Here is a 72,089-nt window from a genome sequence, read left to right as displayed (position 1 = left end):
TGCTGCCTCCTGGGCAACCCACCGACTGTTTTGCTCGCTGCCAAGCTGCCACCCTCTTCTCCTGATGATGCGGAAGCAATAGCCTGATGACGACGAGGCTGCCAAGTGCGATCAGCCTCATCATCATCAATTAGGGTCTCCGCCTCACTACTAGCCCCCTCGGCTGCGTGTGGGTCAGGAGACAGACCTGTCTCTAGACCGGCTACCGAGCCACTCTCCTCGCCACTACTTCTTCGCCTGGCTGCTGAAGAGGCGGATGTCTCCCCCCGTTCCTGACCGCCCTCTGTTAGCTCTTCCTCACTGTACAGTGGGGCTGAGCCCACAGCATGCGATACTTCGCTTGGTGAGGGAACACCAAAGGACAGGGGCAGGTCGAGGACACGTGATTTCAGTGGGCTTGCTCCCGGGCCATGCCAACTAACGGTTGTGTCTGACGTACCCACCGACCGTTGGCTGTAGGTGTCAGAGGTGACCTGGGAAGAGGAAGACGACCGAGCCAACCAATCGATGACGGCAGGGTTGTCGGTGGAGACACGACCGCTGGATGACACCGGGAGCACTGGCCTCTGGCTGCGACTAGTGCTGCCTTGACCCCTTCCTCTGCTGCCACGTCTGCTCGCTCCTAAAACATTGCTTCCTCTGCCACTCCTCTGCATGTTGTCTGACATACTCTTTAATTAAACTATTCTGTGTCCCTGAGTAACAATTCTGTGTCTGTCCCTGTGTAACAATTCTGTGTCCCTGAGTAACAATTCTGTGTCCCTCAGTAACAATTCTGTGTCCCTCAGTAACAATTCTGTGTCTGTCCCTGAGTAACAATTCTGTGTCTGTCGCTGAGTAACAATTCTGTGTCCCTCAGTAACAATTCTGTGTCCCTCAGTAACAATTCTGTGTCTGTCCCTGAGTAACAATTCTGTGTCTGTCGCTGAGTAACAATTCTGTGTCCCTCAGTAACAATTCTGTGTCCCTCAGTAACAATTCTGTGTCTGTCCCTGAGTAACAATTCTGTGTCTGTTGCTGAGTAACAATTCTGTGTCCCTCAGTAACAATTCTGTGTCCCTCAGTAACAATTCTGTGTCTGTCCCTGAGTAACAATTCTGTGTCTGTCCCTGAGTAACAATTCTGTGTCCCTAAGTAACGGTTCTGTGGCCCTCAGTAACAAATCTGTGTCCCTCAGTAACAATTCTGTGGCCCTCAGTAACAATTCTGTGTCCCTCAGTAACAATTCTGTGTCCCTCAGTAACAATTCTGTGTCTGTCCCTGAGTAACAATTCTGTGTCTGTCGCTGAGTAACAATTCTGTGTCCCTGAGTAACAATTCTGTGTCCCTCAGTAACAATTCTGTGTCCCTCAGTAACAATTCTGTGTTTGTCCCTGAGTAACAATTCTGTGTCTGTCGCTGAGTAACAATTCTGTGTCCCTCAGTAACAATTCTGTGTCCCTCAGTAACAATTCTGTGTCTGTCCCTGAGTAACAATTCTGTGTCTGTCGCTGAGTAACAATTCTGTGTCCCTCAGTAACAATTCTGTGTCCCTCAGTAACAATTCTGTGTCTGTCCCTGAGTAACAATTCTGTGTCCCTGAGTAACAATTCTGTGTCCCTCAGTAACAATTCTGTGTCCCTCAGTAACAATTCTGTGTCCCTCAGTAACAATTCTGTGTCTGTCCCTGAGTAACAATTCTGTGTCCCTGAGTAACAATTCTGTGTCCCTCAGTAACGATTCTGTGTCCCTCAGTAACAATTCTGTGTCTGTCCCTGAGTAACAATTCTGTGTCCCTAAGTAACGTTTCTGTGGCCCTAAGTAACGGTTCTGTGGCCCTCAGTAACAAATCTGTGTCCCTCAGTAACAATTCTGTGTCTGTCCCTAAGTAACAATTCTGTGGCACTAAGTAATGTTTCTGTGGCCCTAAGTAACGTTTCTGTGGCCCTAAGTAACGATTCTGTGGCCCTAAGTAACGTTTCTGTAGCCCTAAGTAACGTTTCTGTGGCCCTAAGTAACGTTTCTGTGGCCCTAAGTAACGGTTCTGTGTCCCTCAGTAACAATTCTGTATCCCTCAGTAACAATTCTGTGTCTTTCCCTGAGTAACAATTCTGTGTCCCTAAGTAACAATTCTGTGTCTGTCCCTGAGTAACAATTCTGTGTCCCTAAGTAACGTTTCTGTGGCCCTAAGTAACGTTTCTGTGGCCCTCAGTAACAAATCTGTGTCCCTCAGTAACAATTCTGTGTCTGTCCCTAAGTAACAATTCTGTGGCACTAAGTAACGTTTCTGTGGCCCTAAGTAACGTTTCTGTGGCCCTAAGTAACGATTCTGTGGCCCTAAGTAACGTTTCTGTGGCCCTAAGTAACGGTTCTGTGTCCCTCAGTAACAATTCTGTATCCCTCAGTAACAATTCTGTGTCTGTCCCTGAGTAACAATTCTGTGTCCCTAAGTAACGTTTCTGTGACCCTAAGTAACGGTTCTGTGGCCCTCAGTAACAAATCTGTGTCCCTCAGTAACAATTCTGTGTCTGTCCCTAAGTAACAATTCTGTGGCACTAAGTAACGTTTCTGTGGCCCTAAGTAACGTTTCTGTGGCCCTAAGTAACGATTCTGTGGCCCTAAGTAACGTTTCTGTAGCCCTAAGTAACGTTTCTGTGGCCCTAAGTAACGTTTCTGTGTCCCTCAGTAACAATTCTGTATCCCTCAGTAACAATTCTGTGTCTGTCCCTGAGTAACAATTCTGTGTCCCTAAGTAACAATTCTGTGTCTGTCCCTGAGTAACAATTCTGTGTCCCTAAGTAACGTTTCTGTGGCCCTAAGTAACGGTTCTGTGGCCCTCAGTAACAAATCTGTGTCCCTCAGTAACAATTCTGTGTCTGTCCCTAAGTAACAATTCTGTGGCACTAAGTAACGTTTCTGTGGCCCTAAGTAACGTTTCTGTGGCCCTAAGTAACGATTCTGTGGCCCTAAGTAACGATTCTGTGGCCCTAAGTAACGTTTCTGTAGCCCTAAGTAACGTTTCTGTGGCCCTAAGTAACGGTTCTGTGTCCCTCAGTAACAATTCTGTATCCCTCAGTAACAATTCTGTGTCTGTCCCTGAGTAACAATTCTGTGTCCCTAAGTAATGTTTCTGTGGCCCTAAGTAACGGTTCTGTGGCCCTCAGTAACAAATCTGTGTCCCTCAGTAACAATTCTGTGTCTGTCCCTAAGTAACGATTCTGTGGCCCTAAGTAACGTTTCTGTGGCCCTAAGTAACGTTTCTGTGGCCCTAATTAACGATTCTGTGGCCCTAAGTAACGATTCTGTGGCCCTAAGTAACGTTTCTGTGGCCCTAAGTAACAGTTCTGTTGCCCTCAGTAACAATTCTGTGTCCCTCAGTAACAATTCTGTGTCTGTCCCTGAGTAACAATTCTGTGTCCCTAAGTAACGTTTCTGTGGCCCTAAGTAACGGTTCTGTGGCCCTCAGTAACAAATCTGTGTCCCTCAGTAACAATTCTGTGTCTGTCCTTAAGTAACAATTCTGTGGCCCTAAGTAACGTTTCTGTGGCCCTAAGTAACGTTTCTGTGGCCCTAAGTAACGATTCTGTGGCCCTAAGTAACGATTCTGTGGCCCTAAGTAACGTTTCTGTAGCCCTAAGTAACAGTTCTTTGGCCCTCAGTAACAATTCTGTGTCCCTCAGTAACAATTCTGTGTCTGTCCCTGAGTAACAATTCTGTGTCCCTAAGTAACGTTTCTGTGGCCCTAAGTAACGGTTCTGTGGCCCTCAGTAACAAATCTGTGTCCCTCAGTAACAATTCTGTGTCTGTCCTTAAGTAACAATTCTGTGGCCCTAAGTAACGTTTCTGTGGCCCTAAGTAACGTTTCTGTGGCCCTAAGTAACGATTCTGTGGCCCTAAGTAACGATTCTGTGGCCCTAAGTAACGTTTCTGTAGCCCTAAGTAACGTTTCTGTGGCCCTAAGTAACGTTTCTGTGGCCCTAAGTAACAGTTCTTTGGCCCTCAGTAACAATTCTGTGTCCCTCAGTAACAATTCTGTGTCTGTCCCTGAGTAACAATTCTGTGTCCCTAAGTAACGTTTCTGTGGCCCTAAGTAACGGTTCTGTGGCCCTCAGTAACAAATCTGTGTCCCTCAGTAACAATTCTGTGTCTGTCCCTAAGTAACGTTTCTGTGGTCCTAAGTAACGTTTCTGTGGCCCTAAGTAACGATTCTGTGGCCCTAAGTAACGATTCTGTGGCCCTCAGTAACAAATCTGTGTCCCTCAGTAACAATTCTGTGTCTGTCCCTAAGTAACAATTCTGTGGCCCTAAGTAACGTTTCTGTGGCCCTAAGTAACATTTCTGTGGCCCTAAGTAACGTTTCTGTGGCCCTAAGTAACGATTCTGTGGCCCTAAGTAACGTTTCTGTAGCCCTAAGTAACGTTTCTGTGGCCCTAAGTAACGTTTCTGTGGCCCTAAGTAACAGTTCTGTGGCCCTCAGTAACAATTCTGTGTCCCTCAGTAACAATTCTGTGTCTGTCCCTGAGTAACAATTCTGTGTCCCTAAGTAACGTTTCTGTGGCCCTAAGTAACGGTTCTGTGGCCCTCAGTAACAAATCTGTGTCCCTCAGTAACAATTCTGTGTCTGTCCCTAAGTAACAATTCTGTGGCCCTAAGTAACGTTTCTGTGGCCCTAAGTAACGATTCTGTGTCCCTCAGTAACAATTCTGTGTCTGTCCCTAAGTAACAATTCTGTGTCTGTCCCTGAGTAACAATTCTGTGTCCCTAAGTAACGTTTCTGTGGCCCTAAGTAACAGTTCTGTGGCCCTCAGTAACAATTCTGTGTCCCTCAGTAACAATTCTGTATCTGTCCCTAAGTAACAATTCTGTGGCCCTAAGTAACGTTTCTGTGGCCCTAAGTAACGTTTCTGTGGCCCTAAGTAACGTTTCTGTGGCCCTAAGTAACGATTCTGTGGCCCTAAGTAACGTTTCTGTGGCCCTAAGTAACGATTCTGTGGCCCTAAGTAACGTTTCTGTGTCCCTAAGTAACGTTTCTGTGTCCCTAAGTAAAGTTTCTGTGGCCCTAAGTAACGTTTCTGTGTCCCTAAGTAACGTTTCTGTGGCCCTAAGTAACGTTTCTGTGTCCCTAACTAACGTTTCTGTGTCCCTAAGTAACGTTTCTGTGTCCCTAACTCTCTCCCTGAATACAGCCAGGTCTGCCTCTGTTGAATGACTTGAGGCAAATGGAGAATTCTAAAATGGCCGCCATTAATTGCTCGACCATTACACAGTGCTGGCTGGCTGGCTGCTGATTGGCTAATGCGATCACATGTCATGCATGAATGCATTGTGGGTCAGCGCGCCTTGTCTACGCGCCTTCCCAGACATCCCCGCTCCGTCGCCGCACATGTCGCCGCCATTTTAGGAAAAATTTCCTAATATTCGAAACGAATTCCACTTCGCCTACTTCGATTCGCTCATCTCTAGTCACGATATATAACACATATACAGACTGATTTTTCTGTTGTAGGTTTAGTAACACTTTAATGCTTCTTTGGTGGCAGCTGCTCACCATTGATGAGCTCAGGCATATTCGGATAGTCCGAACCCACCTGAGCTATCCTTTTGGGAAGTTGGAAAAACCGACAGCCAATCAAAGGTGGTGTAGTATACTGTACATACCCTTGCATACATTCGGCTCTGGATCGGGGAATGTCTCCAACACCTATGATTGGCTGTTGGCTTTGACAGCTTCACAGCGTTCATCCCTACTGATCACTGGGAGTTTAATGCACATACACTACAGACTGGTCAGTGTTGGGATAATGCACATCATCTGCTGATGTAAAGCTGACTACAGGGCTTTGTGCACTGGAGGAGCATCTCACTGTTGATATAGATACTAAGAAGTGATGTGTGTGTTGGATGCAGGAGAGAGAATGCCAATCCTAGATTACACAGGAAACATACCTCCCAACTATCTCTCATCTGAAGGGACTGTTCCTCTTTTGGAAGAAAATCCCTCTGCCCCTCTTTCCTCCTAAGTTATTCATCATTTTGGACAGCCTTCAGTGGTAGGGAAATGTTCCTGACAAGCAGGGACATGCTAGGGTCTTGCTACCTGGAAAGACGTTTCCCTGTTTGGGACTGGACCAGCCAGGCTGCACTCCTACCTCTGACACAAATATTAGTAAAGAACACAAAACACACCAGAAGTAGTAAGTTGGAGTCCAAGTGGGAACGCATTCCATACTAGGTGGTGGGGGAAACTTTCCCACCTACCCCTGTCTATGGCCTGGTCTCTGAGACGCCCGACCCCATAATGAAACAATTGCACCAAAATATGTTGAGGCCTTGCATACTGAGTAGTGAATGCTCCAAGACACCTGCCGAAGATCCAAAAACTTTTGACCCTGCTGACCTCCCACAATAGGCACCCCTGGACTGGTTCTTGCCACCCCTGGGACTTGAGCATCTGAACCTCAGTAACCCTGAGCCGAAGGCTTGGAAGCTGAGCTGTTTACCCCGTCTAGTGCCATAGACTCTACCTCTGAGACCGACGCTGTTGGCACCTCTCCTCAACCACGTCTTTACCTGCATTGAACTGTGAGTTATTTCCCGATGTGGCGCTCTCCCTCTAGGGTGTCTGTATGTTGGCATTTTGTTCAATACAAGCTGGATTCTGTGTGGTCACTATTGCCCCAGACCTCCCCACACGTAGATCTCTATAATAAGTACAATACTTAATTACCAAAAGTGTTACATTACACTAAACCTTTCAAGCAAACCTTTCTATAATCACATTATTGTTTTAAACAGCCAATATAGAGCAAACATTGTGATGAAAAAAGCACTTGTGGATTTATTTTTTCATTACATGTATTTGTATAGCGCTGGTAATTTACACAGTGTTTTACATTCATTGTACATTCACATCAGTTCCTGCTCTCAACAGGTTTACAATCAAATGTCCCCGTGTCACATTCATACAAACACATACTAGGCCTAATTTAGATAGCAGTCAATTAACCAATTAGCATGTCTTTGGAGTGTGGGGGGAAACCAGAGTACCTAAATTAAACCAATGCAGGCACATGGTTGGGATTCAAACCGATGACCCTAGTGCTGCCAGGATGCACTTAGCGGCCACTTAGCCACTGTGCTGTCCTTGTGTTTAGCCAATCATCTTTCATTTTATTAATTCTTCATGGGCCACAGAACTGGCGGCAGGGCAGGTGGTGTGTCCTTTGCTTTGTGCTTAAAGGGAGTCCCTCTTTCCCATCTCAGAAAGTTTGGAGGTATGCAGGAAGTAATGAGAAACTTTATTTCTGCAGAGGGGTGAGAGGGCAGAGCTGCTGAACTGAGCTACACTCTGAGAACTGAACCTATAGACTGTATCTAAGCTCAGTGTGCAATGTCTAAGGCAGGGTTTCTCAATCGGGGTTCCGTGGAACTCTAGGGTTCCTCCAGAGGTTGCCAGGGGTGACTTGAGCAATGACCACTTTTTGCCTCTCAGGTAAGTTCCCACTGACACCATTGATCTTTTTAGCAATCTGTAAGGGGGTCATTCTTCCCAATGACCACAAATATAAGGAGACTCCTTCTCCCTGACTATCACACTAATGTATCATGAATTGTAGATAAAGCCATTTTTAGCAGGGGTTGGCTGTGACCAGAAAGAAACATCAAGGGTTCCTCTGCGTTGAAAAGGTTGAGAAAGGCTGGTCTAAGGGGAGGACATTGACCCTGTTCAATATGCTGTGTGTGTTGGGACTGTGTGACTGCAGACTGAGGAGTCTTTGGAGGACAAACTGGAGAGTGTGTGCTGGAGGAGGAATACAAGGGAAAGACCAGTATGTGTGTGTGCTGGAGGAGGAATACAAGGGAAAGACCAGTGTGTGTGTGTGTGTGCTGGAGGAGGAATACAAGGGAAAGACCAGTATGCGTCTGTGTGCTGGAGGAGAAATACAAGGGAAAGACCAGTGTGTGTATGTGCTGGAGGAGGAATACAAGGGAAAGACCAGTATGTGTGTGTGTGTGCTGAAGGAGGAATACAAGGGAAAGAGCAATATGTGTGTGTGCTGGTGGAGGAATACAAGGGAAAGACCAGTGTGTGTGTTTGCTGGAGGTGGAATACAAAGAAAAGACCAGTATGTGTGTGTGCTGGAAGAGGAATACAAGGGAAAGACCAGTATGTGTGTATGCTGGAAGAGGAATACAAGGGAAAGACCAGTATGTGCGTGTGTGCTGGAGGAGGAATACAAGGGAAAGACCAGTATGCGTCTGTGTGCTGGAGGAGAAATACAAGGGAAAGACCAGTGTGTGTATGTGCTGGAGGAGGAATACAAGGGAAAGACCAGTATGTGTATGGGTGTGCTGAAGGAGGAATACAAGGGAAAGACCAATATGTGTGTGTGCTGGTGGAGGAATACAAGGGAAAGACCAGTGTGTGTGTTTGCTGGAGGAGGAATACAAAGAAAAGACCAGTATGTGTGTGCTGGAGGAGGAATACAAGGGAAAGACCAGTATGTGTGTGTTTGCTGGAGGAGGAATACAAAGAAAAGACCAGTATGTGTGTGCTGGAAGAGGAATACAAGGGAAAGACCAGTATATGTGTGTGCTGGAGGAGGAATACAAGAGAAAGACCAGTGTGTGTGTGTGCTGGAGGTGGAATACAAGGGAAAGACCAGTATATGTGTGTGCTGGAGGAGGAATACAAGGGAAAGACCAGTGTGTGTGTGTGCTGGAGGTGGAATACAAGGGAAAGACCAGTGTATGTGTGTGTGCAGGAGGAAGAATACAAGGGAAAGACTAGTGTGTGTGTATGTTGGAGGAGGAATACAAGGAAAAGACTAGTGTCTGTGTGCTGGAGGAGGAATACAAGGGAAAGACCAGTATGTGTCTGTGTGCTGGAGGAGAAATACAAAGGAAAGACCAGTATGTGTATGGGTGTGCTGAAGGAGGAATACAAGGGAAAGACCAATATGTGTGTGTGCTGGAGGAGGAATACAAGGGAAAGACCAGTATGTGTGTGTGCTGGAGGAGGAATACAAGGGAAAGACCAGTGTGTGTATGTTGGAGGAGGAATACAAGGGAAAGACTAGTGTGTGTGTGCTGGAGGATGAATACAAGGGAAAGACCAGTGTGTGAACTTAGAAATTATGCTCCAGGAACTACTAATTCAACTTAAAGTGAATTGAAAGGTAGGACAATTTTTACCTTAATGAATTACCTGCATTAAGGTAGAATATGTCCCTGTATATGTATATGGGCCACTCTGGGAAGTACCATTGCACAGATCAAGTAAGTATAACATGTTTGAAGAAAAAAAAAAAGCTTTACATAAACTTAAAACTGGCCACATGACAATACCCATGGTCAGTATAACTGCTTCCCGCCTGTCTACTGTACATGTACGGCCAGGTGGGACAAGCATTGTTCTGGAAGGATATACCTGTACATACAATGGTCACAAATCACAGTGATCACATGACCAGTAGTAAACAATGGCTCTCATTCATGACACAATTGCTTACTACTATGATCTCTGTGATTGGTCTCAGTGGCTGAGAATGCAGGAATCACTGTCATAAATGATTGCTTACATTGCCATCCGGACTGTTAATCGTGAAAGAAAACAAATTCCAATCACCTCCCTGTATAGCACAGTGTCCCTATGGTAATACTGCACTGCTCTGGTGACCGTATGTAAAAAAAAAAAATGTAATAAAATAAATTATTACATTTTTCTTCTTACATTCTGTCACCAGAGCAATGCAGCATCATTATGGTGACATTGTACTGCTGTGGAGGTGATTATGCACAATGGCTGGCTACTCTGATATCACTGTATGTCAGTCCTGCCAACCATTATCTCTGATCACTGCCATAGCAATACAATGTCACCAGACTTAGCCCCCAGTGTTATCAGACCAGTGTAAGCTAGCAATAGTTTTCCTGATCACTGCCACACCAGTGCCATTGCCTACCGCCCGTACTAACAATGGCCTTTTTTTTAACAGATACAAATTTATTGAAACCTAGTGCAGCGTTACACATGTGAATAAAGAACAGATAAAGTGTTACAAGACAAGCTCATACAATAGTCAAGTGAAGTCCTTTGTGAGCCATCAACAGATAATCACCTCCAAGGGATCCTACAAAACATGTATTATCTAACCCAGGGCTACTGCAGAGATTTACACAGTCAGTAAGGCATAGCTGCCCGTACCTTGGCATTGAGTACCCAAGAACTATGACTGACTATGTTCCTGTGAGATACCGGTCCCAACCATCTCCTGCGGACAGCTGCTCCCTTGGAACCTCAAGAACTCTTTTGTTCTTCCTTTCTTCAGCCTCTTGTACTTCCTGGCCAATGAATATGGCATTTCTGGAGACAGCCATGTACCAGTAGGCTAGGCTTGCTTGCCTTATAGGAACTGGGACTACTATAGGTGACGTTACGCTAAGCTATATTCTCTGACCATTCGTATAGAGAAACTTTTACAGTACATTCATATTGATAAAATTGGTTGATTTGTGTGATATACAAGATACAATGTCCTTCATATTATCAGTACATATATCAAAAAAGTCTCTCACATGTGGTATCCCCATATTCACGAGTCGTAGAATGTGTTTTGTGGTGTAATTCTAAGTATAAAACAAAACAGGGTTCAGCGAGCGCTTACAAAAGAAAAACAGCTAGTACACTAAAAATGGAACCATACAACCTTCTAAGATAATTGTAAAATATGTAGTGCAGCGCTATAAAAAAATCATAAAATTGATAAAATTGAAAAATACCTGTACTAAAATACATATATACGGTCAGAATGTCGGAGTAACCAATATTAAAGTGCATATATAGTAGCAAAGTAGTGTCCTCATCAAAATGTGAGATATTGTTATACAACCAACATCCACTAAAACTGTGATAAGCAGTACTATTGAAAGTCCAATAGGTGATGAGGATGGTGGAGACACAAAAAGACTGAAAGAAGGTGATTTGATTAATCCCAGTGACACATGTAATCCGGTGTCTTGCAGAAATAACGGATAAATTGCACACTCACCAGAGGCGCAATATAAATGCACATTTACATCAAATGTATCAGAGGTCCCCTCAATCCTGGATAGGATGTAGCCAGGAATGGATACCTCTTCAGTGGACAATGATGATGGTACTTCTAGAGGTCCCCTTTAAGGCTTGGCTACGAGCGGGGTCTGCTAAGTACAGCTCTCGTCTGGGCCCTGGGATGATCACCTGGGGGTCCTAGGGGGTTAAATGCTCGATGTGGAGCAAAAAATAGTACCCATAGTGTAGTAGTTTGATCATAAAGTGAATTAGTTTATTGAAAGTTAAAAGTTAAAAATTGAAGATTAAAATATAAACACACTTTTGGTACTAAAATAGGTCAATCCCCATGCGTAAAGATGTAATGAATGGGGAATGCAGCATAAATGCCCATGTAAACGGCAGTATATTGTCCTCACCACCAGGAGGCTAAGAGACAGATTCAGGGAGCATGTCAATAACATTAAAAAAGGTTTGAAAGAACATTAGCTATCAAGACATTTCAGGTACCACCATAACCGGGACCCCACATCTTTAAAATCTTCGGGTATTGATATGGTCCAAAGCCACTGGCGCGGCACCAATAAATGTAGGCTAGTTTCCCAGATGGAAACTAGGTGGATTTATGAGATGAGAACCCTATCCCCCTCTATATAGATAACAGTTAGTGTCGCAACATCAATTCCGCTATTTTTAGACATTTCTATTATATAGCTGGCTCTATATTAGCGTCATTAGACTGGTGCTTATTTTTTATAGACATCCTTGTTTTGACTTCTATTAGGATGCTTTTTATGATCAGTATTCTATATGCTTCCATTTGATGTATAATTAATCATTTGATGTATAATTTATCATGCAGATTTCTTATGTATTTTATTCCATTATGTAATGCAGAATATATCTTTTCTAAGTTGAGTGTTGTCATTTTAAGCATTCTTCCATGACGCACATTTTACATGTTGTATTCAGTATGTACTTATTATAAAATTTTGTATATTGTTATTACGCTGATTTCAATGAACAATCATTGAACACCTACGCTCATTCATACTATATTTTATGTGCCACCATAATTTTTATTGGTATCAAGTAACTATGATCTATTAATTAGGTTAACCCTATTTTATTCACCTTATGAGATTTAAAGGATATTTTATTTGAATGATAAATTAAATTATATATTTTTTAAAAAAGAATATTTCTTCCTATATTTAGTTTATTCTGCAAGTTACACCACTTAATATTGCATATGGTACATTAAGTACATTACTGCGCATTTATTGGCAGTACCCTTCACCATGACGTGGGTTTTTGGATTTTGGCATGTGCGCTGCACGTTGTACATCGGCGATAATAGCTCTTGCACTGACCCATAATGGACAAATTTGCACTTATTTCAGGCCTATATTTAATCACTACCACCCTCTGTCTTCCTGTAGACAGGTGGTATGTTCCCTGGGGTTGTATTCAGGCAAAAACCCACAGGAAAATGGTGCCCGTGTTTTCGTGCATGCGCAGTTGACACAGATTACACGTGGGTCCACGGGAAACTGGCGCCCGTGCCCCTGCGCATGCGCATTGCGTGCTGATCATTGGCAAAATGGCGCCTGCTCAATTGATGCAGACGCCCACACTATAAATAGATCTACTTTGATGTCCGGCTGCCAAGGCGCACACCCCTTTTGAAAATGTACATGTGATATGAAATGCACGTCAAGGAGGAGCCACAGCACGCTGAGACGTCATGCTGCTATGTCTTGATAGCCTTGATAGGTAATGTTCTTTAAAACCTTTTTTAATGTTATTGACATGCTCCCTGAATCTGTCTCTTAGCCTCCTGGTGGTGCGGCCAATATACTGTCGTTTACATTGGCATTTATGCTGCATTCACCATTCATTACATCTTTACGCATGGGGATTGACCTATCTTAGTACCAAAAGTGTGTTTATATTTTAATCTTCAAAATCTTCTTGAAGACGTCGTTCATGACGAAACTAGTAGGGCTTGGCTTGCTGGATGCTGACGTCTGTGGAGAAGATTGAGTCACGAGCGCTGTAGTGAGTGTGCGGGGAACAGGAGACTGTTATACCATTTGCTGTTTTATGCTGTTATACTGGTGTCGGTGAAGACACCCTTTTTGTGAGTGTAAATCTTTATTAAATTGTTGGATACTTTTATGAAAAAACTGGCTGCACCATGATTTTCTCTTTCATTCCCAAACATGACCTCGGTGGAGATATATAAAAAGAGAGAGTGATATAATGCTCCTGGAACCATTATATTGAGTGGTGGATACCTACCTTATGGATGATTGTGTAGCTATTGATCATCACACCTGAGAAATTGATTTATTGCATCTGCTCCCAGAGCAAAAAGCATTTTTTGCTGATCTAGAGATTGATCAGCATGGAGCTCTGGTGAGTTACCCAACTTTACTTTGGTGGTGGATTTTGGCACAATTTCTTTGAGAGCACCTGAATTTGAAAAGGATTTGTTTGGACATTTGAAGAAATTCAGAATTGGACAATTTTTTATATTCACAAATTTAATTATTTAAATTACTTATACACTAAAAAATAGTTTTGCACATAATTTTGATATTTTTTGATATTAATTGATAATAGATATATATATATCTTTTGCACTAATGTTTCTACACTAAATTAGGAATAGTTTGTGGTTTTAGCGCATTCCTTTATTTAAGTTATAGCACTAAGAAATTTATTTGGTTTTTTTGAGGTGGAATTGCTGCTTTAAAGTATTAAGGGTGTGGCGCTTTTATTACACTTGTGATAAGACAAAAAAAATGGTGAATAAATACCACCAAAAGAAAGCTCTATCCAGGGGCGGACTGACCATTTGGAAACTCGAGCACTGCCTGAGGGCCCGGGGTCAGTAAGGGGCCCCATGAGATGCCCCTGGTACCTTTTTCATAGGCTTTTTTGAGTTTGGGCAAGGACACGGGCCCCATGATCCCCTATTGCCCGGGGGCCCCATGAGCTGTCAGTTCGCCCCTGGCTCTATGTAAAAAAAAATAGATACAAATTTTATTTGCATACAGTGTTATACGACTAGGTAATTGTCAACGTGTAACAGCACTGAGATCTAAAAAATAGCCTGGGCAGCAAGGTGGTGAAAGTGTTTGGTCTTGAGGTGGTTAAATGACCAATTTATTCTTAGAATAACAGAAACCTTTATTGCCAAAAAAAAAACCTTTTGCTTCTTAGTTTCTCACTCCTGAAACTCCACAAACCTTTGGGCTACTCCTACCAAATAAATTAATGTGTATGTTACCCCAACATTTCATATTCCTAATGTATCTGTGTTACCAAGTACTTGTTCTCTTTGCATTGCTTTCTCATTTCAAACTGACCAAGCCATACGTACAGCAAACCCATCCACGTGTGGTCAGTTTTCTTCTTTGTATTCTACTTTGGAGCATTTCCTGCCAGTCCTCCAATGGACAGACTTCTGCTGACACGCCCCCCTGCACAGCTAATCACTGGGAAGATCAGTGTACAGTTGTTTCACTATATTCTGCTGACATGCCCCCCTGCAGTCTCCACCCCCACCTCTCTATGCCTCTTATGCAGCTGAAAACAGACATCATGGGGTTTATTTACTAAAGCTGGAGAGTCCAAAATCAGACTCCCTTCTGCATAGAAACCAATCAGCTTCTAACCTCAGCTTGTTAAATGAAGCTTTGGCAATGAAACCTGGAAGCTGATTGGTTTCTATGCAGAAGGGAGTCTGATTTTGGACTCTCCAGCTTTAGTAAATAAACCCCCATGTGACCACTTATTTATAAAAAAGGTATTTATAATTGTGTTTATACATCTACACAGATATTTTGCCTTACATTTCTATTTTAAACAGAATAATTCATTTTTTTTTACATACTTAAACTGGTTGAAGACACAAGTCTATTCAACTCAACTCACAGAGAAAAAAAGAAAACACACACAGAGATAGAAAACCTCATTATACACAATCCTATATCCACAGCTGATCCAGAGGAAGGCAACTCCGCCCCCCCCCCCTCCAATAAAGCATGATCCAAAAAGAGGCAATCGGATATTCCCTGGATCAACTTTACCCATAAATATTAATATTCAGTTATATTTTGTGAATTTAGGAAAGAATCCAGGCCTTTATTCAAGCAATCTACTGAACTGGCCAGAACCAACTCTTGAGGGAGTCTAATCCACATATTCACAGCTCTTACTGTGAAGAAGCCTTTCCGTATTTGAATGTGAAATCTCTTTTCCGCCAGATGTAAAGAGTGCCCCCTTGTCCTCTGTAATAAACAACAATAAATGTCATGTGTCCAAAAACACACTTGTCAAGTGCTCACAATAAATAGCTGTGTGTGTTGATCATAAGTCCATAACATAGGGTGAAATGGCAGTAAAGGATGGCAGGCAATATGCAGCCAAAGGTTAAGTAAGCGGTAAAGGGGTAGCAGGGGATCTGCAATTAAAACTCTTTCCACAGGCAGGATACAGAGACCGGGACAGTGGTGGATCCAGCAGGAGAGCACAGGATATGGGCTAAGATCCATAGCTCTTGGTCTAATCAGATTTGGGAGGATCCATGATACATGCAAGCAAAACAACTGCCAAGGCGTTGGATAAGTAAAAAGTAACAATGTTTATTTCACAACACATACCCAGACTTACACTGATTTATTAGAAGAGCAGATCCGAGGATGAAGGTGACCATCCACTATAACAGGAGCAGCAGGATGCCAAAGGATCACTGAGCCAGATGATGGAAAGCTGGGCCACCAAAAAACATGCCACAGTCGGTATCTGTGCGAGCTCCCCTCTGTTACTCTGTGCTACAACCAATGCATCGTGTGCGGGCATACGCGTTTCGGGGCTCTGTCCATTTGTCAAAGTCAGCCCCCTATCAGTGAAATACTGGCTTTTAAGCCCACAGGAGAAGGAAGAGCATGGGAGCATCTGTGGGAAACTAACTGGAACTATGGAAGAAAGCCAGAATAACCATAAGCCAGTACATAAGAACTACTGAATCCAATAGTGAGAGGAACAGCAGGAACAGCAGAACTAAAACAGCAGAACTAAAAGATCTTGGCAATATATTACAAACCATCAGCTTTGTATTTTTTTATTTTATTTTGAAGAACTTCTAAAACTAATATTCAGAGGAAAAATATGAAAAACTGAATGGAATTGGCTAAATAAATATATAAAGGTGTCAGCCGGAGAGGGGAAAATGTAGTGCATCGGCCACCATTCAATCAGCTTAGGATACCACCAGACTACAAAAACCAGCAACACTTTTAGTATCCCATTTAATTGATGCAAGCTGTAATTAAACAAAAATTAAATATATTCATAAAATATTATAAACTTTATGATAAAATTCATATAATAAAAAAATCATAAATAGTATAGCAAATATAAATAGCTTAATCAAGTAATTAATTATAAAAAATAATTGTAGTGAAAGGCAGCAGCTTTAAAAACACATTTCAAAACATCAGTGATATGTTATATATATATGGGTGAGTTAATCTGATAGCTGTAAATGTGGATGCCAAACAAAAGCCACAATTGATACATAAAAATACACAACCAAGTATTTTTCCCTATGATCAGCAAAATTGTATACCTTGGCGTTTACTTTGCTCTATGGTAATTTACTGTTCAGTCCTACTTTAAATGTTTTCACTATGAATGTTTGATCACTAGCCAAGCCAGCTTTCAGTAGCCATCTTAATGTCAATGTATTCTAGATCCCATCACTGTATCACCAATTTTCTACTTTGTATTTATGTCCATTATGTATGTCTATATGGTGTCCTCTTTATCATTGTATTGTGATTCTTGCATAAAATAAAGAATTTCAAAAAATAATAATAATTGTATCAACTCTATTATTATTAATAAAAGGAACTTACAAAAGAGGAATTGGCTATTTCTCTTTTTTTATTTAAAAGAGAGGGATTTTAAATACTGTATCTAATTTTATTTAATGTAAATGATGTATAAATAAATAATGAATTTTAAGTAGATTATATCTTTTTATTTAATAGTAATTGGTGAGCAGAATTCAGTTGAGGAAATCTCTAGAAAGTTGAATGATGAATTAGAAATTAAAGGCATATTTTTGTTTAATTTTAATTACTGTAATTTGTGGATGTGGTGGAATGAAGTAATCCCTGGAAAAAACAGAGAACCAAGAAAGGACCAATTGGACTAAAGGACAGTGTGGATTTCAAGCTCCTCATTAAGCCCCTTGGGGGCCAGGGTGTTGAGAGTGAAAATCCAATAAGTCTTGTGCAGAGTTTCTAAAACCTCTCTGAAGACAAGAGCCTAGGAGGACAAACCGTGGTGCAGAGTAAAGTGTCTAGGGTCGCTATGGTCTACGTCATCCTCCTCGATCAGCTTCCTGTGGTCTACAACTCTAACTCTGACAATACATATAGTGGAGGCCACATAAAGAAGGCTGAAAGAACCGTAAACCACAAATTTTGTACTACATGTGAAGGATTTGGAAATGGGGACTCTTTTCCATTGTTATCAAAGAATGTTTTTGCCAATGGTGCACAAAGGGACATATTTCTGAAAGCTTTTTCTTGCACTTCTAATTTGCATAACGTAGCCATGGGATATGGGTTTTGTTCTTTTTCTTGCCTCCTCTACTTCCTCTTCTCTTCTGGAGACAGTAAACTCTAAAAAAGGCTTCAGAACCAAGAGGGCCCATATCAGATTGAAGGAGGATGTTGCTGTTGGAAGATGAACTATCAGAGATTTCCTGATAAAAAAACTTACTGTTAGCTGAAGGGGTATTGGTGGAAGAAAATAAGGTACTCTCAGAGGCCAGTATGGTGGATAGATTGTCCTTTTCCAAAAGGGAAAAAGGACAACTGTTATGGGATATAAGTTGCGTAGTAAAGGGAATGTGTCTATTGACTGCTGCAGGTGGAAATAGTACAGGAACAGGGAGGCAAGACAAAGCCCAGACTAATAAAGTTATTAACAAGAAAGATTGGGAATTTCAATTCAGAAATGTTTTTAAAACTCCCTATTTTATTACATTATACCCAAAATTCATAAAGACCTGTTATAGCCTCCATGGAGAGCCTTCTTTATGGTTTGTCCACATATATACAGGTGGATTAATGTCTCCAACCTATCATACAATCTCTTCCATCCTATATCCATGATTCTTCACATTTACTAGGGAATACTCCATTGCACCCCATCCACAAATTACAATAATTAAAATTAAACAAAAATAATACCTTTAATTTCTAATTCACCATTCAACTTTATAGAGATTTCCTCAATTAAATTCCACTTACCAATTACTATTGAGTAAAAACATATAATCTACTCAAAATTCATTATTTATTTACACATCATTTACATTAAATAAAATAATCTATAAAAATTACCACTCTTTTAAATAAAAAAGAGAAATAGTCAATTCCTCTTTGGTAAGTGCATTTAAAAATAATTCAATTTATACAATTATTCTTAAATATTGTTTATATTTTGTATCAGTTGTGTCTTTTGCTTGCCATCCACATTTGCAACTATCACATAAACGTATCCATTAAGGTTACGGTCACATCAATGTAACTTGTGATTTGATAGTTTCAAATTGCATGACAAGTCACACCCTCTTGTCCACAGTGGAAGCGGTCATTTTGGTGTGATTCTACCTCCAGTGCATGAAAGTACTTCATGCACTACTTTTTGCAAATTCAGATGCGATTTGCATAGACATCTATGCATGAAGTTGAACAGATGTCTTCCAAGTCACACCTGCAGTTGCGCTGTCATCCAACTTTGAAACCTTGCGAAGTCGCGCAAGTCAGATTTGGTGTCACTGAAGACTAAAGTGTCAATAAACTATCAGTAAATGCTGTATTACATGGAGTTCACACTTAATCACTATGAGGTTTGTTTTCTGTATTTTGCAAAAAAACTGGTTGAGCCTGCTGTTCTCTATCTTCCCTTTTGATCATGTCTCCAATGCATTTGAGGATTTTGCAAAGCAGTTTTGACAGCTACTGCTGAGCATTTCCACCCAATCACATCCGAGCAGCCCATGTGACCATAGAGTTACACACGTGGGTGTATACACAGTGATGACAGCTTGCTCCCTCCCTCCTCCTCTATGCCCAATAACCAGCTAAACACAATGGGGGTGGCATATTACATCTTGATTAATGAAGACTTTACCTCCCTGTTATTCTAAGACAGTGTTTCTCAACCTTTTTTCAGCCAAGGCACCCTTTAGAATTAAGCACAATCTCGAATCACCGCATTCTGAAATGTAGACAAGTAAACTTTTATAAAACGCAGCAACATCCATACAAGTAGGACACAGATTGCTAGAGGTGATTTATTCTTCCAAAGCAAATACACCTTTGCACACTGGTACTGACTAGTATTCCAATGGTTATCTTCTCTGTTTCTCAGCTAATGTGACCCCCAATGGAGCAAACAAGGATGCTGTGTAGGCACCCAACGTCCTTTTTATCACCCGATCTCATCATTGGTTGTTAAGAAGACTGGATGATTGTAGTAATGCACAAGAAAAACCTGTGGCTTTGTGTGACTAAAAAGCAGGCTCAAGCCACCCACTGGCTTGTATATAATTTTTGGGCAAATTGTAGGAATTTTACCAAGGCACTCCTGAAGAAACTTGGGCACCCTGGTTGAAAATGGCTGTTCTAAGACACAAGCTGGAGGGGCGTCACACAGCCTGTGAATGGTAGAAACCATGTTTCTGACAAAAATAAAAAAAAATTGATTTCAAATATATAGTTGTATGACAATTTAAAACACTTTTTTGATATGTATTTTACTCTGTATTCCAAAGGCTGTTTATTATATTTTGAACGTGTGACTAGTAGCAGAGGACTAGAAGCTTCTGCTTATGTTTCCCTGCAGGCAAGCTAGGAAAGAGCTTGGTCATGTGACAGCTGTATATCTATTAGAAAAAAAGGTACTTACATGTTTTTTTTTAATTAAAGTAATTTCAGTATCATCCTCCATATACAGAAAGAGAAAGAATACTGTAAATTAAACAGTGTGTATTTAGTATCACTTTAAATTCATATATAAACATACTGTATCACTGTTTTTAAATGTGTTTTAAAGTTGTTGCCTTTTATTACACCTATTTTCTTTTATAATTAATCACTTGGTGAAAAGATTTATATTTACTATTCAATATATGATTTTTTATTATATGAATTTTATCATACAGTTTATAACATTGTATGAATTTATTTAATTTTTGTTCAATAATAGCTTGGCTAAATATTTATTTAGCCATTTCCATTTTAGTCATTTGTTTTTCCTCTAAATATTAGTTTTGGAAGTTTGTCATTGGCTTTGTACATTTTTATTTTATGACTGTTTGTAACATTTATTTTATGACTGTTTGTTGCCATGGTCTTTAATTTCTTCTGTTCCTCTCATTACTTCAGTAGTTCCATGTTCTGGAATGTGGTTATGCAAGCTTCCTCCCATAGTGCCAATTAGTCCCCCACAGCTGCTCCAATACTCTTCTCACCCCCGCCAGCTTAAAAGCGGATAGTAGGCTGACTTTGACAGAGGGGCGGAGCCCCAAAATGGTAATGCCAGCCCGCCATCTGCTGTGGCATTGGTTGTAGCACAGAACGGCAGAGGGGAGCTCACACAGACACTGACAATGACATGTTTTTTGTTGGCCTGGCTCTCCATCATCCAGTTCAGTGATCTCTCGGCATCCTGCTGCTGCTGTCATAGTGAATGGTCACCCTCATCCTCGGAGTTGCTCTTCTAATACCTCAGTGAAAGTCTTGGATATGTGTTGTGAAATAAACATTGTTACTTTTTACTGATCCTGCACTTTGGCAATTGTTTCCCTTGTCCTCTGTGATGACCTTAAAGTTAATAACTATACACCAGGTTCACTATATGAAATACTGATGTATTTATACATGTTGATCATATCCCCCCTTAATCTCCTCTTCTTAATAGAGAATAAATTCAGTTACTCTAATCTTTCCTCATAGATGAGCTTCTGAATGCCTCTTATCAGTTTCATTGCCCTTCTCTGTACTATCTGCAGTTCCCAATATCCTTTTCTTGGAGCATCATCATGGCAGCATACACTGGGTTGTGTCTCCGCTCCTGTCCAACCTGATAGGACTGGTTAACTATAAGTTTTCAACTAGGTCCCAACACAGCCCTTTCTTTTTTGCCCTCACCTGATTGGGACTGGATGGATCGCATACTACCCCTTACGGCATTTTCCCCGGCCAGATTCAGCCTCCCCTGGGTGAAACTCTCTGTCCTGTACAGACTCTAAACAAGCTTTATGGAGGGAACTCCAGTCTGGTAGTTTTGGGAGTGTGCTGGTCAGCATTGCAAAGCACTTTAAACAAGTCTGGTTCTCTGCAGCAGTTCTCCTTTACTTCTTTCTTTTTTTTATGTCATTGCTGTTGTTCTCCTGAACCCGGTAATCCTGCTGTATTTCTCTGCCCTTTTCCAAGATCGCGGCCATGCTTCATAGCTTCTGAGCATGTTGCCAGGAAGTGACAACATGGGGATCTCCTTTGCCAGTTTCCAAGATAGCACCAGAGTCTGCAGTCGCGTCTGAGTATGCTCGGCAATGACATCACTTCCGCCCTGTCTGCTCCACTTTTAAAAGCAATTCCTGTCTTTATGACTTTGCTACACTGGTGGTTTTTCTTCACAGAGCCTTGGACTCTGCTTCTCTTGTGGTCTGTACCTTTGTATCGTTCTTCCTGGCACACTGCATGTAAGTGTTTGAGACTATGTTAGCTTGACACTTTGCTGGGTTTCACTTGTATTGTCTATATATTCATGGACTATATCATTTAGGTGTTACTATCCCTCTTTCTATGGAGACCACTGCCCAAGCAAACCACCCTCAGCTTAAAAGGTAAGGGGTTGGGTAAGTAGTGTAGATCAAAAGAGAGCCACATGACTGACTCTGTCATATCTTGACAGCCCTCCCAGGACATCTACATCCTCCACCTCAAAATAGAAAAATCCTCTGGGCATGTCTCGTTCTTGAAGAGCAGATGGTACAAGTGAAGTTGCTCCAGGTCTTCCTCCTGTCATCATCGCTCCCAGCAATTAAGATCACCCTCTCTGCACTGCTGTCCAGCCTCGAGGGGTCACCACTGCCCAGGGTATAATGCATGCTGGGTTTCTGGGTCTTCGGCTCTACCAGATAAGCTGGCTTGCTTCTCCTGCATGGAAGAGGCAAATAAAGATAAAGACACAGATGTCAGAGAGATAACGGATGGAATCAGATAATTCAGCAGGGAGTCAATTGTGGAGGCACCTAAAAATGAAGGGGCATCTGGATTTGATAATTCTCTGGTGGAACCATTCACCAGGTTAGTCAAAGAAGGCATCGGCTGGCAGGAGGTGGAAGAAGCACCGCACAAAGTCAGAAGATATTTTCTCAACCTCAAAAGGATACCAGAGACTTTCCCCTGACAAAAAAGACAAGTACTGTATCAGTGAGAGGCTTGCAAGATTATACCCATTGAAAGAACCCAGGGTAAACCCTCTGATCACAGCTCCAGTGGTTGACACATCTTTGATGTGCTTAGCCAGGCAAGTCACCCTTCCCATGGAAAAAGCAGTAACGTTCCTAAATGTGTTAGACAGCAAAATAGATTCCAAAATGAAGCAAACATACAGTGGGGATCGAAAGTTTGGGCACCCCAGCAAAAAATTTGTATTAATGTGCATAAAGAAGCCAAGGAAAGATGGAAAAATCTCCAAAAGGCATCAAATTACAGATTAGACATTCTTATAATATGTCAACAAAAGTTAGATTTTATTTCCATCATTTACACTTTCAAAGTAACAGAAAACAAAAAAATGGCGTCTGCAAAAGTTTGGGCACCCTGCAGAATTTATAGCATGCACTGCCCCCTTTGCAAAGCTGAGACCTGCCAGTGTCATGGATTGTTCTCAATCATCATCTGGGAAGACCAGGTGATGTCAATCTCAAAGGTTTTAAATGCCCAGACTCATCTGACCTTGCCCCAACAATCAGCACCATGGGTGCTTCTAAGCAGTTGTCTAGAAAACTGAAACTGAAAATAGTTGACGCTCACAAAGCTGGAGAAGGCTATAAGAAGATAGCAAAGCGTTTTCAGATGTCAATATCCTCTGTTTGGAATGTAATTAAGAAATGGCAGTCATCAGGAACAGTGGAAGTTAAAGCAAGATCTGGAAGACCAAGAAAAATATCAGACAGAACAGCTCGCAGGATTGTGAGAAAAACAATTCAAAACCCACGTTTGACTGCACAATCCCTCCAGAAAGATCTGGCAGACACTGGAGTTGTGGTACACTATTCCACTATAAAGAGATACTTGTACAAATATGGTCTTCATGGAAGAGTCATCAGAAGAAAACCTCTTCTACGTCCTCACCACAAAAATCATCGTTTGAACTTTGCAAATGAACATATAGACAAGCCTGATGCATTTTGGAAACAAGTTCTGTGGACCGATGAGGTTAAAATTTAACTTTTTGGCCGGAATGAGCAAAGGTACGTTTGGAGAAGAAGGGGCACAGAATTTAATGAAAAGAACCTCTGTCCAACTGTTAAGCATGGGGTTGGATCAATCATGCTTTGGGGTTGTGTTGCAGCCAGTGGCACAGGGAACATCTCACGAGTAGAAGGAAAAATGGATTCAATAAAATTTCAGCAAATTCTGGATGGTAACTTGATGCCATCTGTGAAAAAGCTGAAGTTAAAGAGAGGATGGCTTCTAAAAAATGGATAATGATCCTAAACACACCTCGAAATCCACAGGGATTACATCAATAGGCGTAAACTGAAGGTTTTGCCATGGCCTTCACAATCTCCTGACCTCAACATAATTGAAAATCTATGGATAGACCTTAAAAGAGCAGTGCGTGACAGACAGCCCAGAAATCTCAAAGAACTGGAAGACTTTTGTAAGGAAGAATGGGCAAAGATACCTCAAACAAGAATTGAAAGACCTTTGGCTGGCTACAAAAAGCGTTTACAAGCTGTGATACTTGCTAAAGGGGGCAGTACAAGATATTAACTCTGCAGGGTGCCCAATCTTTTGCAGACGCCATTTTTTTGTTTTCTGTTATTTTGAAAGTGTAAATGATGGAAATAAAATCTAACTTTTGTTGACATATTATAAGAATGTCTAATCTGTAATGTGATGCCTTTTGGAGATTTTTCCATCTTTCCTTGGCTTCTTTATGCACATTAATACAAATTTTTAGCTGGGGTGCCCAAACTTTCGATCCCCACTGTATACTTCGGCAGGAAGCACCTGCAGACCAGCCACTGTGAAGGTGGCAGTTTGGTATGCTTGTGTCCAGTTGGACATCCAACGTTGAGTAGTTTCTGGTCAAAGGGGCAGATCAGGAGAAGATAATATTGGCTTTGCAAGAACTCAAGCTGGCAGGAAACTTAGTTCCGTAAGCATCTGTAGACACAGTTAACTTGTCCGCAAGAGCAATGCTGTGTTCCATCATAGCCAGGAGAGCTCTATGGCTAAAGCCTTGGGCAGCAGATGCTGCATCAAATATAATTGGTGTAAAATCCCCTATGATGGCGCTTATTCGGCCCTAAGCTGGACTCTATTTCCAAAGTAACTGGCGGTAGGTCAGGTCTAATTTTGTCAGATAAGAGACCCAAACCCCAGAGGGGTCCCTCCTATAGACACAATCTTCTGAATAAGTAGAGTGGCTAGATCCTACAGGCCAGGTAAGGAAATTCAAGAGGAACTGGAAGAAGGACCAATCTTCTCTATTAGGCCTCCAGAAATCCAAGTCTTTTTCAGCAGCTAAACAGCTGAGCCAAGGGCAAGTGGTTAATACAGGAGAAGGTGGCGGTGAGAGAGCCTAGATCTGTGTTAGCCTTATGCTTATGATGTAACGTGTTTTCATCCTGGTGCAAGGGTATGCACCTAACAATGTGAGTGGGCATTGTGGAAATGGTTTTTAATATATAAAAGGTTTTAAAGATTTCACATTATGGTAGTCTCCCTCCATCTCTACCTACATGTTGTGTGAGACATTTAAAAGGAAAGCGTGCAGCTGGCCCAAGAAGGAGAAGTCTGATGGTGGTTATCCATGATACTAAGCGCTGTATGACTCACCTGTGATAGGTAGTTATATAAATCTGGTGACTGTTCTGTGTTTATGGTGGAGCATTTCGGGAACACTATGGCACTGATTGTTGGAAATGGAGCACTTTTTTGAGCATGGACACCTTAATAAGTTTTAAGGCATTGTGCATTATACTGTGGATAACTGAAAGCACTTGGACACTTTATATGCACAAAGAGACTTTATTGAAGCACAAAGGACACTTTATTGTATTATGTTTAATTTTTATTTGAGGATATGAACATTGTAGAGAATATGCTTGTTTATTGCACGTTTAAACAAAAACCAATAGTGCTGTATATATATAAGGGCTGATATGATTAGCACTTGTACAGCAGCTGTGGTGAATTAAGTGATCACATTCAAAGCACTGGTTCCCATTATTTAAATCTCTTTTAATAGATGCTTGCTTTGGAAACCGCAGCTTGGCATTGCATGCTTTCATTAAGCCTATGATCTACCAGAATACTCAGATCCTTTTCCACCATTGATTCCCCCAGTTGTACTCCTCCTAATATGATGTGTGTATATTTGGTCCACTTTTCTTTACAGATCTTCTCTAAATCCTTCAGGTTCCTTGGCTGTCGCTTGACTACTCAAGGTTTCATAGTTTTTATATAGGATTAAGGTCTGGGCCTGGCTAAGCCACTCTATGACCTTAAACACTTCAAGTCCAGACACTTTCACCCCCTTCCTGTCCAGGCCAATTTTCAGCTTTCAGTGCTATCACACTTTGAATGACAATTGCAACACTGTATCCATATGAATTTTATAGCATTTTTTGAAACAGATAAAACTTTATTTTGGTGGTATTTATTCGCCACTGAGATTTTTATTTTTTTGTCCAAACATTTGCAAAAAAAAAGTGTTTTTCTTAAAACAATTTGGAAATAAATAACCTTTCTTCATAAATCTTGGCCACAATGTATTCAGCTATCTTTTTAGTAAAAAAAAAAAAAAACCCAAATTAGTTTATAACCAAAATTTATAATTTTTCAAACATTTTTTTACATTTGTATTTTATTTTTTTATTATTATTTTTTTTTTAACATAGTATCATCCTAGCAGTACAGTGTCACCATAGTTTTTTTTTTTTTTTACACTGATTGCTTTTACACCCATAAAGGCTGTAAAAGCAATCCGGACACAGTGCGCACAGGCAGGGAATGCGGGAGGACGTTTATAAACTGCTACCTGCTCCTTCACTGTTCCCGTCTGGCCGTTTATGTACATGGGCGAGACGGGAAGTGCCTAATGTGCTTCCTCTTGAGCCACTCTAGCTGGGGGAAGAAGGTTCTCATCCAAGATTTTACAATGCATGCCCCCATCCATGTTATTTTCCTCACTGCAATTAACCACTACTCGCATGCCCAGCCAATTTATGTATATGGCCGGGGGGGGGGGGTGCTCTCTAGTTCCTGGAGGACATACCTGTACATCCTCCTAGAAGTGCGCAACAGTGCAACCTAGTCCACTGGACACCACTGATCACCAATTGTGGTACCCGGCTGATACCAGGGCCAATCACATGCACTGTATCATGTGATAGCTGTGACCAATCACAGTAGTAGAAAAAGGTTTACTGAACTAAACCTTCGAATAGTGTTACTGATTGCTTATGACAGTGATCATCACTATATTAAGCAATTAGAGTGTAAAATAAATACCTGATCACACCCCCCCCCCCCCCAAAAGTAGTACATTGTCACTATAGTGACATTGCACTGATCTGGTGGCAGTATGTAAAAAAAAATAAAAAATATATAGAAAACAAATATTTTAAAAAAATATTTAAAAAATACTATTTGTTTTTGTACATATTGCCAGAGCAAGTGCAGTGCCACTATGGTGATATCATACAGCTCTGGCAGTGATCATGTACAATGGTTGGCTGCTCTCACAGTATGTTACCCCTACAGCAGTACAGTGTCACCAGACCAGTGCGGTCAGTCAGTATCCCTAATCACCGTTGCACCAGCCAGTGTCCCTAATTACCACTACGCACTCATTGTGTCCCTAATCACTGCAGTCCACTCACAGCATCCCTAATCATCGCTGTACCAGTCAGTGTCCCTAACCAACACCATTCACTCACAGTGTTCCTAATCACTGCACTCCATTCAGTGTCCCTAAGAACCGCCACCCATTCGCAGTGTTCCTAATCACCGCAGTCCACACACAGCATCCCTAATCACCGCCGCACCAGTCAACATCCCTAATCACTAAAGCACCAGTCAGTGTCCCCAATCACCGCAGTCCATTCATAGTGTTCCAAATCACCACAGTCCACTCAGTGTCCCTAATCACTGCAGTGTTCCTAATCAACACAGCACCAGTTAGTGTCCCTAATCACCGCAGTCTACTCACAGTGTTCCTAATCACTGCCACCCACTCACAATGTCCCTAATCACCGCTGCACCAATCAGTTTCCCCAATCACCGCCACCCACTCATAGTGTCCTTAATCACTGCAGTCCACCAACAGTGTCCCTTATCACTGTCACTCACTCACAGTGTCCTTAATCATAGCAGTCCATTCACAGAGTCCCTAATCACCGTCACAACAGTCAGTGTCCCTAAACACCGTCACCCACTCAAAGTGTCCCTAATCACCACAGTTCACTCACAGTTCCCCTAATCACCACAGCTTCAGTCAGCATTTCTATTCACCACCACACCAGTAAGTGTCCTAATCACCGCAGTCCACTCACAGTGTCCCTAATCACAGCCACCCACTCACAGTGTACCTATTCACTGACACCCACTCACAGTGTCCTTAATAACAGCAGTCCACTCACAGTGTCCCTAATCACCGCTGCACCAGTCAGTGTCCCTAATTACCGCCACACCAGTCAGTGTCCCTAATCACTGCCGCACCAGTCAGTGTCCCTAATCACCGCCACACCAGTCAGTGTCCCTAATTACTGCGGCTCACTCACAGGGATCCTAATCACAAAAGTCCATTCACAGCGTTCCTAATCACCACCACCCACTCACAGTGTCCCTAATCACTGCTGCAGCAGTCAGCATCGCAGTCCACTCACAGTATCTCTAATCACCGTCACCCACTCACAGTGTCCCTAATCACCGCCATCCACTCACAGTGACACTAATCACTGCCACCCACTCACAATGACCCTAATTACCATCAACCACTCACAGTGTTCCTATTCACAGCCACCAACTCACAATGTCCCTAATAATCACAGTCCACTCACAGTGTCCCTAATCACTGCCACCCACGCACAGTGTCCCTAATCACCGCCACCCACTCACAGTGTCCCTAATCACCGCCACCCACTCACAGTGACACTAATCACTGCCACCCACTCAGAATGACCCTAATCACCATCAACCACTCACAGTGTGCCTATTCACTGCCACCCATTCACAATGTCCCTAATAACCACAGTCCACTCAGTGTCCCTAACCACTACCACCCACTCACAGTGTCCCTAATCACTGTTGCACCAATGATATTGTCCCTGATCATCACCACTCCATTTACTGTGTCCGTGATCCTCACCACACCAGTCATATTGTCCCCGATCACCTTTACAACAGTCACTTTGTCCTTGATCCCTGCCACAACACTTAGTGTCCCTGATTACTGCCACACTATTGCAGTGTTGCCTCTGCCTGTAACCTGTACTGACTCTGGACTGTTGATTGACCATGTTTTTGCCTGCTGCCTGGACCGATCCTTGCTTGTTTGCTGACCATGTACTACCTGGGCAGTCATGTACCAGTAGGCTAGGCTTGCTTGGCTCTCGCCCTTTATGTGGCTAGGCTTTGAAAACGTCTCACACGTGGTATAACCATACACGGGAAGAGTAGCAGAATGTGTTTTGGAGTGTAATTCTGAGCATGTCTGCGCTGTGTGCTAGAAATATCTTGTTAATTGACAACTTTGTGTAAAAATGTTCTTTCCTGCATTTTCCAAAAACTTGTGGCAGAAAATGACATTTTTTAAAAGACTCACTGTGCCTTTCAAAGTATACCTTGGAGTATGAAGAGCTTTCTAAAAAAGCGTCATGTTGTGGATATTTTCCCTGTCCTGGTGCTCCAGGTTCTCCAAAATGTGATAGGTAATCAGGAAATTAGATGTGTAACTTGAAAGCTCAAAGTTGCACCTTGGATTTTGGGCCCTTCCATGTATCTAGGTTATGAAAGTCTCACACATGTGGTATCCTCATACTCGGAAGCATAGCAGAATGTGTTTTCAGGTGTAATACTAAGTAAGCCTATTTTGTGTGTGAGAAATAACTTTTTAAAATGGCAAGTCTGTGAAAAAATACATTTTATTTCATTTATTCATTCTCCAATAAATTGCAACAAAACAAATACAACTTTCCCAGCTCACTTGCTAGCCAGTCAGCCTGAAGCAAAACCGAATTGACCTGATCTGCAGCTTGAGCTTTTTTTTTGCAAATGTATGCAAACTAAACACCTTGTTTTTAATCTGAACTGTTAGACAGGATCCATTCAGTTTTGTTGCAGGCTGTTTATTTTACATGCGTTGTCCTTTCATGTGCTCTTTGCTGCAAAAGCTAGTTTTAGGATGCGGTAGTTGCCATTTCTTTGTACAGTTGGTGAATTGGTGTGGGGACACACTGGATACCTTCAGCTACCATTCTGCTCTTCATGGGTGTCCAGTGCATCCCTGTCCCTTTAAGGAGGGGTGGGCTCCTTCCAGGTATACCTGCCTTTAATCTATCCATTACTACTACAGTATATATGTACTGCAATTTAGGAGACTCTCAAAATTCTCAGAGTTAAGGCTGCAGTACACTGGGGTGCCATGACGTGGCCACTGCAACTTACGCATATATTTGCAAATATGTACAAACTAAACCCCTTATTTTAATGTAAACAATTAGACAGGTTCAGTGTGGTTTTGTTGCAGGCTGGCCGGTAAGTGAGCTGGGAATTTTTATTTGTTCATTTTACATGAGTTGCCCTTCCATGTGCTCCTTGCTGCAAAGGCTAGTTGTAAGTTGGGGTAGTTGCTATTTGTTTGTACAGTCAGTACATCAGGACTGGTCAATTTTCAAATATGTACATACAGTATACCATAGTTTGTAGACTATATAACTTTCACACAGACTAAATAATAGACACTAAATTGGGTTATTTTTACTAACACATGCAGATGAATACATTTTGGCCTACATTTATGAAGAAACTTTACTTTTTTGCAAAATTTTATAATAGAAACTAAAAATGTTTTTTTGTTATTTTTTCATTTATATAACAAAAAAATAAAGAATCCAGTGATGAAATACCACCAAAAGAAAGTTCCATCTGTCTCAAAAAAAATATAAAAATTGAATTTGGGTACAGTGTTGCATGAGTAATTGTCTCGCAATGTGTGACGGCACTGAAAGCTGAAAATTTGCCTGGGCAGGAAAGGGATGAAAGTGTCCGGAACTGAGGTGGTTTATTATAGGAACTGATGCTAAAGATTTAATCAAGTTCATGGTGAAGCCACTTTTGTATTTTTATGTATATTCATTATAGTCTGCATATGTACAGTCTAAGATGTCACAACTCCTTTAACAATATCTACTGAGATAATTTCACACATTCTTTTTTTGTATATAAGGAAGTTTATTTTTGGTGGTTTAGCTTGCATCATATACTGTGAGAAGGATGAAGCAGAAGGATGTTGACAGAAGATCCTCTATTTCATGTTGCATATGCACAGACATGTATATATTATATTTCAAACACTTTAAACACTTTAAATGAGGAATCGGCATAAATTGCTATTTGGTTTATTTCAATAAGCTTCCATTCATGGGCAAATATATGAGGATTTCCTGGTGCTAGAAGTGATGACCATGGAGTTCAGTTGGAGTGTGCATGATCACATTGAACAATAGACTTCATACCATAGTCAACAATGCAAAATATCAAGGATCTGATCATCTACAATTCTCTTTTCTTTTTTTATTTTTAGATATAGGTGTGTGAAAAAGAACCTGTAACAATGCATTCGCTGATCATTTAAAAGGATAGCAATGAAACAATGATAACAATGTGTTAAAAGCCAAAACCTATTTTTTCTGTATTTTAGTTTTGGATAAAGTGTGGAGATGTTTTCCATTCTACCAGCTCTTATATCTATCTGTGTTCCTACTGGGGAGATTCATTATTTCTGTTTGTAATGGTGCCCATTGTCAAAGGCACACAAGGTAATGGGTATGACAATGACACTCTCAGCCTCACCCTGCATAGAGATATTCCAGCCTGAGGGGCAACAATCTATTGCGAGCAGACAGAATGATCATCACTGGGGTCTATTAACTCCTTAGTTAATCCTTTACTTACACAAGCAAAAGCTGCCACCATGTGTTTTAATGGAAACATGCACAGCTCCCAGTGTCTACTTTAAGAATCCCGACCTTTAAGAAAGGTCTGCGACACCTACTTCCCCTACAGACAGGTGAAACTAGGGGCATAACTAATGATGGAAACCCAAAGCATGTGTCCGTGCCCTGGTGCCACCTCTAACTAGAGCGCTGGGCTGGAGAGGGGACTGGTACAGCTGGCTTTAGCTCTCAGCCATCTGAGAAGAAGAGCTATTTGTCAATCAGGCAGCTTGGTGGATCCTGACAATAAGGCCGGGATCCTTCCAGAGCCTAGAGCAATTCTGTGACATCAGCTGATAGTGGGTTATAGCCTGCTGTCAGCCGATTCTGGGTCAAAGGATTGCACTCCTGTAGGTGTATTCCTGTAACTCACAAGAGCAGTATGGCCAGAAAAGTTTTAGCCATACTTCTCTTTTAAGATAAATATTTTATATGACTAGTTAAAAAGGATAAAACATACGTTTACAACCATATTATTTTACGTATCTATAATACCAGAATAACAGAGTAACAATAATCTTTATTATAGCACAAAAATACTTATTTGTAGGGGTTTGAAAACTTAATTTATAAACATTATCTTTCAAACACTTTCTTCTTCCAAATTTCACTTTGACTCAAACCCTGCAGAAAGAGAAATTATTAGAAAGTATGAGTTTCAAGTACTAGTCAACACTGCGATTTATGCTCCACATTATAGATGTATGTTGAAATAGTATATAATTTCTAATATTGTCCACGGGCTATGGTTTTTTTACTTTGAGTTCCCAAAGTTAATATATGAATCGCAACCCCTGAAGAACCACTGGTGAATTTGGTCCTATTTCCCCCTTAGCGCACACACAGCCAGGCGTACAGCATTTTTTGCACTTTTCCACTGGCTCCAAAGAACAGTCTAGGGGTTTCTTTATGGGGTTTTTTTTTATAGTGATAAACAGGGAATAGGGATGAGGGAGCATTGGATACCCCAATAAACTTTAGTACTGAATAACTTGAGTACTCCTCAACTTTCTGACTGCACTGTACAAAAACACAATGTCACACAGGATCTCTATGCTGATGGTGACCTGTAAGGCTACACACACTCACTACTCTTCCGCACTGGGGTCATGTACTCACATATCCTCCAGGCTCTTTCTAATGCGGGATATGTAGACTCACATTACCATAGGACAGCTGGACTCTTTCCCACCAACTTCCTCCTGGCTTTCTCCAGTGAGTTTTTCCAGACCCAACTTGATCCCTGGACTTGTAAATAGGTCAACCAACTAAGCCTAGCTGGGTCCTCATTGTCTTCCTAAAGGTTTCCTCCCAGACTTCTTCCCCAGGGTCAGAGCCCTGGCACAGTGGTCTCCTCCTGCAAGATTGGACCCAGGAACACTGCACCCTGCTGCTCAGACCTTAGACTATTTATGGTCTCTTTCACCACTTTCTGGGCACACATACCCAGGCTGTAATAACATATGTATTCAGGCTGCATGCCCTGTTATTGCTCCCACTATGATTCTAGAATCATATAGAAACAAGGGGAGATAACAGAGCAGCAGCCTGTGAAACACTGTGCAGCCCTAATCAATCAACCCAAGCCCCTTTGTTTACAGAGGAGCCAACGTTTACTTGCACTGCCTTGAAAAAGTATTCATACCCCTTGAAGTTTTCCACATTTTTTCATGTTAAAACCAAAAACGTAAATGTACTTTATTGGGATTTTATGTGATATACCAACACAAAGTGGCACATAATTGTGAAGTGGAAGGAAAATGATAAATGGCTTTCAAAATTTGTTACAAATAAATATCTGAAAAGTGTGGTGTGCATTTATATTCAGCCCCCCTGAGACAATACTTTGTAGAACCACCTTTCACTGCAATTACAGCTGCAAGTCTTTTTGGAGATGTCTCTACCATCTTTGCACATCTAGAAAGTGACATTTTTGCCCATTCGTCTTTGCAAAATGCTCAAGCTCTGTCAAGTCTCTGTCTGCCACAGATTCTCAATTGGATTTAGGTCTGGCCTTTGATTGGGTCATTTTAACACATGAATATGCTTTGATCTAAACCATTCCATTGTAGCTCTGGCTGTATGTTTAGGGTCCTTGTCCTGCTGGAAGGTGAACATCCATCACAGTCTCAATTCTTTTGCAGACTCTAACAGGTTTTCTTCTAGGATTGGCCTGCATTTGGCTCCAGCCATCTTCGCATCAACTCTGACCAGCTTCCCTGTCCCTGCTGAAAAAAAGCATCCCCACAACATGATGCTGCCACCACTATGTTTCATGGTGGGGATGGTGTGTTCAGGGGATGTGCAGTTTTAGTTTTCCACCACGCATAGCGTTTTGCTTTCTAGGCCAAAAAGTTCAATTTTGGTCTCATCTGACCAGAGCACCTTCTTCCACATGTTTGCTGTGTTGCCCACATGGCTTCTCGCAAACTGCAAACAAGATTTCTTATGGCTTGCTTTGAACAATGGCTTTCTTCTTGCCACTCTTCCATAAAGCAGAATGAAATGAAAACGAGAAGCGCACCAACCTTGCGCATTACCTCAGTAACCAAAATTTATTAATTGTAAAAAATATACTCACAAACAGCGAATAAAATCAGGCATGTAAGTCCTCACAGGGACTTGAAGATAACATGAGTCCCATCAGGGGAGTGGGTGTTCAGTATAGCTGACGCGTTTCAAAGGGGGTCCCTTCTTCCTCAGAGCTACTTCGTCTTTGATTTACTCTTCCATAAAGGTCAGATTGGTGGAGTGCACGACTAGTAGTTGTCCTGTAGACAGATTCTCCCACCTGAGCTGTGGATCTCTGCAGCTCCTCCAGAGTTACCATGGACCTCTTGGCTGCTTCTCTGACTAATGCTCTCCTTGCCCGGCCTGTCAGTTTTGGTGGATGGCCATGTCTTGGTAGGTTTGCAGTTGTGCCATACTCTTGGGATATTTTTTTATAACCTAACCCCGCTTTAAACTCATCCACAACTTTATCCCTGACCTCTCTGGTGTGTTCCTTGGCCTGGTTTGTTCACTAATGTTCTCTAACAAGCCTCTGAGGGCTTCACAGAACAGCTGTATTTATATGTAAATTAAATACACACAGTTGGACTCTATTTATTATTAATTAGGTGACTTCTGAAGGCAATTGGCTCCACTAGATTTTAGTTAGGGGCATCAGAGTAAAGGGAGCTGAATACAAAAGCATGCCACACTTTTCAGATATTGCTTTGTAAAACATTTTGAAACCCATGTATCATTTTCCTTCCACGCCACAATTATGTTCCACTTTGTGTTGGTCTATCACATAAAACCCCAGTAAAATACATTTACATTTTTGGTTGTAACATGACAAAATGTGGAAAATTTCAAGGGGTATGAATACTTTTTCTAGGCACTGTAGCAGCCTGCACTACACTATGAGGTTGCTACAGCAGCAAAATAAAAATATGCCTTATGGGAGCTTTCTCCAAAGCAATTTTCTTTTTTTTTCTTTTACTTTCATAAAGATATAACCAATGCAACAAATGTTTTAGAGGAAAGTGTACTTAGAAAAAAAAAATTACCTCATTATATGTATTCAGAAACCAGACACTGTAAATACAAGATCCACCCTTTTTGATTGTGCTTTCAGAACACATATTTTAGTATTTTAAACTACCAACAATCATTAAAGAAGAACTCCAAATTGCTAAATATATAATAATAAGTATACATTGGACAGTGACAGTATGTTACACAGTGATGCACACACACAGGCGGACAATAAAATAATATTGTCATTTTCCTAAGAGTGGGTGATTTACAAAACAGATTGAACAAAATGACAAATATTTTTTGCAGATGTTATTCAGTTGTATATTTAGTTATCTGCCTAGAGTTCCACTTTAAGAATTCTGTAAGACAGACAAAGAACCTTTATTATATGCTTATTCTTTTTTAGAAAAAAAAAATACCTGTTTTTAGATACCATATTAGTTTAATGCATATATTGTGCTCCATTCCAAATCATCTGGGCATTCTTCAACTGGGGAAAATAACACCAAGAAAATTAATGCAATATTAAAATTCATTCTGAACACAGATTCCATGACTAAAGACTATGATCGTGTTCATATTCTCCCTGTCTGCACATATAGTCAGTGCCTTATTTCTCTTGCTATGAAGTGGCACTTGGAGAACAATGCTGTATGCAAACATAAGCTAGGTATAAGGCAAAAGCTTTTGGAATCTACAGTACAGTTAATAAATAAATAAAAATTTTATATATATATATATCCAGACCACCTTGAGTTAGAAATACCATAGCACTTTCAGGTAGGTTGTCTCTCATTGCAACCTCAGATAGAGCAATCACTGCCCTTCCATTGCAAGGACTGATTTACTTTCAACCTGGCAGGGTTGCTTTAACTGAGTAAAAATGTTCAATTTATTATTATTTTTTGCCCCAACAATACAAAATAAAGAAGATATGCATTTGTTTTAAAATAAAAAGCACTCACTGCTTTGCTGCTTTATACATTGACATATCTCCTTAGACCCAGCCTGTATGGACAGTATGATCACCTGCTGACTTGATACCATCCATAGGAAGCTTAACTCCTCAATAAGATCCAGAAGTTGAGTCCAACACAATTTTACTTCATATAATTGCAGTACAGAAGATGTTTTTCAGTCTTTTGAAATGTAAGAGAAGAATTACTTTTTTAAGCCCTGTCTCAGTGCTGAATGAGCACTGACTGAGGGAACACAGAAGAACCAGGGAGGGTCTAGCTACTGAACTAACTAGCACTAAACAGGATGGGAGGAGAGAGGGTGATACCAACTCACACAAGTAAAAATGTTGTGATGACCCTAAACCACCACAAGATGTCTGCAAACAATAGAAACCTGATGCTGTTCAATACAACCCAGAAAAAAATACATTTAAATGAGACATAACACTTACTGTCTTGTATCTCAAGCTGTATATGTCTTATTTCATCATTGGCCCATCCATGGATCTCCACTCGACAGCAATACAATCCTTCATCTTCCTTAGTTAAATCACTAATGGTGAGTGACACATTTCCCTGTGCTATGTCCCCCATTAAATGGTATCTGTTAGAGATGTTGCCGCTCACTTTGCTGCCGTCTGTCCAGATGATGGCATTGTTACAACTGAAACTTGTGCAATGGCCTTTACCCCAGCACATGGTGGTTGTGCCGCTACTGGTGTCATAGTTGCAGGGTAAGGTCACTGCACCATCTACTGATCCTATCACGTGCTCATCAGATATCACATCTGCCAATTTAAAGAAGGGAGATTTAGCTTACATATTAGTCTGGGTTCAGTAACTGATCATAAATGAAATCACATCAGTAGTTTCATTAGTTTTCTGCTGTAATTCTGCAAACGGTTCCATTTCACCATGACAAATGTAAGACTAGGCTCACACCTAAGCTTTTTGCTGTGCATTTTACATTTTGCAGAAACGCACTACAGTCCATTTAACATGATTTCCTGTGGGACACCTTCACATCTCCACGTTTTCACCAGGTGTGATTTTTAGAAAGGGTCAGGGACTTTTTTAAATGCAAATCGTTGTGTTTTGGTTAAATAGACTTCACTGGAGATGCTGCAGAAATGCATGTAGTGCGTTTTTGACATGTTTTTGATGTGTTTTGTGTTTTAATCTGCCCAGCAACAAGTTGGAAAAAAACTCTATAAAAACGCAAAACGCATCAAAAACGCATAACACAACGCAAAAAGCACAGCAGAAACAGATCAAACGCAAACTGCATAGGTGTGAACCTAACCTGAAAGACCTTCCCAGAAATGTGATTTTGCTCTGTAATACCAAAACATCACCAGTAATGCATGTTACATTTTCAGCAAGCACATACATTAAATGACTACCCCCACACTTTCAATCCCTGTAAACCTGAAAATAACCTTTTCTGTAAACCTAACATTAGCTCCCACTATAGGTAACATATTAACCCTCAGGCTAACCTTGCCTGTAACCCCAATAGTAACCCTGCCTGTAAATCTAACACCAACCCTCACACTAATGCAGGCCATACATGGTTCGAATTCCAAACAATTTTTGTACGAAAATCGGACCTAAGAATAATCGGCCGATTTTTGCTCTGTTAGTGGGGCAATGGCATCGGCTGATTTTTGTGGTTCCTCACCATTTCATTTATTGGGCATGCTGGAAAATTTGTGAAAAACAACCGATTTTCGAAATCATTGGTGGCACCATCAGATTACAGAACGAACAACGTTTTGATTTTCAGACAAAAAATAATTTGAAATTCGAACCATGTATGGCCTTCATAACACTCTTAATAATCCAAACACGAACCCTTATACTAATCCTTCATGTAAATCTAACCCTCCCTATACCCCAACACCAATATTTTACTAAACTTAACTCCTTCCTCCTCTCCTGCACTCTGCGTATCACTTGTAAATTGGGAGCTTACCATATACAGCTGCATGATCATATTTCCATAAATCTTTCAGTTTCAAGACAAGACAGATATTAAAATGGACTGTCCCACAAAAATCAGGACTCCCCCCTTGGGAGAACACAGTGTTATTCACAATGAAACCTGGCCGGTGGAAGGTTGCTATGCAGAGTAAGTTTTAGAATGTGTTTTTGTTTGTATAAAAAAAATATTTTGCTGTCAAATTGAAAAGACAGAGAGTGAAGGAAATTACATCAAGACTCTTTTTTCTTTTAATGACCAGGCTGGTAAAAATGCTGGCATGCCTTCTACTCACACAGAGACTTAGCCCGATTTCACACTGATGCGGTGCAGCACATCACATGCGACTCGCACAGGAACTGCACCACATTCCTGTGCTAATCACATGCGATTTCTGTGCGGTACATTTTGTATGGCTCAAATTGCACCTCATCTACACCAAAAAGTGTTGGACCCTTTTTTTTGTCCACATCAGAATCAGATCTCATGGGTGTTCACACCCATATGATCCAATTCTGTACATCGCACCACATTTTGTGAACTGATTTCAGGGTGTCGTTAACTTAAATTACACACCCTCAGCGGTTCATATGAAAGGGGTGCGATTGCGGTGCAGAAATCTGATGTAAATTGTGCACCGCATCAGTGTGAACCCGGGGCTTAAAGTGTATTACAAGTCCTATAATGAGTTAGCAGCATTTGTTTTCTATTTTATATTGAATATAAAACTTAATAGTGAACCCCTCTTATTTGTCCTCTTTTGGTCTTTTAATTTTTCCCATTAAAAGTGTTTGGTTATATCTAGATCAGTGCACAAAATACCTGTTGATCTTCTCAGAAATACTGTGAGCTGATCATTTCATCATTTTCTGGTACCAAATGATTTATTGAAATATCCAAGGCCAGTGCATGCAAAAATATTTGGCAAATAGAGTAATAATCAAATCATAAACAAGATAAAGTCAAAGTAGGAACCCATGCAAGGGTTCAGAAATCAACCTGTTTGGTCAACAATAGTGTAACAATACGTAAAAATCAGGAGGCAGAGCTATACAAAGTAATATGAGCTTCAAAAGGCACGGTGGTATAAGGCGGTAAAAGTCGTGCAACCAACACTAGACCCGTGTGATTATGGTCACATGCAAAAAGGAAAAAGATGAAAATATGAGGGCTGTGTATTGTTGCGACATTAAAGAGTGGATGTTGTTCTCCACTAGGATATCAACAAATAACAGCAGGAAGGAGAACATCCCTGATAACTTCATCATTTTCAACTATCTCTGAGGACTACAGAACCTCACACCTCTATTTTATGGACACTATGGACTCTTTCCTACCAACTTCCTCCTGGCCCTCTCTGCTGAGTTTCTCCAGATCCAACTTGATCCCTGGACTTGAACTTGAGAATAGGCCCCTCAGCTAAGCTTAGCTGAGACCTCAGAGTCTTCCTGATGGCCTCTTCCCAGACTTCTGACCAAGGGGCAGAGCCCCTATTACAGGGGTCTTCTCCTGCAGAACTGCACCCTGGAACCCTGCACCCTGCTACTCAGGCCTCAGACTAAATATGGGTTCTTTCACCATCTACTGGGCACACCTCAGATAGATTGGCTAGAGTTCCATGAATATTCATTCCTCCCACTCTGTTTCTAGAATCCTCAAGAAGACAGGTGTAGATAACAAAGCAGCAGCGTGTTAAACACTGAGCAGCCCTAATCAATCAATCCCCTGCTTCCCCCCCTGATTACAAGGAAGCCAAAGTAAATTTTCCTAGCATTCTACTCTATACTAGGAGAGTGCAACAAAAAAAAAAGAGAAAATGAAAGTAGAAAGCAAAATAATGCAGCCATTACCAAAGAACTTGCCAAGAAATGGTAAGCTCCAATATATTACATTTTATGGGGGATTAGATACACTTGCCCAATGTCAGCTTGGCACCCAGCATGGTGCAATGGGAGGAAAGCTCATTAGCTTCCCCTTTAGCTGCTCACTAAAGACCTTTACATTTCTAAAAGCTGGGTATGCTTTCCCATCCCTTCTTTTGGGAGACATCAGGGTATTATGAGAAGAAGACTTCTAGCTGCTTCTGGCCCTGTTCCCCCTCCTGGCACTACTTATGGAGGTTTACCTCATTGCAGTTTCTTTTGTCATCTTTCCTTTTACACTTTGTAGACATTTACTGAATGCAGCTGCTGGTGTATTTTCTATGCCGAGTTTAATGTGTTATAGCATCATCACTAAGTCCTTATGTTTTCAAAACCAAAATTCTCTGTCTAGCATTTGGAAAGTTTCATCAAACCCCTGCATAAATACTAAATATATATATATTGGACTCAGTAAGCAACCATGTACTTGCCTGGGATGAAGAGCAGTAAAAGAGGCAGCCGGAGCGAGTGTGGAGGCATGGTGTGATATGAGTGATATTGTACTTTGCTGTGTGCTTCCTACCAATCTCTGTTATCACATATAAATATAAGGCAAAAAGAGGAACAATTCACTAGGGTTTTGTAAAAGTTACATGCTGCAAGGTCAGAAGACTTCTTCAGATAAAACTAGCATGTTATAAAGCTTGTTGGGACACTCAGGAAGGAAATGTTAGTTTTGGGTGAGGTTATTTTTTCCATCAGAATTGAGTTTTACAGTGGTGGCAAAAATTGTAGACACTTTTGGAAATGTTAATGTTTTGTACTTTGCTGGCTTATAGGAAATGTTATTTTGCACCAAATGCAAATGTTTATATGTCAGTTTGTCAACTTAATGCTGAATTAAATAATAAAAAATAATAATAATTTGAATATGGAGGCATATCCATGGAGGGACGCACAGACCTCTACACGCTAGACAATGGCTTCCTGACTGCCATTAAGTATTGGGATGAAATCCTTGGACCCATTGTCAGACCCTACGTTGGTGCAGTGGGTCCTGGGTTCCTCCTGGTGCATGACAAAGCCCAGCCTCATGTGGTGAGAGTAAGCAGGTAGTTCCTGGGGGATGAAGGAATTGATGCCATTAAATGGGCCCCATACCTGCCTGACCTAAATCCAAAAGAACACCTCTGGGATATCATGTTTTGGTCCATCAGATGCTGCCAGGCTGCACCTCAGACTGTCCAGGAGCTCAGTGATGCCTTGGTCCAGATTTGGGAGGAAATACCCCAGGACTGAGTACATATGTATGCTTATACTTTTCAGAGGTCTGATATTGTTCTATGTACAATCTTTATGTTATTGATTGCATGTAATATTCTAATTTTCTGAGATTGTGGATTTGGGGTTTTCATGAGCTGTAAGCCATAATCATCACAATTATGACAAATCACGGCTTGAACTATCTTGCTTTGCATGTAATGAGTCTATCTCCTATATTAGTTTCACCTGTTAAGTTGCATTACTGAAATAAATGAACTTTTGCACGATATTCTAATTTTTCGAGTTTCACCTGTGTATATATATATATAAATATATATATCTTTATATATATATATACAGTATCTCACAGAAGTAAGTACACCCCTCACATTTTTGTAAATATTTTATTATTATACCTTTTCATGTGACAACACTGAAGAAATGACACTTTGCTACAATGTAAAGTAGTGAGTGTACAGCTTGTATAACAGTGTAAATTTGCTGTCCCCTCAAAATAACTCAACACACAGCCATTGATGTCTAAACCGCTGGCAACAAAAATGAGTACACCCCTAAGTGAAAATGTCCAAATTGGGCCCAATTAGCTATTTTCCCTCCCCGGTGTCATGTGACTTGTTAGTGTTACAAGGTCTAAGGTGTTAATAGGGAGCAGGTGTGTTAAATTTGGTGTTATCGCTCTCACTCTCTCATACTGGTCACTGGAAGTTCAACATGGCACCTCATGGCAAAGAACTCTCTGAGGATCTGAAAAAAAGAATTGTTGCTCAACATAAAGATGGTCTAGGCCAGCAATGGGCAAACTACGGCCCGCGGGCCGTATACGGCCCGGCGGACCTTTTAATCCGGCCCGCGGAGCTAGGCTCCCGCTGGGCTCCTCTCACAGTCCGCCCTGAAGATCTGTCCCCCTCGACGTATCTGCGCATGTGCCGGAGATCGCCGATCGGCTGCTAATGCCTGAAACTGGCACATGCACAGATACGTCGAGGGGGACAGATCCTCATAGGAGACAGATTTTCTTGCTACACCGGAGCGGCGCGGGAACACGGCAAGAGGAACGCGCGGAGCAAAGGTAAGTGAATTGACACAGGGGGGACTTAATATGGGGGATGAATTACTATATGGGGGATGAATTACTATAGGGGGGATGAATTACTATATGGGGGATGAATTACTATATGGGGGTTGAATTACTATGGGGGATGAATTACTATATGGGGGATGAATTACTATATGGGGGATGAATTACTATGGGGGATGAATTACTATATGGGGGATGAATTACTATATGGGGGATGAATTACTATATGGGGGATGAATTACTATGGGGGATGAATTACTATATGGGGGATGAATTACTATATGGGGGTTGAATTACTATGGGGGATGAATTAATATGGGGGATGAATTAATATGGGGAATGAATTACTATATGGGGAATGAATTACCATATGGGGGATGAATTACTATATGGGGGATGAATTACTATGGGAGATGAATTACTATGGGAGATGAATTACTATATGGGGGATGAGTTACTATGGGGGATGAATTACTATATGGGGGATGAATTACTATGGGGGATGAATTACTATATGGGGGATGAATTACTATGGGGGATAAATTACTATATGGGGGATAAATTACTATAGGGGGGATGAATCTATGGGGGATGAATTACTATGGGGGATGAATTACTATATGGGGGATGAATTACTATGGGGGATGAATTACTATAGGGGGGATGAATTACTATATGGGGGATTAATTACTATGCTTACTATGGGGGAATATTACTATATTTACTATGGATGGCATGGTAGTGGCTGGGCCGGCCAGCAACTAGTGAGGGGCGGGGCTGTGGGGGAGTACGGATTGAGCCAAGAAGAAAGCACTGCGCAGTCTCATTTGGTGACTGGTGGCGATTGTGCGGCCTGCATCTTTTCCCGTGCTACACAGTAAGTAGTGGTTGTTAAAGCAAGTTAAAGCAAGTCAAGACTTGAGTGTGAGCTTTCCCTCCCTCTGACTGTCAGAGTGACCAAGAATATTTAACTTTTTTTGCAGAGTCCCAAAATGAGTGGGGCAAAGAAAAGAAAAGTGGACAGTGAATGCAGAGTGTTTAAGAATGAATGGATAGCAAAATATTTTTTTACGGAAGTCCGATCAATGGCTGTGTCAGGGATCGCGGCTCCGTGGTCCACGATCGCGGCTCTGTCCCCCGCGCATGCGCATTGGCGGCAGATCGCGCAGGGACACAGGCACTAGGTCCCGGCGAGCCGCGGCTGACAGGACGCCGCGCATGCGCAGTAGGAGCCGCGGGCGCGCCTCAGGCGTCCAATGACAGCCGGGGGCGCGTCCTAGCTGGCCAATGACAGTGCAGGGCGCACTATTTAAAGATGCCCTGCACTGTCACAGATTGCCGCAAGGTCTTCCTGTGATCCTGAGTTCCTGCACCTGTCTAGTGACCCTGATTGACCCTGACTACGCTGCCTGCCCCTGTGATTGACCCGGATTGCCCTGACTATTCTGCCTGCTCCTGTGATTGACCCGGATTGTCCTGACTACTCTGCCTGCTCCTGCGTTTGACCCGGATTGCCCTGACCATTCTACGGATTGACTTCCCTGCTGACCCTGCGTGTGACCCGACTACTCTCCGCCTACCGATTCTGTACCCCGCTTACCCTCACGGGCCCACGATCCGTTACTACCCTGCTGGGGCCGCCATCCTCTTCATATCTGGCTCTCCCGGTACCTGTCCCCAAAGGTCTCCTCAGCCACTGGTGGGCCTGCTCGGAGGTCGTGACCTGGCCCGGGACTGTTTCAAGTCCATCCCCACCATCATGGGCCCTGGTGAAAGCACAGCCCGGGCTTAGACCCCACGCTCTGAGTAGGTCTGTCAGTTGGCAGCCTGAGGCACCACCTGGCGGATAATAACAGTACCTTGCGGCCATGACAGAGCCAGGAAGTGGACCGGCGTCCCTAGAGGATATTTGTCAGCACCTGGCAACCTTGACCCAGGCTTTCCAGAACTTCCACAGTCGCTGCGCCCGACTGGAGGACCGCATGGAGTCATTAGCTCCCCTGACTCCCCCTGCTCAGAGTCCTCCACCTGCAGAACCTCCCGCTAACCCGGTATCCGGAGCGGTTGTCACACCCCTAGCTCCTGAACCCCGCGTTCCTCTGCCGGAACGATTCCGTGGTGACCGGAGCCGCTTCCGAGCCTTCCGGAACGCTTGCACCCTGTACTTCGACTTACAGCCCCGCACGTTCACCACCGAGACCGTCAAGGTGGGGTTTATAGTCTCCCTCCTTCAGGATGAGCCCCAGGATTGGGCTCACCGTCTGATGGAGAAGCACGACCCCCATCTTGACTCCGTGACCGAGTTCTTTCGGGCCATGGCCGTCTTGTATGACGACCCTCAGCGTGCTGCTTCCGCAGAGGCTACTCTATACTCTCTGCGGCAGGGCCGCCGGACAGCCGAAGAATACGCGTCTGATTTTAGGCGTTGCATGGGAGACACCAGATGGAACGATGCGGCCTTATGTCACCAGTTCCGCATCGGGCTGTCTGAGTCTCTCAAAGACGAACTAGCACGAGTAGGCCTACCTGACTCCCTGGAAAAACTGATTGAGTTTGCCATTCAAATTGACCGTAGACTAAGGGAACGTCGGCTGGAAAGGAGCAGCCAGGGTCAAAGGGTGGCATGGATTCCATCCAGAGATACAGCTCCAACCCCAGGGAACCATCCGCGAAGCACGGAAACGGGACAACCCGGAACCCATGCAACTGGGATTGGCCCGTTCCCACTTATCGGTCGAGGAACGTCAGAGGAGACTATCACAGAACCTATGTCTGTACTGCGGGGAAGCTGGTCATCAGGTGCGCTCCTGTCCTGCTAAAATGAGTAAGTCCACGCCCGTTTCTTTTACTTTACCTGCAGGAAGGGATGATCAGTCGAGTTACCTGGCCATTCCTGTGTCTTTACAGCTCCCCGGAGGAACATTGTCGGTGACCGCAATCGTTGACTCAGGAGCCTGTAGTTGCTTCATCGATCTGACTTTTGCCCACCGGCAAAAAATCCCTCTCCAGACCAAAGAAAGGGGGTTCAACATCTTCTTGGCAGATGGGTCCCGTATAAAATCAGGGGTGGTGGACCAGGAGACACCACCCATTTTCACCACAATGGCAGACCATCACCAGGAGTTCCTCCGTATGGATGCCATCGCATCCCCCCTTTTTCCAGTCATTCTGGGGCTCCCTTGGCTGAGGGTCCATAACCCCCAGATTGACTGAGAAAAGGGAACAATTCAATTTTGCTCACCTTATTGTTTGAGTCACTGCCACGTCACAGGATCCGTGGTTCCCCGGTTCCTCCTGTGCTTGGATGGCGACACCAATCTATCCCAGGTTATTCCTCCGGCCTACCATGACTTCTTAGACGTCTTTAGTAAGCGAGGAGCTGATGTTCTCCCTCCGCACCGTTCCTACGACTGCCCCATAGACCTCCTACCCGGATCAGAAATCTCATTCGGCCGTATCTTTCCCTTGTCCGAAACAGAATCGGGAGTGCTGAGGGAATACATTGACGAAAACCTTCGGAAGGGATTTATTCGTCCATCCACATCCCCAGCCGGGGCCGGGTTATTCTTCGTAGAGAAGAAGGACAAATCGTTACGGCCCTGCATAGACTACTGTGACCTGAACAAAATAACGGTAAAGAATCGTTATCCCTTACCCCTAGTCCCCGAGCTCCTCCAGAGATTGAGATCGGCAATGATATTTACTAAATTAGACCTGCGGGGGCCTATAACCTTGTCCGTATTAGGGAGGGGGATGAGTGGAAGACGGCGTTCCGTACGAGATTCGGTCACTACGAATATTTGGTGATGCCGTTCGGGCTCTGTAATGCTCCGGCGACCTTTCAGCACTTTATCAACAATGTTTTTCGTGACTTTCTCGATATTTTCGTGGTGGTTTAGTTGGATGACATCCTAATTTTTTCCCCCTCACTGGAGGTTCATCGGGGTCACGTGATACGGGTATTAGAACGGTTGCGTCAACACGGGCTATACGTGAAGGCAGAAAAGTGCTGTTTCGAACAGCACGAAATCACGTTCTTGGGACTGGTTCTCTCTTCCGCGGGGGTCGCGATGGATCCCCAGAAAGTCACGGCGATCTTAGATTGGCCAATACCCGCCGACAAAAAGGGGGTACAGCGTTTCATCGGTTTTTCCAACTTTTACAGGAAGTTTATTAGGAACTTCTCCAGTCTGGTCTCCCCGATCACGCAACTGACGAAACAAGGGGTCCGCTTTAAGTGGACTCCCGAAGCGCGGACGGCATTCGAAAAGCTCAAAGAATTGTTCACCTCTGCTCCCATTCTCTGCCATCCAGATGCTTCTCTCCCATATGTTTTGGAAGTGGACGCCTCCGAAAATGCGGTAGGAGCGGTTTTGTCCCAAAGGAATGGTACCAAGGAACTACTGCACCCTGTGGCGTTCTTCTCCAGGAAGTTGACACCAGCGGAACGTAACTATGACATTGGGGATCGGGAGCTCCTGGCCATTAAAACTGCTCTTGAAGAATGGAGGTATTTACTGGAAGGAGCCACGCACCCAATTCTAATATTCACAGATCACAAAAACCTTAAATATTTAAGAACGGCAAAACGACTGAGACCTCGCCAAGCGAGATGGGCTCTTTTCTTTTCTCGATTCTCATTCCATATAACGTACCGACCCGGTACTAAGAACACTAACCCAGACGCTCTGTCCCGCATGTTTGAGGACCCCGACGACGCTGTGGTACCTGACACCATCTTACCTTCTGGGAGTTTCCTCGCTCTACAAACGGAACTTCGCTCCCGGCTTCTCGATGCTTCTGTAGGACTACCAGTTCCGTCTGGGTCACCCCTCCAGAGCCATGGTGGGCTATTTTGGAAGGAAGACCGGATCATGGTCCCAGAAGAAGTGCGAACCTTGGTCCTAGGGCACTGCCACGACCATCCAATGGCGGGCCACTTCGGGGTAACGAAAACTCTGGATCTACTACGGCGCTCGTTCTGGTGGCCAGACATGATCAAGGATTGTGAGCATTACGTCCGAACTTGTCCCACCTGTCAAAGGAACAAGCCCTCCAGGAGCAGGGCATGGGGATTGTTACGTCCATTACCCATACCCAAGCGGGCCTGGCAAATGATAGCCATGGATTTTGTGGTCGAACTTCCACCATCCCAGGGCTACACTGCAATAATGGTGATCGTCGACCGCTTCTCAAAGATGGCACATTTCGTGCCCCCTGAGAAGACCCCATCAGCACCAGAAACGGCACGGATCTTCATCAAGGAAGTAGTGAGGCTTCATGGGGTTCCCGAAGATATAGTGTCAGATCGGGGGGTCCAATTCACCTCCAGGTTCTGGAACGCCTTATGTAAATCGCTGGGAATCAAGCTGTCACTTTCATCCGCCTACCATCCACAGACCAACGGCCAAACTGAGAGGACCAACCAGACTCTGGAACAGTACTTACGGTGCTACACATCCTACCTTCAGGATGACTGGCTGTCGTTGCTGCCTTCCGCAGAATTATCATACAACAACTCGAGTCACTCAGCTACGGGTCAATCCCCGTTCTTTTCCAATTACGGGTATCATCCCACATTCCTCCCTGATCTGATGCCTGAGAATCCGGTACCGGCATCTCAAGACATCTTGAACTTCTTTTCTGTCAATAACAAGACAATTCAGGAAGCCATCGCTAAAGCCCAAGAGGACAGTAAAAGGGCATTCGACAGAAAGAGAAGAGGAAAATTACTGCTTCAACCAGGGGATCAGGTTTGGCTAGCAACAACCAACTTGAAGATGCTGTGCCCTTCAAGGAAGCTGGGACCCAAGTACATTGGCCCATTTCCGGTAAAACGAGTAGTCAACGAGGTGGCCTACGAACTCGAGCTTCCGCAGACCTTCAAGATACATCCTGTGTTCCATGTATCTCTCCTGAAGCCATCCAGACCGGATCCCTTCCCGGACCGTGAATCCAGACCTCCCGAGGCAGTCACCATAGGTGACCAGGAGGAATATGAAGTGGAGACTATCCTCAGTTGCCGAAGGAGGGGGGGCCAGACACAGTTCCTGATAAAATGGAAGGGGTATGGCCCCGAGGAGAACTCATGGGAACCCGCCCAGAACGTCCACGCACCCAGGCTCATCCGGGAATTTTGACGTGATCACCCGCGGTGGAGAGATCAGTGGGGCTCCCGGAGGGTGCCCATTGGGGGGGGCAATGTCAGGGATCGCGGCTCCGTGGTCCACGATCGCGGCTCTGTCCCCCGCGCATGCGCATTGGCGGCAGATCGTGCCGGGACACAGGCACTAGGTCCCGGCGAGCCGCGGCTGACAGGACGCCGCGCATGCGCAGTAGGAGCCGCGGGCGCGCCTCAGGCGTCCAATGACAGCCGGGGGCGCGTCCTAGCCGGCCAATGACAGTGCAGGGCGCACTATTTAAAGATGCCCTGCACTGTCACAGATTGCCGCAAGGTCTTCCTGTGATCCTGAGTTCCTGCACCTGTCTAGTGACCCTGATTGACCCTGACTACGCTGCCTGCCCCTGTGATTGACCCGGATTGCCCTGACTATTCTGCCTGCTCCTGTGATTGACCCGGATTGTCCTGACTACTCTGCCTGCTCCTGCGTTTGACCCGGATTGCCCTGACCATTCTACGGATTGACTTCCCTGCTGACCCTGCGTATGACCCGACTACTCTCCGCCTACCGATTCTGTACCCCGCTTACCCCCACGGGACCCCGATCCGTTACTACCCTGCTGGGGCCGCCATCCTCTTCATATCTGGCTCTCCCGGTACCTGTCCCCAAAGGTCTCCTCAGCCACTGGTGGGCCTGCTCGGAGGTCGTGACCTGGCCCGGGACTGTTTCAAGTCCATCCCCACCATCAGGGGCCCTGGTGAAAGCACAGCCCGGGCTTAGACCCCACGCTCTGAGTAGGTCTGTCAGTTGGCAGCCTGAGGCACCACCTGGCGGATCATAACAGGCTGTATGTCTCATATGTCAGGAAACTGTTGCGGTTTTCAAAGAATATAATATCAGCCGTCATTTTGCCACGAAGCATGCTAACTATGCTAGCAATCAGTCGCCCCAAGAACGGGGGTCTACAGCTCGGAGGTTGATGGCTAAATTACAGGCTCAGCAAAATTTATTTCACAGACAAACTGCGATTCAAGAGTCAACTATCAAAGCAAGTTTTATGCTCTCATTCAAATTAGCACAAGCTAGTAAACCCCTCTCTGAAGGAGAGTTTTTGAAAGAATGCATTATAGAGACCGCAGGTCTTTCGTGTCCAGAGAGCAAAGACAAGTTTGAAAAACTCAGTTTATCACGCAGGACAGTGACTCGTCGTGTGGAACTGATTGATGAAGACATAACAAACAAGTTAAATAATATTGCAGAGTCCTTTAAATTATATTCGCTAGCACTGGACGAAAGTACAGACATAAAAGATACAGCTCAGCTCTTAATTTTTATCCGAGGGATTAGCGACAGTTTTGAAATAACAGAGGAGTTTTTGGCCATGGAGCCACTTAAAGGAAAAACACGTGGAGAAGATTTGTATGACCGGGTGTCTGCTGTCATCAAGAGTATGAAGCTACCTTGGAGTAAACTTGCTAATGTCACTACGGATGGATCTCCAAATTTAACTGGAAAAAATGTGGGATTGCTGAAAAGAATTCAGGATAAAGTGAAAGAGGAAAACCCTGAGCAAGAAGTTATTTTTCTCCACTGCATCATACACCAAGAATCTTTGTGTAAATCTGTATTACAGCTTAGTCATGTTGTGAATCCAGTTATAAAGCTTGTTAACTGCATACGAGCAAAGGGACTTCAGCACCGTCAGTTCATTGCATTTCTGGAGGAAACCAACGCAGACCACCAAGACTTGCTTTACCACTCTCATGTCCGCTGGTTGAGTTTGGGCAAAGTGTTTAAATGAGTGTGGGATCTTAAAGAAGCGATTGATACATTTTTGGAGTTAAAGGGGAAGTCTGATGATTTTCCAGAGCTGAGCGACAAGAATTGGCTGTGTGACTTTGCGTTTGCTGTTGACATTTTTTCTCACATGAATGAGCTTAACGTCAAGCTACAGGGAAAAGACCTGTATGTGCACAACATGTATAGTAATGTAAATGCCTTCAAAGCCAAGTTGACTTTTTTTTCTAGGCAAATTTCAAAGAAAAACTTCTCTCATTTTCCCACACTAGCCACACAGGAAAAGGCCATCCAAAATGTGAATAAATATAGCAAATCACTGAATGACCTGCATGCAGAATTCTGTCGTCGGTTTTCAGATTTTGAAAAAATTGAAAAGTCACTTCAGCTGGTGGCCTGTCCCTTGTCACAAAACCCAGAAACAGCACCACAAGAAGTGCAATTGGAACTAATCGATCTTCAATCTGATGCAATCTTAAAGGAGAACTTCCACTCTCTTCCACTAAAAGAGTTCTATGCCTCACTTAAAGATGACTGTTTTCCAAACCTCCGGGGGATGGCACAGAAGATTCTGACCTTGTTTGGTTCGACCTACGTGTGTGAGCAGACGTTCAGCGTCATGAACATCAATAAATCCCATCACAGATCCCAGTTAACTGACCAACACCTCAGATCTATTCTGCGAATTGCAACAACAAAACTAACTCCTGACTTTGATGCCTTAACAAAAAAGGGAGACCAACAACACTGTTCCCACTAAAATTGAAGGCACTATTTTATGAAAGAAATACATTGCATAAAAGTTTTGTAAAATAACTCTTTTTATGCTTTTCTACCTTAAACTAATCTAAACATTTAATGTTACAAATTTTAATTTAATTTATATTAATTCACACATACACATCATTCATCTACTCTTGGTCCGGCCCCCGGGTCCAATATATGAACCCATTGCGGCCCTCAAGTCAAAAAGTTTGCCCACCCCTGGTCTAGGCTATAAGAAGATTGCCAAGACCCTGAAACTGAGCTGCAGCACGGTGGACAAGACCATACAGCGGTTTAACAGGACAGGTTCCACTCAAAAGAAGTTGAGTGCACGTGCTCAGCGTCACATCCAGAGGTTGTCTTTAGAAAATAGACGTATGAGTGCTGCCAGCATTGCTGCAGAGGTTGAAGGGGTGGGGAGTTAGCCTGTCAGTGCTCAGACTATATGCCGCACACTGCATCAAACTGGTCTGCATGGCTGTCATCCCAGAAGGAAGCCTCTTCTAAAGATGATGCACAAGAAAGCCCGCAAACAGTTTGCTGAAGACAACCAGACTAAGGACATGAATTACTGGACCCATGTCCTGTGGTCTGATGACACCAAGATAAACTTATTTGGTTCAGATGGTGTCAAGCTTGTGTGGTGGCAACCAGGTGAGGAGTACAAAGACAAGCGTGTCTTGCCTACAGTCAAGCATGGTGGTGGGAGTGTCATGGTCTGGGGCTGCATGAGTGCTGCCGGCACTGGGGAGGTACAGTTCATTGAGGGAAACATGAATGCCAACATGTACTGTGACATACTGAAGCAGAGCATGATCCCCTCTTTTTGAAGACTGGGCCACAGGGCAGTATTCCAACATGATAACGACCCCAAACACACCTCCAAGATGACCACTGCCTCGCTAAAGAAGCTGAGGGTAAAGGTGATGGAAGGGCCAAGCATGTCTCCAGACCTAAAGCCTATTGAGCATCTGTGGGGCATCCTCAAACGGAAGGTGGAGGAGCGCAAGGTCTCTAACATCCACCAACTTCGTGATGTTGTCATGGAGGAGTGGAAGAGGACTCCAGTGGCAACCTGTGAAGCTCTGGTGAACTCCATGCCCAAGAGGGTTAAGGCAGTGCTGGAAACTAATGTTGGCCACACAAAATATTGACACTTTGGGCCCAATTTGGACATTTTCATTTAGGGGTGTACTCACTTTTGTTGTCAGCGGTTTAGACATTAATGGCTGTGTGATGAGTTATTTTGAGGGGACAGCAAATTTACACTGTTATACAAGCTGTACACTCACTACTTTACATTGTAGCAAAGTGTAATTTCTTCAGTGTTGTCACATGAAAAGATATAATAAAATATTTACAAAAATGTGAGGGGTGTACTCACTTCTGTGAGATACTGTGTATATATATATATATATATATATATATATATATATATATATACACATACACGCTCTTCAGCCACTTTATTTAGGTAGTCCTGGATCGGACCCCCTTTTGCCTTCAGAACTGCCTTGATTCTATATGGCAAACCTACCATCTGAATGTCAAAGCTAAAATCAAGATTCATCGGACCAGGCAACGTTTTCCAGTCTTCTATTATCCAATTTTGGTGAGCCTATGCGAATTGTAGCCTCCGTTTCCTGTTCTTAGCTGACAGGAGTGGCACCCAGTGTGGTCTCCTTCTGCTGTAGCCCATCTGCTTCAAGGTTTGACATGTTGTGCATTCAGATAGTATTCTATATACCTTGGTTGTAACGAGAGGTTATTTGTGTTACCATTGCCAGTCGAACCAGTCCACCCATTCTCCTCTGACATCTGACATCAACAAGGCATTGTTGTCCACACAACTGCTGCTCACTGGATATTTTGGATGGTTGTGTGCCCAAATCCCAGTAGATCAGCAGTTCTTGTAATACTCAGAACAGCACGTCTGGCACCAACAACCATGCCACGTTCAAAGTCACTTAAATTCCCTTTCTTCCCCACTCTGATGCTCGGTTTGAACTTCAGCAAGTCTTCTTCATCGCGTCTAGATGCCTAAATGCATTGAGTTGCTGCCATGTTATTGGCTGATTAGCAATTTGTGTTACCAAACAATTGAACAGGTGTATCTAATAAAGAGGCCAGTGAGTGCATATATATATATTTTTAGCAGAGGCCCTACAGAACAATATAGTGGGTTTTGTAATCTATTTATGTCACACGGAATATGCACAGCGGTTTTTCGAACACAAAGTTTTTGGGAAAAATACACTTTTATGAATTTTAACGCACAAAAACACAATTTAATAACCGTTTTTTCATAAAGTATAAAAGATGGTGGTACGCTGAGTAAATAGATACCTAACATGACATAATGTTCAATGAATGGCTCAGATGGTTTTTACATAAAAGCTGATTGCCTCCTGTAAAAAACAACACAGGGATGATGCCTGTAGCTGCAGGCACCATACCGATATACCATTTGAAATCTGCAATGTACAGTATTTTCTCCATGTTAAATTTAAAGAAATACTAACAATATTCACACAATCTACAGTTACACTTCACTTACCGCTAACAGTTTTTCTGCTACAGCAAAACTGACTTTCCTGAACTTCTCACAGGATTTATTGCAGTTACTGCCATTTGATTGGTCCCCAGAAAAAGGACTGTGATTGGCCTCTAGGGTTTTCATGTAACATCTGCTTCTTAACCACTTGACCATAATATGTATATATACCTTGCAGCTTTCAAGTGGTAACAGCTACAGGCATCATCCCGGTATTGTTTTTTTTACAGGAGGTAATCGGACACTTTGGTGGATAGGCGAGAGTTATATGAGCCGCCTCCGCTCTTGAAAATGTACTGGGCAGCCTGCATCAGATAGTTAGAGATGGACTGTTGTTTATTGCACATTTTGTTCATGGACTGTACTACTGAATATTCAGTAAAGTTTCCTTAACTGTTTTATGCCTAGTCTGAAGTTTCTCAAAGAGGTGTATGAAGGTATATGGTATATGTTAAAGAACAGGGCATGTTACACACACGGGGGTGAAGAGTATGACATGTACTTACCAACGATAACCAGTACCAAAGAGAACGGCATGGCAGGCAGACAGCGCAAGGACAGTACTGGCATGGGTGATGGGTTCCTGTATAGCGAGGGGATTGGTTTGCCGATTCACTCCCTAGCAGCTGGAGCCCCAATCAGCCAGGACAGAGCCTGGGTGACATAGACCTGGCCATAGGTACAGAGGGAGTTATGAAGTTAAGCCGTGCACACATGAGGTCCATGCTTGTTACATGGTGGGACCCGTACTCTATCACTGGGAACAAAGTAATAAGAAAGCTGGACTGGTGGAGCAGGATGCAAGCTCAGCGGTGTCCCCCTCTAAATGGGACATTCCACAGGACTAGGTGTGCAGAATCATGAGACAGTATGGTTCACAGCAGGGATCCCCAAGCTACAGTACAGCTGCAGCACGTGTACGGCTCACGTCTAAGTAGGGAGTGCCGCTTTAATGTTGATTCCACATGACTGCGGCCCTGCCTGGTCCCGGGTATTAGTGAGTGTATACACTTCTATTTTCTTATCCTCTTAAGTAGGCACAAAATGGTAAGCGCCAGTTTTGCGCTGTACTGCTCATTTACAAACTGCATTTACAAACCACAACTATCTCTTGGAAATATTTCAACTTTTTCAAGTGCAGAATGTTGGTGTTTAGCTGATGTCAGATACAAACGTCTGTGTGAATGTAACTAGTGTTATTCCCGTAGGAGCAGCAGGAATACTGTCCAGGTCCTCCCAAGTTACTTTGCCCCACAGCCAGGCACATAGGCTCAGTCACACTTTTCTCCAATAATCAGTCTTGGGATTTTGTTTTTGTTGTTTTTATTTTTTGAAGAATTGGGATAGGAATGAGGTAGATGAGTGGGATACTCCAGACTAGGACTTTGTCCAAGCTCCAGAACAAGCTATATCCAGGTCCGCGCCTGATTCAAATGGTGGACTTCAGATTTAAAGAGTAGCAACATGTTGTAACTTTCTTATTCACAGCAGTTTCCCTTTAATTAGTAATGGGCAGGTGGACAAAGCTCTTTGGAACACCAGCCAGTATTCCCCTTGCTAAGCCCGCAGCTGATTTTCAGGCACCTGAGGGGGTTAACTGTACACAGTCTCTAAGATCCTTAGGGATGTCTGTGCTCACAAGGCCTAAGTGTAACCGGATGCCTTCCTCTGTGATACCAGACCAGATAATCAGGAGACAACCCCTCAGCCGGCATAGCAGAACCCGGGTTGTGACGATTGAGCGCAATAGAGACATGGACGCTGTACACGACAGCCATCTTGTTAAGGTCTCAGCCATTTTATCTCTCCTTTCCTCCCTCCTCTAGAAATGGAATTTGTAGTTGGAAGTTGTAACAAAACTTAAAAAGTTTTAAAACTTAAATAAAACACAAATAGAGACTCAGCTTCAGAGCTGTAAACCGCTAATTAGTCTTGTGCAGGATGTCTGTTTTGAAAACCACTTTTCTCTGCCCGATCATAAAACAATAACTCAGTCAGCCGTCACACACCTGACCTGTTAGGCCATTAGGGCTCTAGGAATGCTGAATGAACACTGACTGAGGGAACACAGAAGAACCAGGGAGGGTCTAGCTACTGAACTAACTAGCACTAAGTAGGATGGGAGGAGAGAGGGTGATATCAACTCACATAAGTAAAAATGTTGTGGTGATCCTAAACCACCACAATATGTCAGCAAACAATAGAAACCTGATGCGGTTCAATACAACCCAGAAAAAGTACATTTAGATGAGACATAACACTTACTGTCTTGTATCTCAAGGTGTATATGTGTTTTGGCATCATTGGCCCATCCATGGATCTCCACTCGACAGCAATACCATCCTTCATCTTCCTTAGTTAAATCACTAATGGTCAGTGACACATTTCCCTGTGCTATGTCCCCCATTAAATGGTATCTGTTAGCGATGTTCTTGGTCACTTTGCTGCCGTCTGTCGAGATGATGGCATTGTTACATTTGGAGATTGGGCAATGGCCTTTACCCCAGCACATGGTGGTTGTGCCGCTACTGATGTCATAGTTGCAGGGTAAGGTCACTGCACCATCTACTGATCCTATCACGTGCTCATCAGATATCACATCTGCCAATTTAAAGAAGGGAGATTTAGTTTACATATTAGTCTGGTTTCAGAAACTAGATAAATTAATTCACACAATTAGTTTCATTATTTTGCTGCTGTAATTCTGCAAATGGTTTCATTTCACCATGATAAATTTAAGGATAGGCTCACACCTAAGCTTTTTGCTGTGCATTTTACATTTTGCAGAAACGCACTACAGTCCATTTAACATGATTTCCTGTGGGACGCGTTCACATCTCCACGTTTTACATAGTTACATAGTTAGTCTGGCTGAAAAAAGACAAAAGTCCATCCAGTTCAACCGTAGAAAAAAAAAAAGTTATAATCCTACACCCACAGTCAGGGGCGGACTGACAACTCATGGGGCCCCAGGGCAATAGGGGATCATTGATCCCCTGTGTCCTTGCCCAAACTCAAAAAAGCCTATGAAAAAGGTACCAGGGGCATCTCATGGGGCCCCCTACTGACCCCGGGCCCTCGGGCAGTGCCCGAGTTTGCAAATGGTCAGTCCGCCCCTGCCCACAGTTGATCCAGAGGAAGGCAAAAAAACCCAGCAAAGTACGGTCCAATTTGCTCCTGTTGGGGAAAAAATTCCTTCCTGATCCCCAGAGAGGCAATCGGATATTCCCTGGATCAACTTTACCTATATATGTTAGTATCAGGGGCGGACTGACCATTGGGAAACTCGGGCACTGCCCGAGGGCTCGGGGTCAATAGGGGGCCCCATGAGATGCCCCTGGTACCTCTTTCATAGGCTTTTTTGAGTTTGGGCAAGGACACAGAGGCCCCATGATCCCCTATTGCCCGGGTGCCCAATGAGTTGTCGGTCCGCCGCTGAGTATCCAGTTATATTCTGTGTATCTAAGAAAGAATCCAGACCTTTTATGAAGCAATCCACTGATCTGGCCAGAACCAGCTCTTGAGGGAGTCTATTCCACATTTTCACAGCTCTCACTGTGAAGAAACCTTTCCATGTTTGGAGATTAAATTTATTTTCCTCCAGACGTAAAGAGTGCCCCCTTGTCCTCTGTGATGACCTCAGGATGAATAGCTCTACACCGAGTTCACTATATGAACCACTGATGTATTTATACATGTTGATCATATCCCCCCTTAATCTTCTCTTCTCAAGAGAGAATAAATTCAGTTCCTCTAATCTTTCCTCATAGCTGAGCTCCTCCATGCCTCATATCAGTTTGGTTGCCCTTCTCTGTACTTTCTCAAGTTCCCCAATGTTCTTTTTGTGAATTGGCGCCCCAAACTGAACTACATATTCCAGATGAGGTATTACTAATGATTTGTACAGGGGTAATATGACATCTCTCTTTCTGGAGTCTATATCTCTTTTAATACAAGAGAGGATTTTGCTCACTTTAGAAATCGCAGCTTGGCATTGCATGCCATTATTAAGCTTCTGATCTACCAGAACTCCCAGATCCTTCTCCACCATTGACTCCCCCAGTTGTACCCCCCTAGTATGTATGATGCATGCATATTCTTAGCCCCCAAGTGCAGAACCTTACATTTATCAACATTAAACCTCATTTGCCACATAGTTGCCCAATTAAACAGTGCATTGAGGTTGGCTTGTAAATTGAAGACATCCTGTAAAGACGTTATTCCACTGCACAGCTTGGTGTCATCTGCAAAGACTGAAATGGGATTTATAATCTCAGACCCTACAGTTGCAAGAAAAAGTATGTGAACCCCTTGGGATTACGTGGAGTTTTGCATGAATTGGGCATAAAATGTGCTCTGAACGTCATCTAAGTCACAACAATAGAAGAACACAGTCTGCTGAACATAATACTACACAAACATTAGATGTTGCCATGGTTTAATTGCACATAACATGCAAACATTCACAGTGCAGAGAGGAAAAAGTATGTGAGGCCCTAGCTTAATGACTTCTCCCAGAGCTAATTGGAGCCAGGAGTGAGCCAACCTTTAATCCAATCAGTGTGATGATATTGGATGTGTTGCTGACAGCTGTCCTGCCCTTCAAAAACACACACCTGTTTTGGGTTTACTGCTTTCAAGAAGCACTGTCTGATGTGAACCATGCCTCGCAGAAAAGAGCTCTCAGAAGACCTACGATCAAGAATTGTTTACTTGCATGAAGCTGGAAAGGGTTACAAAAGTATCTCCAAAAGCCTTGATGTTCATATGTCCACAGTAAGACAGACTGTCTACAAATGGAGAAAGTTTAGCACTGTTGCTACTCTCCCTAGGCGTCCTGTAAAAATGACTGCAAGAGCACAGCGCAGAATGCTGCATGAGGTAAAGAAGAATCCCAGAGTGTCAGCTAAAGACCTACAGAAATCTCTGGCACATGCTAACATTTTTGTTGACACATCTACAATAAGGAAAACATTAAACAAGAATGGAGTACATGGGAGGACACCACGGAGGAAGCCATTGCTGTCCAAAAAGAATATTGCAGCACATTTGAAATTTGCAAAAGAGCACCTGGATGTTCCACAGCACTACTGGCAAAATATACTGTGGACAGATGAAACCAAGATTGAGTTGTTTGGGAAGAACACACAACACTATGTGTGGAGAAAAAAAGGCACAGCACACCAACATCAAAACCTCATCCCCACTGTAAAACATGGCGGAGGGAGCATCATGGTTTGGGGCTGCTTTGCTGCCTCAGGGCCTGGAGGGATTGTTGTCATTGATGGGAAAATTAATTCCACAGTTTATCAAGACATTTTGCAGGAAAACGTATGGCCATCTGTCCGCCAACTGAAGCTCCGCAGAGGATGGGTGATGCAACAAGACAATGACCCAAAGCATACAAGTAATTCAACAAAACAATGGCTGCAACAGCACAGAATACGCCTTCTGGAGTGGCCCAGTCAGAGTCCTGACCTCAACCCGATTGAAATGCTGTGGCATGACCTTAAGAGAGCGATTCACACAAGACATCCCAAGAATATTGCTACACTGAAACAGTTTTGTGAAGAGGAGTGGTCCAAAATTACTCCAGATCGTTGTGCAGGTCTGATCTGCAACTACAGGAAATGTTTGGTTGAGGTTATTGCTGCCAAAGGAGGGTCAGCCAGTTATTAAGTCCAAAGGTTCATATACTTTTTCCTCCCTGCACTGTGAATGTTTACATGTTATGTGCAATTAAACCATGGCAACATCTAATGTTTGTGTAGTATTATGTTCAGCAGACTGTGTTCTTCTATTGTTGTGACTTAGATGACGTTCAGAGCACATTTTATGCCCAATTCATGCAAAACTCCACGTAATCCCAAGGGGTTCACATACTTTTTCTTGCAACTGTATATCATTTATACAGTCAAGGCCATAAATATTGGGACATCGAAACAATTCTAACATTTTTGGCTCTATACACCTCCACAATGGATTTGAAATGAAACGAACAAGATGTGCTTTAACTGCAGACTGTCAGCTGTAATTTGAGGGTATTTACATCCAAATCAGGTGAACGGTGTAGGAATTACAATAGTTTGCATATGTGCCTCCCACTTGTTAAGGGACCAAAAGTAATGGGACAGAATAATAATCATAAATCAAACTTTCTCTTTTTAATACTTGGTTGCAAATCCTTTGCAGTCAATTACAGCCTGAAGTCTGGAACGCATTAACCATGTGTGGGGAACTGCATCAAACGCTTTTGCAAAATCCAAATATACCACGTCCACCGCCACCCCTCTGTCCAAGGTTTTGCTCACCTCCTCACAAAAAGAAATCAGATTTGTTTGACATTATGGACAAGAGCTCCCCCATGCTCCTTTGTATATACAGAGCTGGAGAAGGTATTTAATAAATTTCCCTTCTCTTTGTCCCCAGTCACCCACTCTAGCCTACATGCTCGGACCGAATCTTTTTACTATTAATATACTTGAAGAAGTTTTTGGGGTTTGTCCTATCTTTTGCAATCTGTCGTTCGTTTTCAATTTTTGCAGCCTTTATTTCCTTTTTGCATATTCTGTTATATTCTTTGTATTGTTTAAATGATGATAGCATTCCTTTATTTTTATATTGAATAAAAGCTCTTTTCCTATTATCTATAGCTTTTTTAACTTTGGCCGTAAGCCACATAGGTTTGATTTTTAGCCTTTTAACCACCTCCCGTCCGGCCGACGTATATAAATGGCCGGATGGTGGCACTGCAGGGTCGGGTGGACATTTATAAACAGCCTCCCTGCACCCTGCTTGTGCGCGCTCCCTGGGAGCGCGCAGCACCACGATCTGGTGCCCGCTGTGTCCTCCGGACACAGTGAAACACCGATCATCGGACGGGACCTCTGTGCGAGGTCTCGATCATGTGATCACTGATTGGTCAATCAGTGATCACATGCAAAGTAGTAAGCAAGATGTCACTTGTGACATCATTGCTTACTACGTGTGAAATCTGTGAATGATCACAGAGGTCACATGGTACAAGGCTATTCACAACAGCCTTGTACCATGTGACATGCTGTGACCAATCACAGCTCACTCAGTAGTTCTCAATGGCTGCAAGAATGCAGACAGAGAGAAGGAGAAATGATTGCTTTTACAGCCTTTATGGGTGTTAAAGCAATCAGTGTAAAAAAAAACAATCTTCATCACCGCTGTACTGCTAGGGTGACAGTTAGAGATGAGCGAATCGAACTTGGCGAAGTGGAATTCGTTTCGAATATTAGGAAAAATTCGATTCGCACCGAATCCGAATTTTAGCAAACTTTGGATGCACGAATCAAATTTTTCCCGATCAGCCGGCAAAAAGTGTCACTGCAGAGAGCTCCGCTATTTCTGACAGTTCTCTGACAGTTCCTTCATATTTACAGCGGTTGAAACATTGTATCTATTTGTTTCCATTTAGGATACAGATGTTTTTATTCGGAAACAAATAGATACAATGTTTCAACCACTGTAAATGTGAAGGAACTGTCAGAGAACTGTCAGAAATAGCGGAGCTCTCTGCAGATACACTTTTTGCTGTACTGGAATTCTTCTTCTTTTCATTCTTCTTCTTCTTTTCATTCTTCTTCTTCTTCTTCTTTTCATTCTTCTTCTTCTTTTCATTCTTCTTCTTCTTCTTTTCATTCTTCTTTTCATTCTTCTTCTTTTCATTCTTCTTCTTCTTTTCATTCTTCTTCTTTTCATTCTTCTTTTCATTCTTCTTCTCATTCTTCTTTTCATTCTTCTTCTTTTCATTCTTCTTCTTCTTCTTTTCATTCTTCTTCTTCTTTTCATTCTTCTTCTTCTTCTTCTTTTCATTCTTCTTTTCATTCTTCTTCTTCTTCTTTTCATTCTTCTTTTCATTCTTCTTCTTCTTCTTTTCATTCTTCTTCTTTTCATTCTTCTTTTCATTCTTCTTTTCATTCTTCTTCTTCTTCTTTTCATTCTTCTTTTCATTCTTCTTCTTCTTCTTTTCATTCTTCTTCTTCTTCTTTTCATTCTTCTTTTCATTCTTCTTCTTCTTCTTTTCATTCTTCTTCTTCTTCTTTTCATTCTTCTTTTCATTCTTCTCATTCTTCTTTTCATTCTTCTTCTTCTTCTTTTCATTCTTCTTCTTCTTCTTTTCATTCTTCTTTTCATTCTTCTTTTCATTCTTCTTCTCATTCTTCTTTTCATTCTTCTTCTTTTCATTCTTCTTCTTCTTCTTTTCATTCTTCTTCTTCTTCTTTTCATTCTGCTTTTCATTCTTCTTCTTCTTCTTTTCATTCTTCTTCTTTTCATTCTTCTTTTCATTCTTCTTCTTCTTCTTTTCATTCTTCTTCTTCTTTTCATTCTGCTTTTCATTCTTCTCATTCTTCTTTTCATTCTTCTTTTCATTCTTCTTCTCATTCTTCTTTTCATTCTTCTTCTTTTCATTCTTCTTCTTTTCATTCTTCTTCTTCTTCTTTTCATTCTTCTTCTTCTTCTTTTCATTCTTCTTCTTCTTCTTTTCATTCTTCTTTTCATTCTTCTTCTTCTTCTTTTCATTCTTCTTTTCATTCTTCTTCTTCTTTTCATTCTTCTTCTTCTTCTTTTCATTCTTCTTTTCATTCTTCTCATTCTTCTTTTCATTCTTCTTTTCATTCTTCTTCTCATTCTTCTTTTCATTCTTCTTCTTCTTCTTTTCATTCTTCTTCTTCTTCTTTTCATTCTTCTTTTCATTCTTCTTCTTCTTTTCATTCTTCTTCTTCTTCTTTTCATTCTTCTTCTTCTTCTTTTCATTCAAAAAATGTAGTTCTAAAAAGGTCCTATGACAGTCTTATGTCTCATGAAAGCAAATTGAATACAGGTAGACCTACACCATTCACTAGCTGCTCAAATTGCAATTAACTGCAAAGTATCAGTGGAAATAAATAGCACTGAATATTGAGCTGTTTACAGCACTGTATAGCTGTAGTAGCACACTACTGTACACTGGTAACTCTCTCATTCTGCAGTATTGTCAGCTGTCCATCACACTAAATTCCCACACACTGATAAAGGGCTGCTGGGAAAGCAGTTTTTATTGTGTGTGCTGTAACTTTGGACAAAACCATTATTGGCTAAAGTTCAGCTGCAAGACTTTAGCCAATGACTGTTTGAAATGAGCTGTTTCCACCAGATATCCCAAATGTTTGGATTTTGTCTGAAAGTCTGAACAGTCAAAACCCAAACTTAGATTTGGGCCGGAATGTCAGCTCATCCTTATCCTTTGGTAATCCTTGTCTATTTTGGCATTTGTGCTGTTACTAAATTGAACTATGCTGCTGCGAACAGTACTCCTGTGCAGTGTACTGGGCTGTGCTGATACCCATAGTGCTCCTTTGTAGAGAACTGTGCTGATACCAAGTGTCTCAAACAGGATACTGGGCTGTGCCACTACTACTATTGCTTTCTGTACTAGGTTCTGGTAGTTTTATTGGTTCTGTATAGGGTCTGCGCTGTTCTGGTTCTGGTACCAGTAGTTCTCTTATGCAGGCTGAGATGCATTAGTAATAGTAGTGCTTCTTTGAAGCAGCAAACCCAGCCAATAAGTTAAAGCACCCCAAGAGTTGGGAGCCTAAAGACACACATCACACAACACAGGATACTGAGCTACAGTGCTTCTCATTCTTCTTTTCATTCTTCTTTTCATTCTTCTTCTCATTCTTCTTTTCATTCTTCTTCTTCTTCTTCTTTTCATTCTTCTTTTCATTCTTCTTCTTCTTCTTTTCATTCTTCTTCTTCTTCTTCGTCGTGCCCCGTGACTGCCCAAATGAGTGAAGTGTGCGGTAATTCAAAGATCGACGGCACTCATCTGCATGTCATACTGACTGACAGTATTATTTCTCTTCCCCAGCAGACTCCAAGGGCATTTAAATTAAAGGTACAGTGTTCTGCACTAATATAAAGGCTCTCTGAAGCCTAGAAACCCTTTTAATAAGTTAAATTCGCAGCGAATAAATTCGCATCGAATCGAATTTCTCCCGCAAATTCGGCGAATCAGTCGAATCAAATTTTTGAATAATTTGCTCATCTCTAGTGACAGTATGTTAACAAAAACAAAAAAAAACAAATAATATAAAAAAAATAAAAATGTAAAAAAGTTTAAAAATTATAATTTTTGGTTATAAACTAATTTGGCTTATTTTTTTTTTTTACTAAAAAGATAACAGAATAAATGTTGGCCAAGCTTTATGATGAAATATTATTTATTTGCAAAATATTATAAGAAAAACACTTTTTTTCAAAATGTTTGGACATTTTCATTTACATAGCAAAAAAAATAAAAATCCCAGCAGTGAATAAATACCACCAAAATAAAGCTTTATCTGTTTCAAAAAAATTGGAAAACATTCATATGGGTACAGTGTTGCATGATTGCGCAATTGTCATTCAAAGTGTCATATCACTGAAAGCTGAAAATTGGGGGTAAAAGTGTCCGGACAGGAAGTGGTTAAACTTGTTGCCCATTGGAATATATTTTGCAGTGTGTTCACATACAGTCTTTTTGAAGAACTCCCATTTTTGTGTTGTGTTCATCAAAGCCAATATTCCCTCCCAGTCTAAGTCTTGGAGAACAGCTCAGAGCCTTGGAAAATTAGCTCTCTTGAAATTGAGCGTTTTTATTTTTCCCATATGTGCTTGCTGTTTACAGCTAACAATAAATGAAATCATGTTATAGTCACTGCTACCCAGATGTTCTTTTATATGGACATTCGTAATAAGCTCTGAATGGTTTGAGATTACCCGGTCCAGCAGAGCATCATTCCTAGTTGGGGCCTCTATGAACTGTACCATAAAATTGTCCTGTAGTAGGTTTAAAATTTTTTGCCCTTTAACTGTTCCTGCAGTACCATTACTCCAGTCAATTTCCGGGTAGTTAAAATCCCCATTATTATCACTGTCCCAGCCCTTGCAGCCCATTTGATCTGTGCAAAAAGCTGAGTCTCCACCTCCTCATTAACACTGGGAGGCTTATAACAAACTCCAATGATTACCTTTGTAGTACGCACCCCCATTTGCAGTTCCACCCATAATACTTCAGCCTCATCACACTCTCCATCAACTATTCAACCGGTGTGATTTTTGGAAAGGGTCAAGGACTTTTTCAACGCAAATCGTTGCGTTTTGGTTCAAAAGACTTCACTGGACGTGCTGCAGAAATGCATGTAGTGCGTTTTTGACATGTTTTTGACATATTTTATGTGTTTTGTGTTTTTAATCTGCCCAGCAACAAGTTGGCAAAAAAAACTCCTACAAAAATACGAAACGCATCAAAAATGCATATCACACCACAAAAAAAACACTGCAAAAACGGATCAAACGCAAACTGCATAGGTGTGAACCTAGCCTAAAAGACCTTCCCAGAAATGTGATTTTGCTCTGTAATACCAAAACATCACCAATAATGCATGTTACATTTTCAGCAAGCACATAAAATAAATTACTACCCCCACACTTTCAATCCCTGTAAACCTGAAACTAACCTTTTCTGTAAACCTAACATTAGCTTCCACTATAGGTAACATATTAACCCTCAGGCTAACCTTGCCTGTAACCCCAACAGTAACCCTGCCTGTAAATCTAACACCAACCCTCACACTAACACTCTTAGTAATCCAAACACGAACCCTTATACTAATCCTTCATGTAAATCTAACCCTCCCTATACCCCAACACCAATATTTTACTAAATTTAACTCCTCCCTCCTCTCCTGCACTCTGTATATCACTGGTAAATTGGGAGCTTACCATATACAGCTGCATGATCATATTTCCATAAATCTTTCAGTTTCAAGACAAGACAGATATTAAATTGGACTGTCCCACAAAAATCAGGACTCTCCCCTTGTGAGAACACCATGTTATTCACAATGAAACCTGGCCGGTGGAAGGTTGCTATGCAGAGTAAGTTTTAGAATGTGTTTTTGTTTGTATAAAAAAAATATTTTGTTGTCAAATTGGTAAGAAAGAGAGTGAAGGAATTGTCATCAAGTCTCTTTTTTCTTTTATTGACCAGACTGGTAAAAATGCTGGCATGTCTTCTACTCACACAGAGACTTAGCCCGATTTCACACTGATGCGGTGCAGCACATCACATGTGACTCACATAGGAACTGCACCGCATTTGTATGGCTCAAATTGCACCACATCCAGACCGAAAAGTGCAGGACCCTTTTTTTTATCCACACCAGAATCAGATCGCATGGGTGTTCACACCCATTCGATCCGATTCTGTACATCGCACCACATTTTGTGAACTGATTTTGGAGTGTCGTTAAGTTAAATTACACACCCGCAGCGGTTCATATGAAAGGGGTGTGATTGCAGTGCAGAAATCTGATGTAAATTGCGCACCGCATCAGTGTGAACCCAGGGCTTAAAGCCTATCACCAGTTCTTACCAGTCCTAAGATGAGGCAGCATTTGTTTTCTATTTTATATTGTATATAAACCTTAATAGTGAACCCCTCTTATTTGTCCTCTTTTGGTCTTTTAATTTTTCCCATTAAAAGTGTTTCGTTATATCTAAGTCAGTGCACAAAATACCTGTTGATCTTGTCAGAAATGCTGTGAGCTGATCATTTCATCATTTTCTGGTACCAAATGATTTACTGAAATATCCAAGGCCAGTGCATGCAAAAATATTTGGCAAATGTGGTAATAATCAAATCGTAAAAAAGATAACAAAGTCAAAGTAGGAACCCATGCAAGGGTTCAAAAATCAACACGTTTGGTCAACAGTAGTGTAACAATAGGTAAAAATCAGGAGAGAGAGCTATACAAAGTCATATGAGCTTCAAAAGGCACGGTGGTATAAGGTGGTAAAAGTTGTGCAACCTAGCCCTAGACCCGTGTGATTATGGTCACATGCAAAAGGGAAAAAGATGAAAATATGAGGGCTGTGTATTGTTGCGACATTAAAGAGTGGATGTTGTTCTCCACTAGGATGTCAACCAATAACAGTAAGAAGGAGGACATCCCTGATAACGTCATCATTTTCAACTATCTCTGAGGACTACAGAACCTCACACCTCTATTTTATGGACACTATGGACTATTTCCTACCAACTTCCTCCTGGCCCTCTCTGCTGAGTTTCTCCAGATCCAACTTGATCCCTGGACTTGAACTTGAGAATAGGCCCCCCCAGCTAAGCCTCAGTGTCTTCCTGATGGCCTGTTCCCAGACTTCTGCCCCAGGGGCAGAGCCCCTGTTACAGGGTCTTCTCCTACAGAACTGGACCCTGGAACCCTGCACCCTGCTACTCAGGCCTCAGACTAAATATGGGTTCTCTCACCATCTACTGGGCACATCTGCTTAGAGATTGGCTAGAGTTCCATGAATATTCATTCCTCCCACTGTTTCTAGAATCCTCAAAAAGACAGGGGAAGGTAACAAAGCAGCAGCCTGTAAAACACTGAGCAGCCCTAAGAAAGAAAAAACGCAGGGACCTGAATAGGGAGAGTGCAAAAAAAGTACAGGATCATCGGCAAGATAGTCATCTTGACAGCATGTATCCGGCCAATCTATGATAAAGAAGGAAAATGCCAAGAATGAAGCAGGGAAGTAACAGATCGCAGTAAGGGGTAATAATTAGCCAAAAATAAGGCAGAGTAGGAGGTAGTAAGTGTAACGCCAAGATAAGCCAGAGAATGGGATGCCCAAGATTTAGATACACTTTAAGACATTTTCCCTTTATTTTCACCTGGTTATCGTGAGAATAACACATTTCCTGTCCTAAGATGACAAAGCTCATTCATTCTACCAAATCAATGGAGAGGATGATTATTGTCCCACTAGGATGCTCCCCTATTATGGACTACAAGCATATCTTCATCTACAACACATGGGGGATATTTGTGGTTGACAGACGATAACATTGAGATTTCAATTCAATTCACAGGAAGTGATAAGGACATTGCTTTTCTGGCAGGATCAGCGGGTATTTTCTGTACTTGATTAAATCTTCGGTGCCTGAAAAAGAAGACTAATTCATCCACAGCATCTAAGGACTGGTAAACTTTAATATATTACATTTGTGTTCTTGGGTTTAGATATCCTTTAAGTCACAGTCAAGTTGTCTCTGACTACTCTTCTTGGTGCACTGCCGGTGTCAATTTATATGATCTCAATTCTTTCTTCCAATTCCCAATAACCCACATATTAATCTGCATTCCTCCCAGTGAACAGGTCCCATGCAGGATGCACTACAAATCCAGAAAAGGGCCAGAAAACATAAGCTCATATCCTCCCATCTACAAAACAATGTTACATCTGTAGCACATCACTAGACAAGTGCAAAAAAGTACTGAACACAGCTCAGATGTCTATACAAAATGACCTAATTACATGACAGCAACAAACTGATGGTGTGGTTATTGACATAGTACACTAACATACAAGCTGAAAACCAGAATAGAAGCTTTTACCAAGAAACAGATTGGTAAGATGCTAACATTTCTGCATAAGCCTCATGCTAGAGAATACAAATGGTCAGCAGCAAATGGAAAGAATGGTGTACTTTGTGAAACCACACACCCCAGTCAGCAAACCACCAATCTCTTTTTTCCATTTTAATTAGTGCAGTGAAAACTGGCTGAAATGTTACTGATGGTAGAGGAGGGGTAAGACTTGCAAGAATTATTCAGAAGTCTTGTGTGGGGGACAGTAAAATCTTAAAATCAATGAATTTCCCTTTTTGCCCCCTTTATCATTGAAAGTGATTTACTATATCTTTATCTGCAACAAATATACCTATTGATCCTTTCAGAAATGTTGTTTGCTAAATTCCTGTGTTTTCTGCCTGTGTTGCGTAATTACGTTGTCCCCAGCTATCTCTGAGTCCAAGAGAACCTTCCCTCTCTATGTTATGGTGGAGAGGTGATGGGGAGGTGTTCTGTAGCCATGTCTTTGGGTGACAATGTTGCTCCTTCATAGGTACAGGACAGTGAGTGAGCTTTGATACCCACCCATTTGTTACTGGCATAATCACCACGTGAAAATAAAGGAAATAAAGCTTCAAAAAGAAACAAATGCAGTCACCATCTCTAAGGATAGATAAGCTGCCATATATATATATATATATATATATATATATATGACATCTTTGTTCTTGGGTTTAGATACACTTTAGCGTTCCTGCATTTCACAGGGTCACTCAATAGCTTGCACAGTCTGGATGCCACTCTTCTGGACTGGATGTAGGATTCCTTTTGTGGCCAGGCGGCTTATTCTCTAAATGCCCAATGTCAGCCTGGCACCCAGCATGTGTCTTGTCTTACCATGGTGCAATGGGAGGAAAGCTCACTAGCTTCCCCTTTAGCTATAGCTGCTCACTAAAGACCTTTACATTTCTAAAAGCTGGGTATGCTTTCCCATCCCTTCTTTCGGGAGACATCAGGGTATTATGGGAAGAAGACTTCTAACTGCTTCTTGCCCTATTCCCCCTCCTGCCACTACTTATGGAGGTTTACCTCATTGCAGTTTCTTTCGTCATCTTTCCTTTTACACTTTGTAGACATTTACTGAATGAAGCTGCTGGTGTATTTTCTACGCCAAGTATAATGTGTTATAGCATCATCACTAAATCCTAAATTCTCTGTCTAGCATTTCGCAAGTTTCATCAAACCCCTGAATAAATATATATATATATATATATATATTGGACTCCGTAAGCAACCATGTACTTGCCTGGGATGAAGAGCAGTAACAGAGGCAGCCTGAGCGAGTGTGGAGGCATGATGTGATATGAGTGATGTTGTACTTTGCTGTGTGCTTCCTACCAATCTCTGTTCTCTGTCACATATAAGGCAAAAAGAGGAACACTTCACTAGGGTTTGTAGAAGTTACATGCTGCAAGGTCAGAAGGCTTCTTCAGATAAAACTAGCATGTTATAAAGCTTGCTGGGACACTCAGGAATGAAATGTTAGTTTTGGGTGAGGTTATTTTTTCCATCAGAATTGAATCTTACAGTGGTGGCAAAAATTGTAGACACTTTTGGAAATGTTAATGTTTTGTACTTTGCAGGCTTATAGAAAATGTTATTTTGCACCCAATGCAAATGTTTATATGTCAGTTTGTCAACTTAATGCTGAATTAAATAAAATAAAAAATAATAATTCAAATATCTGCAGTACAAAAAAAAGTTAAGCTTACTTTAGTCTAAAAAAGAAACATAATTGTGAAGACTCGGCCATTTCTGACACTTTTTGTTTACGTGTAAAAATCAACCTTTTTTTACTAGAAAATTACTTAGAATCCCCAAACATATTTTGATATATATATATATATATATGCACTGCTCAAAAAAATTAAAGAAACACTTTGTAATCAGAGTATAGCATCAAGTCAAGTAAACTCCTGAGATATCGATCTGGTTGGTTAAGTAGCAGAAGGTGTTGTTAATCAGTTTCAGCTGCTTTTGTGTTAATAAACTTAACAACAGGTGCACTAGATGGGCAACAATGAGACAACCCCGACACAGGAATGGTTTTACAAGTGGAGGCCACTGACATTTTTTCCCTACTCATCATTTTTCTTTGTTTTTCACTAGCTTTTCATTTGGCTAGGGCCAGTGTTACTACTGGTAGAATGAGGTGATGCCAGAACTTTACAGAGGTTGCACAGGCAGACTAACTCCTCCAGGATGGCACATCAATATGTGTCATTGCCAGAAGGTTTGCTGTGTCTACCAGCATAGTATCAAGAGCATGGAGGAGATTCTAGGAAACAGGCAGTTGCTCTAGGAAAGCTGGACAGGGCCGTAGAAGGTCCTTAACCCATCAGCAGGACTGGTATCTGCTACTTTGTGCAAGGAGGAACAGGATGAGCACTACCAGAGCTCTACAAAATGACCTCCAGCAGGCCACTGGTGTGAATGGCTCTTACCAAACAATCAGAAACAGACTCCATGAGGGTGGCCTGAGGGCCCGACTTCCTCTAGTGGGCCCTGTGCTCACTGCCCGGCACCATAGAGCTCGATTGGCATTTGCCATTGAACACCAGAATTGGCAGGTCTGCCACTCGTGCCCTGTGCTTTTCAACGATGACAGTAGGTTCACCCTGAGCACATGTGACAGATATGAAAGGGTCTGGAGAAGCCATGGAGAACGTTATGCTGCCTGTAACATCATTCAGCATGACCATTTTGGTGGTGGGTCAGTGATGGTCTGGGGAGGCATATCCATGGAGGGACGCACAGCCCTCTACAGGCTAGACAATGGCACCCTGACTGCCATTAGGTATTAGGATGAAATCCTTGGACCCATTGTCAGAACCTACGCTGGTGCAGTGGGTCCTGGGTTCCTCCTGATGCACGACAATGCCCGGCTTCATGTGGCGAGAGTATGCAGTTAGTTCCTGGGGGATGAAGGAACTGATACCATTGAATGGGCCTCATACTTGCCTGACCTAAATCCAATAGAACACCTCTGGGACAGGGGCGGACTGACCATTTGAGCACTCGGGCACTACCCGAGGGCCCAGGGTCAGTAGGGGGCCCCATGAGATGCCCCTGGTACCTTTCATAGGCTTTTTTGGGTGTGGTTTGAGTGTGAGCGAGGACACAGGGGCCCCATGATCCCCTATTGCCCGGGGGCCCCATGAGTTGTCAGTCCACCCCTGCTCTGGGATATCATGTTTCAATCCATCCGATGCCACCAGGTTGCACCTCAGACTGTCCAGGAGCTCAGTGATGCCTTGGTCCAGATTTAGGAGGAAATACCCCAGAACACTATCCGTCGTATCATTAGTAGCATTTCCCGATGTTGTCAGGCATGCATACAAACTACTGAGTACCATTTTGAGTTGCTGCAGTGATATTTCAGCAAGCAAAATGGACTAGCCTGCTGCATCATTTTTTCACTTTGATTTTTGGTGTGCCTTTGAATTCAGTCCTCTGTAGGTTGATAATTTTCATTTCCATCAAATGATGTGGCATCCTTATGTTCCTAAAACATTACCCAGTCCATATCAGTATAGATATCCAGCATAATATTTTTCCCCATTGAGATCTGATGTGTTTTCAAAGTGTTCTTTTAATTTTTTGAGCAGTGTATAGTGTGTGTGTGTGTGTATATATATATATATATATACTGTATACACATATACACACTCATCAGCTACTTTATTTAGGTACCCCTGGGTTGGACCCCCTTTTTGCCTTCAGAACTGCCTTGATTCTATATGGCAAAGATTCGACAAGGTGTTGGAAACATTCCTCAGAGATTTTGGTCCATATTGATATGATAGCGTTACGCAGTTGCTGCAGAGATGTCGGCTGCACATACATGATGGGAATTTCCTATTCCACTACATCCTAAAGGTGCTCTACTGGATTGAGATCTGGTTACTGTGGAGGCCACTGGAGTACAGTGAACTCATTGTCATGTTCAAGAAACCATTTTGAGATGATTTGTGCTTTGTGACATGGTGCATTATCCTGCTGGATGTAGCCGTCAGAAGCTGGGTACAACGTAGTCATCCCGGTATTGGTTTTTTTACAGGAGGCGATCGGACACTTTGGTGTATAGGCAAGAGTTATATGA

The 72,089-nt window shown here is 42.3% G+C and overlaps 3 protein-coding genes across 3 annotated transcripts; 2 read left to right on the top strand and 1 right to left on the bottom strand.

The window, feature by feature from the left end:
- Positions 1-32,089: 32,089 nt before the first annotated feature.
- LOC149452332 (hepatitis A virus cellular receptor 1 homolog) lies at positions 32,090-40,508 on the bottom strand. Its single transcript, XM_089689507.1, has 4 exons — positions 40,408-40,508; positions 36,526-36,861; positions 35,534-35,604; positions 32,090-32,213 (listed from the first exon to the last, which is right to left on the bottom strand). The coding sequence occupies exons 1-3, from the start codon at positions 40,454-40,456 to the stop codon at positions 35,552-35,554; spliced, it is 438 nt and encodes a 145-aa protein (XP_089545633.1). The 5' UTR covers positions 40,457-40,508; the 3' UTR covers positions 32,090-32,213; positions 35,534-35,551.
- Positions 40,509-49,379: 8,871 nt separating this feature from the next.
- Positions 49,380-50,201, top strand: LOC149452331 (general transcription factor II-I repeat domain-containing protein 2A-like). Its single transcript, XM_089689498.1, has one exon. The coding sequence runs from the start codon at positions 49,380-49,382 to the stop codon at positions 50,199-50,201; it is 822 nt and encodes a 273-aa protein (XP_089545624.1).
- Positions 50,202-50,327: 126 nt separating this feature from the next.
- Positions 50,328-50,957, top strand: LOC149452330 (general transcription factor II-I repeat domain-containing protein 2A-like). The gene has a single exon (XM_089689497.1). The coding sequence runs from the start codon at positions 50,328-50,330 to the stop codon at positions 50,955-50,957; it is 630 nt and encodes a 209-aa protein (XP_089545623.1).
- Positions 50,958-72,089: the final 21,132 nt, after the last annotated feature.

This window comes from Staurois parvus, unplaced genomic scaffold (genome assembly GCF_062004578.1).
Source record: "Staurois parvus isolate SC_StPar_1 unplaced genomic scaffold, SC_StPar_1.0 ptg000479l, whole genome shotgun sequence".
NCBI classification, from domain to species: Eukaryota; Metazoa; Chordata; class Amphibia; order Anura; family Ranidae; genus Staurois; species Staurois parvus.
Note: the sequence above shows the minus strand (reverse complement) of the source record. Positions and strands in the feature narration are given on the sequence as shown.

What these genes read in the sequence shown, in the direction of transcription:
- LOC149452332 (XM_089689507.1), bottom strand. Translation starts at nt 40,456, where the DNA reads ATGCCTCCACACTCGCTCCGGCTGCCTCTTTTACTGCTCTTCATCCCA. An exon ending in TTTACTGCTCTTCATCCCAG is followed by an intron (nt 36,862 to 40,407) that starts GCAAGTACATGG and finishes TTAAATTGGCAG; the next exon opens with ATGTGATATCTGATGAGCAC. An exon ending in ACAGCTTGAGATACAAGACA is followed by an intron (nt 35,605 to 36,525) that starts GTAAGTGTTATG and finishes TATTTTCCCCAG; the next exon opens with TTGAAGAATGCCCAGATGAT.
- LOC149452331 (XM_089689498.1), top strand. Translation starts at nt 49,380, where the DNA reads ATGGCTAAATTACAGGCTCAGCAAAATTTATTTCACAGACAAACTGCG.
- LOC149452330 (XM_089689497.1), top strand. Translation starts at nt 50,328, where the DNA reads ATGAATGAGCTTAACGTCAAGCTACAGGGAAAAGACCTGTATGTGCAC.